At 52.7% G+C, this 69739-nt stretch overlaps 2 protein-coding genes across 9 annotated transcripts in view; both read right to left on the minus strand.

Moving 5' to 3' along the window:
• Positions 1-275: 275 nt before the first annotated feature.
• On the minus strand, positions 276-42831 carry IGDCC3 (immunoglobulin superfamily DCC subclass member 3). Of its 6 annotated transcripts, XR_014060507.1 has the most exons (15): positions 42465-42606; positions 39553-39858; positions 8892-9036; positions 8390-8520; positions 7831-7968; positions 6378-6536; positions 5060-5225; positions 4514-4761; positions 4137-4301; positions 3629-3820; positions 3380-3484; positions 2765-2903; positions 2420-2624; positions 1923-2156; positions 276-1377 (listed from the first exon to the last, which is right to left on the minus strand). XR_014060507.1 is itself a non-coding variant. In XM_081513770.1 (14 exons), the coding sequence occupies exons 1-14, from the start codon at positions 42615-42617 to the stop codon at positions 1974-1976; spliced, it is 2376 nt and encodes a 791-aa protein (XP_081369896.1). In that variant the 5' UTR covers positions 42618-42831; the 3' UTR covers positions 276-1973. The 6 variants fall into 6 exon arrangements, 5 of the variants coding, with proteins under 5 accessions (XP_081369896.1, XP_081369898.1, XP_081369897.1 ...); XM_081513770.1 differs by having other exon boundaries at positions 276-2159; positions 42527-42831; XM_081513772.1 differs by having other exon boundaries at positions 276-2156.
• A 3091-nt stretch (positions 42832-45922) lies between these two features.
• The window catches only part of IGDCC4 (immunoglobulin superfamily DCC subclass member 4), a 40203-nt gene continuing 16386 nt past the window's right edge, over positions 45923-69739 (minus strand). For 2 of the 3 annotated variants that reach the window (XM_081513775.1, XM_081513777.1), the window contains exons 4-20: positions 67923-68059; positions 66545-66685; positions 62262-62417; positions 61156-61569; positions 60517-60681; positions 59839-59976; positions 58848-59018; positions 57452-57691; positions 57195-57296; positions 55541-55724; positions 54690-54817; positions 52732-52902; positions 52357-52494; positions 51081-51186; positions 50305-50533; positions 49417-49578; positions 45923-48892 (exon numbers count right to left, since the gene is read on the minus strand). In XM_081513775.1, the coding sequence (XP_081369901.1) occupies positions 48479-48892; positions 49417-49578; positions 50305-50533; positions 51081-51186; positions 52357-52494; positions 52732-52902; positions 54690-54817; positions 55541-55724; positions 57195-57296; positions 57452-57691; positions 58848-59018; positions 59839-59976; positions 60517-60681; positions 61156-61569; positions 62262-62417; positions 66545-66685; positions 67923-68059 (3196 nt within the window). In that variant the 3' untranslated portion in view covers positions 45923-48478. Of the gene's footprint in view, positions 48893-49416; positions 49579-50304; positions 50534-51080; positions 51187-52356; positions 52495-52731; positions 52903-54689; positions 54818-55540; positions 55725-57194; positions 57297-57451; positions 57692-58826; positions 59019-59838; positions 59977-60516; positions 60682-61155; positions 61570-62261; positions 62418-66544; positions 66686-67922; positions 68060-69739 lie in introns of all 3 variants that reach the window. The other variant, XM_081513776.1, reaches the window with a different exon arrangement.

A 69739-nucleotide genomic window follows, 5' to 3' on the forward strand; every position in this document is an offset into this window, starting at 1 on the left:
CATTTCTCATCCTTTCTCAGTTTCATCATCTGTGAGAGGAGATGATGGTAACGAGAACATCAAACCTCCTCCCCCCTCCAGGGAGGCTGTGAGGACCTACATGACCTCCCCACCCTAGGAGAAGACCCAGCGTGCAGAGCTCCTATAAGTAGCACCCAGGAGTCTGCTGTTAGCACCCTGGGCTCTGACCCTGCCAGGGTCCACCTGGATCGGCCCGTCACCCAGCACTCCCACCCCTCCCCTAGGACCTGACACAGGCACCCAAACACGCCAGATTTACTTTGGCAACAGGACTTTTATTCAGTCAAAATGAGTGTGACAAACCCAAGACGGGCCAGGTGGCCCCACCCGCTCTCCCGCATGCCCACCCTTCCCTAGGGAGAGGGGGCTCCAGGAGGAAGGGGGTGAGGAGACGACGCTGCAGGGACCAAGGGGCACTGCCCAGGAGGTCTGAGGCACCCTGGGCTCAGGCCCAGCACCGGGGAGAAGGGACAATGCCCTTCCCCAAATCCACATGGATGAGACTTCAGTTTTTCAGGAAAACACCACCAAGCGTACCTCCTTCAGCTAATTCACTAAAGTTTGGGGTGGGGAGCCCCTAGAGGGTTGGGAGTCGGGGATTTATGGTCTAATCTCATACTTAAGAAATACAGTTTATTTTTTTCTTTAAAACAAAAGTTTTCTTTCTGCTATTTAAAAAAATGTTTGAGTGTAACCAAAAATACATATTTGTCTCCTTTTCCTTTTTTCTTCATCTTTAACTAAGTCTTTCGAAGAACACAACAGCAAAGAGAAACAAGAAATCACAAGAACATAAATCCTTAAACACACCTCGTATAAAAATAGTTTCCGGCCGTTTCTGCTGACAGTGGTGGTTCCACTGCCCGGGGGGCGGGTCAAGCTGGCAGCGTCCCAGGGGACAGAGGGCTGGGGACCCCCCTCAACGTGCACACAACCAGCACGCACAGTACGTTCCAGGGGCCAGTCTGCTCCAGCGGCTCTGTGGGCAGGACGGGGGCAGGCGGGCTTCGGGGTGACGACCCATCCTCCCAAGGCCCAGATACAGAGAGGGTCCTTGGGGTCCCAGTCAAGGATGAGTTGGCTGAGAGGGTCAAAATGGGAGTGGACAGGCCGACAAGACGGAGCACCAGCAGCGTGCTGAGAAGCAGCTAGTCTGGAGCAACGATTCACACTCCCAGAAACAAATGTTCCTCTTATTTTTGGCTTTTTTTTTTCACATTTTCTTTGACCAACTCCATCTTTATTTCTGCAGGCCCCAAGAGGCCCACCCTTGGTGAGGAGCCAGGAGGGACAGTCCAGTGATACAACACAGGCCGGAGAGCCAGCGAACTTCGAGGTAGATGTTTTCTTTCACACCTGGAAATGGGGAAGTCCTTTTTTTAAAAAAAAACTCTGGGCAATAATGTGGGGAGGGAGAAGGGTGCCCCTAAAAGGGGCTTGAGGTAGGAGTGCATTCGGGGTTCTGTGGGGCAGGGGGCTGAGGCCACGGCCCCACTCCCCCGAGGACATTCATTCCGGCTGAGGTAGGTGCTAAAAGCCAAAACAGCAAAACTCCATCCTGAGAAAACAAGGTCGTGGAGGGTGACAGTGTCAGGCGCCCAGCCACAGCAGGGGCATATTTTTGGAGTCTAATTCACCTTCTTCTCTCTTCTCTTTCGCTCTTTTTTTTTTTAAGTTTTTTTTTTTTAAAGGAAAACATTAGTTCAGTTCCAAGTCATGTGGGTACAAGCAGAGCTGAAGGGGGGCCTTGGCCCAAGGCAGGGGCTCCTGCAGGAACCCCTCTGGGTCCTTGGAGGGGTTTTTGCTGAGGCTACTGTAGGTCTTGAGAATCGGAGGATCAGTCAGGACAGAAGCGCCTGGGAAGCCCCTACGTGAATCCCACATGACAGGAGAAATCTTGCCTTTGACCTGAGAATGGGGGGTTGCTCCCTGCAGAGCCTGCCGGACACTGGCTATGGTCCCAAGGGAGCTGGCTGGGTAGCCGGTCCTTCACTCGGGAGGCCAGGGCCTACATCCTGGGGTGGCAGGGCAGCGGGGGCCTTGGCCTCCAACGGCATCTCCTCCAGGAGGCTGAACCCCTGCAGCGGCAGCATGGAGAGCTGGGTCTCCTCACACAGGGCAGGGGCCTCAGGGTCCTGCTGGGGAAAGGGCAGGTCACACAGGCCTCAGCAAGGGGGGCCAGAGGCTCACGAGCCCCGAGTCAGAGGGTCAGGCGCTGGAACCCATTCCACTCAGGGGTTAAGTCTCCAGGCCTCCCTGCCTGACTTGGGGGCACAGAGAGACGCTCCGGTCATCAGGCTGGTCTTGTAGATTAGCAGAGGCTGGTGACCAAGGCCTATGGCCAAGGTAAGGAGGGTGGAGCCTAAAGGAGGGGGCTGGCCCAGGCAGGGGCACTCACCGTGGGTCTGGGGTGAGGCTGCACAGGCCCTGCTCGGGGGAATAGCTGCTCCAGTTCCTTTATGTCCACACGTTTCCCGTCTCGGCCCAGCTGGCCCCGCTCTGCCCGTCCCGCCCCATTCAGTGCCAGGATGCCAGGGTCCCTCTGGCTCCGGGGGCCCTGAGGAGGGGAGAGCTGGTTTTCCACACCCTTGCACAAGAGGACCCTAGGGGATGAGCCAAGAGTTAGGAGGAGGGATGTGGGAGCGGCAAGAACACAGGGATGGAGACAGTGGGCCCCAAGCTGCCCCTCCCGTGTGGCTCTCCTGCTCCACGCCTGCCCACCCCACGCCGGCCCAGTCCCCACCTGCCCCTTTGGCCAAATAAGAGGAAGAGGACACAGAAGATGATGCAGGTGACCCCGATGTGGATGCCGATGACAATGCCCGTGGTGGACGTCTGGTTGGTGGCCACCTCCTTCCGACAGTCACATGGTGGGCTCAGGGCTGGGGGGTAGAAGCCGGGGCAGGTTGGGGGCTGTGGCTCCCAGACACCCAGCCTTTGTGAGTTATTTCTCCCGCAGCTGCTCCTACCCCCTAGTCCACATGGCGTTTGCCCTTGTCTATGGGATCCCAGCCCAAACTTTCTGGTTCTTTTTACCAATGATTGAACACTAACTTGGTGCCAAATACTAGGAACAACACTTTACACGGACCATTTCATCCTCCATACAGTTCTATAAAGGTATTACTATCTCTGTTTTATGAAGGAGAAAATGGGGGCTCAGAGAGGTTAAGTAACTTACCCAAGGTCACACAGCCAAGCATCAAGCTCAGGTCTAAGCCTATGTTCTCCAGCTCTTCGTGTACTGTTTGACCCTGCTGCTTTCCCTGGGTGCCTGCTCCCCCCGCCTCCCAACTCAGCTTCTGGCCTCCCTTCCTGAAGGCCAGTCTTTGGCCAGACCCCACTGCCACCCCCTCACCTGTCCTCTCAGATGCTCCCCTCAGAGACACGAAGCGGACTGTGGCATTGCCGTCGCAGTGCTGGTTGTAGGCGAGCAGCTTCACCTCGTACACTGCAGTGGGGTCTGGGGGAAGGGCAGGTTGCTGAGGGACCGCCCCAGGCAACGGTGTCCCCAGAGTGAACTGGAGAAGACCTCTGGGAACCGCCTGCAGGCACCAGGCACCGCACCCCTGCCCAGCTCCCCAAGCCCCGGCCATGTCCGCCTCACCGAGCTGGCTGAGGTTGTAGGAGGAGACAGTTCCGGGCAGCAGGATGGGGCCAGTGAAGGAGGCCTTGCTTGCTGGGCGGTAAAACAGCTTGAAGCCACCTTCATGCTGGGCCAGTCGGGGCCAGGGCTCCCACAGCAGCTGCAGGGTGGAGCTGCCCAGCACCCGTACTGACAGTGGTGGTGGGGCGGGGGCTGTGGGCGGAGGAGGAGGCTGAGATGTGAGGACCTGGTGATGATCAAAGCTCCACCCTTCCACCTGCCACCTGTACCCCAGACCCCACTGCCCCCAAGAGCCCGGCTACTCTCTGGCTCTAGCCCAGGGCCTCTACTTGCTCAAACAGCACCTTTGCGTGAATTATCAACAGAAAAGTACACCCCTTCTTCCTAGTAGATGCAGCCTCCTCTCAGTCCCAGGGAGAAGCGCTATGTGCAGTGCACAACCTGAACAATGGTGCACGGGGGTTCTACCTAATACCCTGGGGTTTTGTGCTCCACACCCAGACCTCACCTTCGCCTAGAGTGCTGGCCAGGGTGGGGGCGGAGGCTGAGCTGGCTCCCCGGGGCGTGTAGGCTTTGATGTAGAAGCTGTAGGCAGTGGAAGGCTCCAGGTCACTCACCAGATGCTGGAAGGTGCTCTTGCTAACTGCTTCCTGGTACTCCAGCTCCGGGGGGTCTGGGGAGGCCAGGGTGGGGCAGGCGGTGAAGAGGCAGGAGACAATCCCGCCCACACTGGGGAAACGAGGGCAGCCGCCCGGGGGCAGTCCAGAGGAGGAAGGGAAAGTGTCGGGTCAGGAGGGTCAGGACGCGTGGGACTGAGTGGGGGAAAGCCAGGGAGTAAGAGGAAGGGGCTGCAGAGGCAGACTTGCCCTCCAGGGCCCCACCCACCGGCAGCCTTCCTGATGTGCAGGACGTAACCGATGATCTCCCTGGTGTTCACCAGGGGCTCAGTCCAGGACACGCGGACCTCGGTGGACGACACAGAGACCGCCTGCACGTTGAGAGGGGGCCCGGGCAGCCCCTCGGCCCACAGCACGGTCAGCCTGGCACTGGCTTGAGAGGAGCCGGCGCTGTTCTCGGCCACACACTGGTAAATGGCCTCATCTTCTGGGCCGATTCCAGAAATGGTCAGGGTGCTGCAGGGGGAAGGAGAGCCTCGGACCCCCTCCTCCTCCCGGAGTCTCCTTGGAGGTGAGCCACATCTCCCCATTTGAAAGATGGAGAAACTGAGCCCCTCCAGAAGACAACAACAGGCTTGTCTGAGGTCTCTCAGCTAGTTAGGGGCAGACCTGGGACTCAAACCCAAGTCTCCAGACCCCCAATTTAGCATTCTTCCCCAGCAGGAGGCGCACGGCCTGCCTGGACCACTCATCTGAGACCTCCTTTCCCGTTTCCTCCCCAGGCCTCCCTCCCGCAAACACTCCACGCACGTGCCTGTTGTTATTCTTGAGCCTGACGTGGCCTCCGGGCCCCAGGACCTGTCCATTCTTCAACCACGTCACGTGAGGAGGTGGCTCGCCCTGGGCTTGGCAGGTGAACATGGCTGTGGTCCCAGCTGGCCTGGAGATGGACTGAGGGTGCTGGACAAACTCTGCCGGGGCTGGGGTTGGGGTGGGGGCACAGAGAAACATGAGGGGCCGTGGAGACGGAGGGGACAGCTCTGAGTGAAAGAAGGAGAGGGGAAGAGGGCAGGACCACAGACGTGCAGGTGACACGGTGGGTGGGGAGCATCCTCCAGGTGGGGCCCACCCTCCACCCTGGTCCAGCCTCCAGGAAATGGCAGCCCTCACCTCCCTCCGCCCCAGAGAGGCAGACCCAAGAGAGGACTCCATTTCAATGACTATTTAAAAGACTGACATTTGTATCCGAAAGCAATCAAGCTGAGCTCCCTGTTCAGGAAATTGTTAAATAAATAAATGTGCTAATAGGTTTGGCTGCACCTTGAAGGCAGTAATGACGGGGAGATGGATGAGCCCTCGGTACCGGCTCCCCTCACCCCTACATTCTGTTCCACTCTCCTCCAATCCCAAGCCTCGAGCTTCCATTAACACCCGAGAAATGAAATGCTCCATCACTTTCATTTGGACAGATTAACGGCACATGGAATGCTAAACAAACAGGCATTTAAGTTCCTAATTCCACTCTCTCCCATCTCTCCAGGAGGGAACAACCACAGAAAAACCCCCCACCAAGAATGGACAGCCAAGCCCAGTTCACAGAGACAGCTGAGTCCCAGGGCAGGAGGATGGACAGAATGACCTGGTCAACTGCAGAGGGCCAGCACACTTCAGGCGTGGAGTATGTGTGTGTGTGTTTGCGTGTGTGGAGGGAGCTGGGGTGTGAGAGTGTGAGATGACAAACATACCGAGAGCGTGCGTGCAGGTGTGAGCGTGGAAGTGCCACATGTGTGAATGAGAACAGCATGTGATGGGAGGGGACCCAGGGAAGGGAAGGGCACAAGTCGGGGAGACCTGCTGAGATTACAAGGTGGAAATGACTGGGGGGTGATGGCACTTGGAGGGACCCATGACCAAAAATGCCCTTCCCTTCCCAACACATACACTCCTGGGGGGGGCGGTGTTGAGAGAGAGCTGCCGTCTTTGGCCAGGCTAGGGCCCTGGAGAGGGGCAGGGGCAAGGTTAGGGTGAGGATAGGAACGTGGGCAAGTATAAGGCACTGGACTTGTGCAGGATGGGGCAGGTGGAGGGGCAGTGCGGGGCGGCATTGGGTTGGGGGTGGGGGGAGTCCGTACCTTGCACCACCAGCCGGCCCTGGGCTGTTCTCCTTACCCGGGTGCCGGGCCTGTTGGCTGCACAGACGTAGATGCCTGAGTGCTGTACAGTTACGTCTGAGATGATGAGGTTCCCTGTGCCCAGCACCTGGATGCCCTCCACCCCAATGGGGCGACCATCTAAAGAGGAAGGGAGGGTCAGGGAAGGAGGTGTCCAGGAACGTCCCAACTTGACCAGCATTAGTCCTCCAGGGAGCCCGTCTTTGCCTCTGACTCTTCTCTCCAAGCATCACGGCATGGTGGAGGTGGCAGGGGCAGCACAGGAAACTCTTGCCCGGCCATAGAGAACTGGGTCCTAATCCTAGCATTGTCACTGCCTCTCTGGGGACCTTCAAGTCCCCTCCCCCTAGTTTCTCAAACAGGAAAGTAAGGACTTACATAGATATTTCCCAGCCTGACTTCTCTCTCCTGAGCAAAGTTCCTTGACTGAATATCCATTCTGCTCCTTGACTGTCCCAATGCCATTAATATCAAGGCTCTGAGAAGTCCCGCAGCCAAGGCATCTGGTTAACTCTGTTTCTCAAACTTGCTAGACCACCAAGCCATTCCTTCCTTTTGCAGATCACGCTTTGGGAAATGCTCTACCAGATGGTCTTTACCGGGCTTATGGGCTCCTCCTAATGGTGAGGCCACTCTTTTCAGCCTCTCCCAGGCCCTGGGCTCTCCCCCCACCCAGGATCAGATTAGCACAGTCAGAATGTGAGGAGACAGCTCTGCATTCAGCCTCTGAAGTGGTGAAATCTACTCCATTATCCTGCCTGCTGCCCCCTCCTTCCCCATCACTCAGCTGCTACAATGTAGTGCAGTCTCCTTGTGAATGCGACCCCACCGATCCCCTCCAGACTTTCCTTCCCCCAGTGACCTCTCCACTCAGACAATGTGGGCCCATCTGCACCCTTTCATTTCTCTCCTTCAGCTGCCTGGGGATTTAGGCTGGGGATTTAGGGGACCAGGCTAGAGACTCGGGGGCCCAGAGAGAGGGTGTGACAACCGGCTGAGATTTTGAGGGGTTTGGGATTGCATCGCTGGGGTAGATGGCCAGGGTGTAGAGGACAGAAATGAGCCGGAGAGGGAAGCGACTAGGGGTGCTGAGAGCTGCAGAGAGGTTCTGGAGGGTCCAATGGTGAGTCCAGGGGTGAGCGGAGCATGGAGGAGGGGAGCTGGCACAGGCCTGGAGGAGGGCTGGACGAGGTAACCCGGGGAGCTAAGCCATCTACCCAGGGGGAGGGAGAATGCAGTGGGCAGGCAGACCTCCCTGGTCCTGCCAAGGAGAGGGAAACCACCCCCTACCCTAGGACTCGAGAAAGCAGACCCCCACGGAGAATAAACAGGATTCCAAGATCCCCCCAGAGCTGGGAGAAGAGACTGGCCCTCCCAGGGTTGGGAGAGGCGGGGGCTGCGGGATGGGGCTCACCCAGGCGGCTCCAGGACACAATGGGGCGCGGGTTGCCCGTGGCGACACACTCCAGCACGGCGGTCTGGTGCACAGTCAGGGTGAGGTTCTCAGGCCCCACGAGGATCGCAGGCTCCTTGTAGGCCCCAGAGCCTGCGCCTGGGAGGAAGATGCCATGTTGCTTCACTGTAGCTGGGACCCTTCCCACCTCCTCACCACACTCCCCCTGTACCCGCGTACACAGCCCAGGCCATGGTGGGTGGGAGACAAGCTCCAGCGGTGGGTGGAGAGAGGAGATGCTGGCAGTCCCTGGACGTTATCACACTCATCTCTCTGGTCAGGGCCTCTTGCAGTGGGACAGCCACCCCCACCTAACCACCTAGAAGCAGAGGGTGGGCTTCCTCCGAGAGAACTGAGCCAGCGAGGGACCTCGGGGTCCCTGAACCCTCACCCCGAGGAGCACAGAGCTAGGTGCTCAGAAGGTGCTCGGTACACACTCGACTGTCCAGGCCCTGGGGCTCCACTGCAGGGAGGGTGATGTGATGGTGGGGGGAAGAATGTGACAGGGCGAGGCCCGCACCTGTCACGGTGAGCCTGGCCCCGCGGCTGACCCGGACACTGGCGATGTTAGAGGCCACACAGTGGAAGACGCCGCTGTCCTCAGCTCGAAGGCCTGTGATCTGCAGGACCCCCTTGGGCAGCAGTGTGTACCTGTGGTGGGGGGCACGGTCAACCACCAGCATGGCACCACTGGCCCAGGGACACTCAGCATCACGGACACAGTCCACCACCCAGCCACTGTCCCAGCCTCATTTTCATCATCGCAGACACACTCTGGGACTCTCACTGGTGGACGCACCTGCAATTCCAGCCTCAGCAACAAACAACCACACGCCGACCTTCTCATTGACTCAAGAATTGCATCTGGGCCCAAAAGCCACACAGATATTCAGTCTCAACAAAGTTGCAGAAATAACCACCCTGGAGGCTGCAGGCAGGCCGTCTTCAAGGCCCAGACACTGGACTGGGCCTGCCTCCTGGTCATACCATGAGCCTCCTAGTCAGGCCCACCCAGGGCTCACCTCTCATTGTCCGTGTCAATGGGGACCCTGTTCTTCTCCCAGGTGATGAGGGGTTTGGGGAGCCCGTGGATTTGGCACTGGAAGCGGGCCACACCGCCCTCCTCGCCCACGGTGGCCTGGGGATGCACGTGGAAGTCTGACATGGCTGGAGAAAGAAAAGGAGGTGTGCATGGGTGAGGCACACTGCTGAGGAGCAGAGGGGACGGGAGAGGGCGTGGGGCCTCAGGTCGCACATCAGTGCTTACCCTGCCTCCTACCTGTGGGAACATCTCCCCCAAAGGGACAGCATAGGCCTGGCTGGGACACTGAGAAAGGTATGGACGAATTCTTGAATGATAAACCTCTAACACTGAAACAGTGGACTGTGGACACACAGAGGCCAGTCATAGAAGGCCTTGCTCCCAAGGCCTGCTCCCCACTTTTACAGCTGCTTTTGGATTTATTGTTTATAAACTCCCCCTTAGGTGGTGGTGGTGGTTGTTCAATCACAAGTCACGTCCAACTTTTTGTGACCCTCATGGACAGAGGAGCCTGGAGGGCTACAGATTTCCCAGGCAAGAATACTGGAGGCGGTTGCCATTTCCTTCTCCAGGGGATATTCCCGACCCAGGGATTGAACCCAAGTCTCCTGCATTGGCAGATGGATTCTTTACCGCTGAGCCACAAGGGAAGGCCCCCTCCCCCGGCTAAAGTATGCAGGTGCTAAATATGCTGCACATTTTACAGAATAGGAAACAGGCCAGAGAGGGTAAGTGACTAGGCCAGTGTCACCCAGCAGGGACACTGGTCATTAGACCCTGGTGACCAGAGCCCAGTGGGTTTCTTTGCCCTTCGTCATCATCCCTTTATCCCCAGTTCCTCTGCAGCTTCTCAATGTACCCCAAGAGGGTAGTATATCCATCTAAGGTGACAAGCCTCTCAGAAGACTGTCAGACCCACCAATCTACATTTCAATGTGTCATAAATATTCAGGGGCTGCCTCCCCACCTTTCGGGGATCTGAACTAACTGCTTGAGCGCTGATCAAGAGAGGGGCCGTGGTCCACCCCCCTCCCCCCACTCCATTTTCAGCTGGTTAAGTGTCCCTGCCCACCCTCATTCCCAGCCATCCCCACTCCCCAACCTGTAAAGCCGCAGGAAGGGGCCCCTCCCACGCAGCTTCCCAGCTTCAGCACCAGGGCTGTGATTTCATTAAAATCCACTTTGCTTCAAGTGCGGGAAGGCGGCTCACCATCTGTCCAGGCAGGCAGCCCCTCCCCTCCAACACTCCATCAACGGGGACAGTTGTCCCCTCCCAGAAGGAGCCCTCCCCCACAGCAGCAGGGACCCTGGAGCTTGTCCCAGCTCCTGCTCCCAGCTTCCTGGTTGCAGGCGGGCACACCCCATGTCAGACCCCCTCAATCCTTCAGCCTGTGCAGGACTCCAGGGCAGCTCAGAGAGGCCAAGCCTTTGTGCCCTTCTTCCCAGAGTCTCTGGGGGCTGACTCTTTTGTGGCACGTTCTCCGTCTCATTTGCATGTGGTTCATTAAATATAAACATGCATAAAAATCCCCAGCCTTGCCTCCTCCTCTTTCAGGGCCTCCTGGGAGTGTGGCTGATGGGTGTGAGTGCCTCCTTGCACATGTGTGCAGGGCTGTGTGTGCAGGAGGACGGGGCTGTGTGGGTGTGTGTGTGGTGTGGCATGAGGGTCTGAGGCTGGATGTGAATGGGGGTTTGTATTCCTCAGCTCCTATGGCTGGTGTATGATTCCGCTTCTGTGGCTTCTGTGTAGGTAATCCATCACACATGTCCCCAGGTAGATATAGTCCTTACAAAGGGCACCTTGGTCCCTAGGGGAGGGGGGTGGGGGCAAGTGCCCAGCTGGTGTCCCCATCAGGCTTGGTGAAATGATCCCCAGGGAGCATGGTGAGGTCAGCCTACCCCGTCTCAGGCCAAAGGCTGTGTTTGGCCAAGAGCTTGCAGGTCAGCCCAGAGGTTTAGGGGAGGGGGCAGACACACCAGTGGGATGCCTCTACTGCTTCCAGGCCTCAGCCTCCAGGAGGGCAGAGCTGGAGGCAGGCCTAGGGAGTGGAGAGGGCACCCAGACTCCTGGGTCAGCTGTCTGTGCCCCCACAACTCGGCCCTACCCACTCAGGAGCTGGGGAGCTGCCTGCCACCCCCCTCTCCCCCCCACTCCAGCTGGAGAGGAGCCTGCAGTCCCCCAGGGGATTGGGGCGGGGACTAATGGCTCTGCTGACTACAGATGCCTCCTCATTAAGGAACCAAATCCTTTTGTGTTTCCAGCCCCCATTCTGGGATCCCTGGAAGTACAGAGAGCTAGGAGCTGGCCTGGGGAGAGATACCAGGGAAGGGACTGCCTCTCCTCAGGGCAATGGGGATGGAGAAACTTTGGCCTCTAAGCTTCTTCCTCCCCCTAAAACTAAACAATGACAAAGCCTGGCTTGAATGCCACACTGGAGAGGAATGCTGGAGCAGGAAACGGCGGTAGTTAAGGAGTCGGTCTGCTCATCTTTTCACTGTACAAGAGTCCAAAAGGCCCCTCCCCACCCAGGGCCTCACATCTCCCCTCCCTCAGAGCAGCACCTTGATGAACCTCTTTATCAGCTTCACCTAACTGTCATTCCGCCAAACATCTCATTTGAAGGGTAGCTTTGTTTTGAAAGGTGTTTGAAAACCACTCATCGAAAGCCAACCCATTTACTTTAGGAAGGGGAAACTGAGGCCCAGGCCAGTTGGTGGCTCTACCAGCCCCAAATCAGAAGTTTTATGCCCTAAGCCCTGCGCTGGGGTGTCCCTTAGTTCTCCAGCAAATTGTTCCCTCTCCAAGGACAGGTGACCCCAGAGTGGACTGCAGGTGGGACTAGCCTTTTCTCACTGGTTGGGAGTTACCACTGAGCTGCAAGTTGCGGTGAGCCCCAGAGACGGTTCCTAAATCCCATCCCTCAGAGCCCAGTTAGCGGCATGGTGTGCTCCAGGTGGTGCGATAGGAGGGCTGGCACCCTTTATCTGAGGCTCCTTCTTCCCTCCCTTTCCTCCACCCCTATTCAACCCTTGGGTCAGCCCTGTGTATCCCTGCAGTGTCCTGGGGGACTACAGTGAGACCCTGGGCAGGCAGTGTCAGAGGGTTATAAGGAAGAGCAAATCTGACTCCATGCTGGATCTGTTTCTTTAATCTTTTATTCTATTGCTTTTGCTACAAGTTAATCTCTAAAGTGATGTTGCTTAAAGTATACACAATGACTCATCTCTGGGAACCCTGTTTCCAGTGCTTCAGTGTAACAAAAGCACCTGCCCTCCCCTCCACAGATGAAAGGGTGAACAGGTACTCTCCAGGGCATACCATCTCTGATTCCTGCCACCTTCATAAGCAGGCCTTTGCTTCCCAGTGGCTCGGACGGTAAAGAATCTGCCTGCAATGCAGGAGACCTGAGTTTGATCCCTGGGTTGGGAAGATCCCCTGGAGAAGGGAATGGCAACCCACTTCAGTATTCTTGCCTGGGAAATCCCATGGACAGAGGAGCCTGGCAGGCTACAGTCCATGGGGTTGCAATGAGTTAAACACGACTGAGCAACTAACACTTTCACTTTCTTTTGTCCATTCTCAGCTGAGCTGGGGTCTCTGGGAATTGACCACTCACTCCAAGTTCACTCCTGACTTCCTTAGGAAGTCGGGGGAGAAAGTTTCTCGGGGCCACTTAGATCTCCGATCTCTCAGAGTAGGACGTGTTGGGTTGACAAGTCGGTTCTGCACTGGCTTGTACAAGCTGGCCACAGAGCTAGGGGAAGCGGTCCTTGATCGTGTCTCTCTCTGGCAAAGGGTCCCTGGGCAGCCATGGGGATGAGGGGCTGAGGACTGGACCTCCGAAAACCCTGATCCCTGAGCAAGCCATCCTGGAGGCCACTGTGTGGTAGATAATGGTGGACGCGGGTCACTGTGGTGGCTGGAAACACTATACAGAGGCCAGTGTGGGTGGCAGTAGCTGGTGGATGTGAAGGTGGTACTGTGGCTTGTGGCTGCTGATGCTTTATTCTCCTGGTCAGGTAGGGGCCGTTGTGGGTTCCTTGCTTCAAGCTGGGTTATGGAAGGGGGTCGTGTTGGGACACCCCTCCAGGGTGAGAACCAGAGAGAGTGACAGGGTGGACAGAGGTCTCCTTGGGGGGGGGGGTCACTATGGAGAAGCAAAGAGGAAAGTACTTTTGTCCCCAAACAGTCTTCAAAGGAATCTCCCAGCCACTGCCTGTTTCCGTTATGGGTACACCCAGGCCATGGGGAAAGAGGGTTCAGAGAGAGAGCCCAGCAACCCACCAGCCTGGAAGGGAGCAGAAACAGGCAGGATATGGCTCCTGGACACCCCTATAAATCACTCAAGGGGAGGGGAGTTCTCCTGAGAGCCAGATCTAGAGTGGCTCAGGGAGGGGAGGGGGCTTTCCTCCTGGTCCAGGACCTCTGGCGAGGTCAGGCCTGGATCTGATTAGACAGGCTCCAGGGGGATGCTGCGGGGCAGGAAGGGTCGGGGCAGAGTGCTGGGAAGGAAGCCGGCAGCATCCCCCTGGCCCAGCCTCTAGCCCTCGGCTACAGCCAGACTCCTATCTGGTGTGTGATGACAAACAGATCAGTGGGCTTGCCAGGATGGAGAGTTCAAAACACAGCCTTTGTGGAAGCCGGTGGCACTGGGGGTCTGAGGCACCCCCATCCATACAGCCCTTCAAGAAGAACAACCACAATCTGCAAACTCTTCCGAAGGTCATCAAGGCCAGTCCCTCTCTTTGGATCCATCCCTGCCAAGGACCAGGGATATCATGAATACCCTCCTGCCCCTCAAGCAGCTCAGATGTTAACACTTTTCCTTGTTCTAGAGACATGCCTGAACCCCATATGCTTCCACCCAATGCCCCAACTTTCCCTCTGAGAATTTCATTTTCCAATAGAGGAGTTAGCTATTAAGCACTTGAAATGTGACCAGTCCAAATTTAGTTGGGCTATACATTTAAAATACACACTGGATTTCAAAGATTTAGCACAAACTAAAAGACACTAAGCATTAGAGAAATGCAAATCAAAACCACAATGAGATGCCACCTCACACCCATTGGGATGGCTACGATCAAAGCAACAACAAGAAATAACAGAAAAAAACAAGTGTTGGCAAGCCTGGGAAAAAATTGGAATCGTGCATGGTTGGTAGGAATGTTAACTGGTACAGGTGCTAGCAAAAACAGTATGAGGGGTTCCTCAAAAACTTAAAAATAGAGGACTTCCCTGGTGGCCCAATGGTTAAGGATCTGTCTGCCAATGTAGGGACCATGGGTTTGATCCCTGGTCTGGGAAGATCCCGCATGCCATGGGACAACTAAGCCCTTGGGCCACACCTACTGAGCCTGCGTGTGGAAAATACTGACACCCCCCCCCCGACTACAGCCCATGCTCCACAAGAGGGGCCACCGCAACGAGAAGCCTGCCCACCACAACGAAGACCCAGCACAGCCAATGAAGACCCAGCACAACCAAAAGTAAATAAATAAAAACTTAAAAATAGAACAACCAGGGGATCCAGCAATTCCTCTTATGGGTATCTACCCCCCAAAGAATTACAGGTCTCAAAGAAGTATCTGTACATCCACGTTCCAAGCAGCCTTATTTACAATAGCTAAAATGTGAGAGAAGTTCAGGTGATCATCAACAGATGAATAGATGAACGAAATAGGTTTATACAACGGGATATCGTTGTTGTTTAGTCGTGAAGTCGTGTCTGACTCTTTTGCACCCCGTGGGCTGTAGCCCGCCAGGCTCCTCTGTCCGTGGGACTTTCCAGGCAAGAATACTGGAGTGGGTTGCCATTTCCTCCTCCACGGAATCATCCCGATCCAGGGATAGAACCCGCGTCTCCTGCGTTGGCAGGCAGATTCTTTACCACTGAGCCAACGGGGAAGCCCACAATGGAATATTACTCAGTCTTAAAAGAGAAGGAAATTCTGACACATGCCACAACATGGATGAATTTTGAGGACATTATGCTAAGTGAAATAAGCCAGTCACAAAAAGACAAGTACTGCATGATTCCACTTTACATGAGGTACCTAGAATAGTCAATTCATAGAGATAGAAAGTAGAATGGGAGTTGCCACAGGCTGATGGGGAGAGGGGTAGAAGGAATTACTGTTTAATAGGAAAAGAGATTCACATTTGGGAGAGCAAAAGAATTCTAGAGATGGATGGTGGTGGTGCTTTGCATAATAATATGAAGGTACTTAATGCCACTGAACTGCACACTTAAAAATGGTTAAGACAGGGACTTCCCCGGTGGTTCAGTGGCTAAGACTCCTGGCTCCCAATGCAGGGGGCCTGGGTTCAATCTCTGGTCAGGGAACTAGATCCCACATGCCACAACTAAGACCCAGCACAGCTAAATAAAGAAATATTTTTTTTAAATGGTCAAGACAGTAAATTTTATGTTACTTGTATTTTACCACAATTAAAAAGTTGGAAAAATAATAACTTTAATTGATAATAATAGTTAATAATTTTAAATACTGATAAAGTTGAAACGATTGGATTTTTAAAGACAATCCGAAAATATCAAAGAGTTATAAAAAATTTAAAAGTAATGACTTTGTGTTGGAATAATACTACTTTGTATATATTAAGTAAAATAAAGTTTATTATTAAAATTAACTTCCCTGTTTCTTTTTTACTTTTTAAAAAATATATGTGACTATTAGAAAATTTAAAATTATCTATGTGGTTTCTGTTATACTTCCACTGGACATTGCTGCTCTAGAAGACACAATTCTATTCTTCATATAACAGACCTTCAAATACTTGAGGTCCAGGGTGTCTCCCTGAGAAACATCTTCTGAGAGCAGTGAGTGAAATTTGCTCAGTTGTGTCTGACTCTTTGTGACCCCATGGACTGTAGCGCGCCAGGCTCCTTTGTCCATGAGATTCTCCAGGCAAGAATATTGGAGTGGGTTTTGGTTCACTTCTCCAGGGGATCTTCCCAACCTAGGGATCGAACTCGGGCCTCCCACATTGCAGACAGATTCTTTACTTTCTGAGCCACTGGGGAAGCCCACTGAAAGGAAATACCCTTAACTCCTTCAGTCACTTGTGATGATGAGTGACGTTCAGGGGTCTTGAGCCTGAAGACAATGGGCAACACTTTGAACCCACAGAGCCTTACACCACTGGGGACTTAGAGCAGATCTCAGCTATCATCAAACCATCCCTGTGCTGTCCAATATGGTAGCCACTAGTCACATGTGGTCACTTAAAATTAAATTAAAAATTCAGTTCCTCTGACTCACTAACTGCCTTTCAAGTGTTCAGCAGCCACAAGTGGCTACAGGCTACCTTATGGGACAACACCAATAAAATACTACCATCATCACAGAAAACCCTGTTGGACAGCATTGGTCCACACCCAAGGCAAAGCCTCAGACCTACAGCTGCCTTCTGCATTGTTTCCTCTCTCTTGCTACCCCACCAGAGAGCCCCTCCTTTTTTCTGTATCGTCATCATTAGCCCAGCTTTGCCCCTGCCAGATACCCCCTCTCCTGGCCACATGGATTCAGAGACCGCTGACAAGGCCCACGTTTGATTGCATCTCTGCATGGCAGGAAGGCCTCACACAGCAAGATTTCTGCTCCTGGTGGCGGAATACTTGCTAAGAGCATTTTCAGGTAACAGTCCAGTGAAGAGGTTAATGATACAGGCTCTGGAATCAGACAGAACTGGGTACAAAACTCAACACCACCACTCTCAGCTCTGTGACACTGAGTTAGTTACTTAGTCTCTCAGAACCTCTATTTTCTCACTTATATTAATAAAAATAGGGTTGATAATAGTTCATGTCATTAGAGCCACTGCACTGGGGGGAATCATTGAGACCTGTTTGTAAAGTACTTGGCACAGTCCTCAGAAAATAGCAAAAGCTTGCTACCTGTTGTTGAGGGAAAATAGAGGAATTGAGTTAAAAGATGCTGAGAGGTTATGGGATTTCCCTGGTGAACCAGTGGTTAAGACTCTGTGCTTCCAATGCAAGGGTTCAATCCCTGGTTAGGGAACTAGGATTCCATATGCCACACAGCACAGCTGAGAAAATTAAGGGAAAAAAACGTGCTGAGGTTATGGCAGAGCACGGTAGGACTGGGGGTTGGTAGCCATCTCCTCCAAGAGAGTAGCCATATTCTCACGGACAGGCAAAGGCTCACTGAATTAGTGGTAGAGCCTCTGAAAAAGTGAGTAAAGATAGAATTTGCAAGCCTTGAATGGTGAGAGGGTCAGTGCAGGGGGAAGGGGGCAGTGGGGTATAAACCAAACTTGGCTTCTATTTCACTTCTGCATGGGGGCTTCACAAAGGCTCTAATAGGCGAGCTGTCAGTTGGAAGAAGCCATTGGGTAATTGAGGCCTTGACTTCTCTAGTAAAATGTTTATGAAGCCCATAAACTCATGCCTTTATTGGCCAGGCTCATTCCGGGGGATGGATGTGGCTCTCTGAGGTGCAGTTAAAGCACCTGCTGAACTCCGGCACCGTATAGCTACTCTGGGCTCCACCCAGACCCACCAGGCAGAGTGACCCTGGACGGTGAGGAGGCCAGCCAAGTCCCACCTCATGTGCTCTTTAAACTCCACAAAGCACTTGTAAATGTCCTATCTCTACATGTGAACGGGAAAGAGAGAGGTGATGGCAGAGACTCCTGAGTCCTGGGGAGGCTGGCAGCTTGCCATAGTCCCCAGTGGGATACTGGTTTTGTCATCAGGCTTCTCTGGCCCAGGCTCACCCTTCCTAACCCTCTGTCCCAGTCTCCCCAGTTTCTGGTTCCCCGCCTTGCCCATGACTTTGGCTCTGTTAGGGAAGAACACCCACACTGATTGGCAGTTGACATTTGGGATGAAGCAAAGTATGAACTTAGAAGAGCTGTATTTACTTCCCTGGGCCTCCAAAGGGAAGTCTGAGAGTTGAATTAAGGTTTTGAATCCAGAGAGTATGGTGTTTTGGAGGGGTGGGGGTGGGGGAAGGCACTGTGTGGGGTTTGGGTGGATGGGTGTGGGTGGATGGTGTCTGGGGCTTACAAATAGCCCCAGAAGACTGCAATGGCTCAGAGGCCCTGCTTAGCTTTGCTGGGGGTAATTGATTCATCTGGGCCTTTGCCTGGTGACCCTGCTCTGAGAAGCCTCTGGATCCTTTTGTCCCCCTCCTCAAGCCCCTTACCCCCTGCCTTAGGCCCCTGAACCCCAGACCCTCCCTCCCACCCTCCCACACCACCACCAGCTCACCACTCCCCCGGCCCCAATTCTAACACAAAAGGCAACTTTGTCTTTCAAGTCAGCAGCCATAAATCCACGTCTCTCCCCTGCCTCCTGGCAGCCACCTCTGACAAATGGGAGGAGTGGGGGACAGTGGGGGGCCAGACTCAGCTTGGGAAAGTCCCTGCATCCAGTTGTTGGCCCACTGTAGGATGTTGAGCATCAAACCTTTATGGCCTGATCTTTGATTCCAACGGACAGGAAGACCCAAGGCACAGCTGCAGGGGAGGCAGTCGGGCTCTCTGCAGTCTCTGGGCTGGGCTTTTACTGCCCAAAGAGAATAAAACCTCTCAAAGCCCTCCTTTTAATTATTCAGCCCATAATTCAGAGGCTCCGGTTCTTCCTCCACATTGAGCAGTGGGCTCCCCATCCCTCCCCTACCTCCAGCCCACCATGGAGGGTGTAAATGTGTCTGGTGGAGTGTGCTGTGGGACACGGATGAGGCCCCTGCCCGATGTGGCATCCTGGGTGAACTGCTAGGTGGGTGTGTTCCACTGCTGTCAGTGTGGCCCCTACACATGGGAAGGGAAAGGTGAAGAGAATCACTCACCCCATGAGACCACCCTACCCACTCCACTGCTAGGTTTTCAAAAGCAGTCCCAACTTCAAATATTTTGCTCTATTTTTCATTCAACATATCAGGCAATGAGTCAGAGGATGTGTCCTGGTCTGGGAAATACAGTCATCTGTCCTATATTTACATAGCACACCCACTAAATCAACTCTAAGCATTCATTCAACAGATACTTACTGATTGCTAACGTGTCAAGAGGATGTCCTGGCACCCTGGGGCAAATTCCCTCCGCCCACAGACCCCTACTTTAGACTTTTCACCCAAGCTCCGAGAAATATCAGAAAGGTGAAAACACCAGAGCCAGAGTCTTAGGTATGATCGTAGTCTTGTGACCCTGAAAAACAGAAACCTGCAGAAGCAACTGATGGGCAAAGCTAAGATATTATGTCAGTATAACCCTGAGAGGTAGGGATTATTAGCCCTTCTGATGCACAGAGAGGTTAAGTAACTTGCCCAAGGTCACACAGTCATTTAATAATGATCCTCACACGTTAACATTTAATGATGCTACAGCAGGCATTTGAACTTAAAATGTTCTAACCCATGCTCTTTCCTTGCATCACAGCTGTGAGACACACACATTCAAATGCTTCTCAAACACGACTGACCATGCCTTTGAACAATGGCACAGAAAATCACAGAAGCACATGACATCCTAGACTCTTAAAAGTACCACACTAAAAAAAAAAGTATCACGCCTACGTACACTTGGAGACACCCATGACACAGCAGGCTTCACTTTAACTGAATTCCCCCAGGGTTTGAGGTAGGTTTCACAGAGCGTAACTAACTCAGATAAGCACCATGATATGACAGTGTTATTAGCCTCCTAATGGTCACTGAGCCCACACATGTTTCCTAAATTCTATTAACACAGGTAAATAAACAACCCAGACGCCAGTCCCCAGGTAGCCCTTCCACGAGCATTTTCGTGCTCGTGGAAATAGGCAAACCAAGAAACCAAGCTGCAAGGATGGGGCCTGCAGAGTTACTCCTGTCATTTGTCAGGTCTTATAAAACAGAGGAGTAACTTATTTTCTGGGTTTGGCAGGAAGAGGACAAAGCATTGTGGGATGCCAGTGGCTTCCATGGGGTGAGTGGGGTTGGTGGGGCAGGGAGAGAGAAGGTGAATGTGCTAAGGGTAGCCGCGACTGTCTTCGTCCTTTTAATAACTGGATCTTGATAAAGCCAAAGCCCCTCTCTGGGCCTCTATTTCCTCCTCTGAAAAATGGATGAGTTGAACTGGGCCGGTTATAAAGTCTATCTGGCTACAGCCTTTGAGACACACGTGCTTCCAGGCAGCAGCCGAGGGTGCAGGGTCAGGGGCTAGGAATCAACTTGGGAATCCCTCTCTGCCTTAGACTTGAAACTGTCCAGGCCCGGCAGGGCCCCTCGCCACAGACTGCACGTCTCCACCTGTGTCAGGGCCACCAATCTTCCTTATGTAAACGTGCCCGGGCCCACAACATCCTTAACTTCCGTCATTCTGGTCAGGATACTGGATCTCCCTCACCTCCCGGAAGGACGTCTGGTTAGGGGGCTCAGGCTGGAGCTATTAAGTAAATTGCTTTCACGTGACCATGAGGACAACTCAACAAAACAGACACTGCCACCAAATGTCCAGAACCATATATTAGGATTTGTAGGGGACTAATCTAGCAGGCATTAGGTAATGGAAGGGGTGACCTGATCAAGTCTGTCACAGATTCCTTATGCGACCGTTCCATTTCAACCTTGATTTTCTCATCTTTAAAATGGGAGCGGAGGAGGATAGACAAGATAATCTCTAAGGTTCATACCACTAATATTTTGGGATAACACTAAGTGAAATGGTCTCTCTCCTCCCATGAAAGGACTCCTCTTCTCAAACCTTGATCTGATGCTGTATTTACCTCTCATGATTCTACAGAATCTCTGGAGGCTCAACTCTGAACCATGATCGTTTAAGGCCTGCAGACCCTCCACCCCAGCAACACTGCAGGAGAAGCCTTATCTGTTGGGGGAGGAGAGAGACCTGCATTCCACGAACAGATCATGAATTTTTTGGCTGGGGCACCAGCTCTTGCAAGTAGACTCATTTGGTGAACGCCACTGCTGTCCTCTAGTTATAAGAGGTCTCCCAAAGCCCTAGGAATCTTCTCTAGAAGGTTTCAAAAGCTTTCCCTTAAATTCAAAGGAATCACCACATCCACCCCTAACCTCTTCCTTTTCTTGTGATTCTTAGAGCCTCACCATGCGCCAACTACCCAAGCTAGAACAAAACAAGGGGTCACTGCCATACCTGTCGCCCTCTCCCCCACAGTCAACTGGTCACTAATCCCGGGCTAACCTCCCTTATCCCTCCCACTGCCTTGGCTTAGGCTCGCAACACTCTCTACTGTCTCTGTAATAGCTTCCCCTGTCCAGTCTCCCCATTTCTAGTGCTCCCTTCCTCCGCTTCTTGGGCTTCCCTTGTGGCTCAGCTGGTAAAGAATCTGCCTGCAATGCCGGAGACCTGGGTTCGATCCCTGGGTTGAGAAGATCCCCTGGAGAAGGGCATGGCAACCCACTCCAGTATTCTTGCCTGGAGAATACCCATGGACAGAGGATCTTGGTGGGCTACAGCCCATGGGGTCGCAAAGTGTCGGACACACCTCCTCTTCTTAGTCCATCCTGAAGCCATAATCATCTTTCTGAATATCCAATTAAGCACCTTTGGTGGTTCTCCATTGCCTTGAATCAAGGTAGTCTCCTTGGGATGGCATTTAAGATCTTCATTATTAGATCCTGATTCATCTTTCCAGCTTCAAAGGCAGCTAGTTCTCTCTTCATGTAATTTGCACTCCGATCGTGTGAGACAAGCTTGTCTTTTCCGGACATATCATAGATGTTCATACTTCTCTTTACCTCTGCTGTCCCCATTTGCCTGGAACTCTTTTGCCATTTTCTCTACTAGTATCTCATCTTCTACAGCCCCCAAAGGAGGCAGAATTAATTCCTGCTTTGAATGTGTTGCCTTTGTGCCTCTCTCCTAGCCTTTAACAAAACATATCAGAATCTGTTGCTTACACATCAATCACCTACTAGCCTATGAGTCCCTTATGGGCCCAGAATGGTCTAATTTGCCTTTCTACCTCCAGCACCCAGAACAAATACTAGGTAAATAATGAGTCCTCATTAACTGTGTCCTGAATGCTAGCGTTAAGGGTCATATGATCTTGGGGGTCATTACACATTATCTTTTCTTCCACCCAAGTCCCCACCCTGCCACAATTCATTGTTTATTTGGGGCAAGTTACTTTCTCTCCTTGAGTCTCAGCTTCTTCAATGAAATGAAGGACTTAGGACTAAGCACCCCCACTCCTCTTCTCAAACCTGACTGTGTATCACAATAACCTAGGGTGCTGAGTAACAGTGCAGATTTCCGGACTCCACTTCCTTGGTCTGGCTATGAAAGCGCAGGAGGCTGTCATATATGCACGGCCAGAATCGGGAGCCCCTGGTCTGGCAGGTTCTCGAGAATCTTTATCGTCCCCCGAGCTCCAGCATCCGACAAGGGCAGATTCTCAGCCCAGCACCCCTAACCCCATCCACCCATCCAACCCCTCCAGCAACGAGGCCAGCTAGTTAGTCCAGGCAGTCTGACTCCAATGCCAAGAGCCGGCAGCGGGGCGGGTGGAGGAGCATGTGGGAGCCCGGCCTCTGCGAGGCGCCCAGTGCTGGCATTCGGCTGCCGGGCGGGGTCAGGGCCCCAGAGCCTGGGGCCCTGAGAGCCGCTCGCTCGGCAGCAGGAGTAAGTGGGACCATCTGCTCCACTCGGCAGAGGTCAACGCTTTGTGTCAAGCTCCCATCCCCCCTCGCTCCTCCCTCCACCTTCCCCTCTTTGCCCTTTGACTCTCGGGACTCAAAAGAAAAAAAAAGCCCTTGAGGTCCTGATGAAAGCGGGAGTGTGATGGGGAGCGACACTGGAGCTCGGGGCCCGGGCAGTGCTGAGCCTGCGCCGGCGGAGAGCGCGCGGCGGGCGGCTGCGGACCGGGGAGGAGCAGCCGCGTCCGGTCCGCCGGGCCCCGGGCCGAGCCGGCGGGGCGGCTCCCGAGGGAGGCGGCGCCGGTTCCCACAGCCGGCCGGGCCGTCGGGCCCCTTTGAAGTGGCCGCAGCTGCACACCCCGAGCCGCGGCTAATCCCCGCCGACGCGGGCGTCCTCGCCCCCCCGCATAGCAATAGTGTCCGAGCTGAATGGCGCTGGCTAATTACCTCGCTCGCACCGCCGCGGGTGAATGAGAGAATCCGGCATTGTGCGCGGCGAATGGAGAAAATAAGACAACCATTGTCCTCGCACGCCAAACGAGGGTTTGATGTCGCTGGGGCGAGCGAGGCACCATTTCCCGCCACCCCCTCCCCCCAGCGGGGCAAATGCCCCAGCTGCGCCCGGGTGGACCCGGCCAGCCCAGGGAAACTGAGGAAGCAGGTCCCGCCTCCCCTCGGAAGAAGCCCTCCGCGCCCCCCCTCCCCATGGAAGCCCGGCGGGGGATACGAGACTGCCCCGGGGCTCCCCTGTACACCAGTGGGTTCTTAGGGGCACCTACTGGGACAGCCCGGTTCGGAGAAAAACCAAGCACGGCCCTGCCTTCACAGCCTAATTAAATTTCGCTGGGAACGCATGAAACAATGGGAAGAGTCGAGGATTTATATTCTTCAGTGCCCAACTGTGTGCCACCGGCTGTAAGGGCTGGAGACGTTTCAGAGAATGGCTGGGAGAGATGTGAGGAGAGGAACAGGGATCTGAAGAGAAGAGGCAGGAAGATGGGGAGCTGTGGGGGCTGAGGAATGGACTGGCATGTTCCGCGAGGAAGAGAGAATGGTTGGAAAGGGGAGGTCCAAATAGTCAGGTCTGCAGAGCCGGGGTTCAGGATTGGGATGTGATACCGGAAGCACCCAGGCCACTGCTTTGATCCAAGAAAGGTCCCCTTGATGAGAACGGTGGATGGGAAGGAAGGACTGGAGTTTCAACCACTTGCCCGTGAAAACCGACTCTCTGACTCTCTATCAGGAACTGGACTAGCCTGAGGCACTTCCCTTTTCTTCCTGTATAAGGATGTGAGAGGTTCAGTTTAGAAATCAGCACTAAAGGAAAATCACCATGCAGATGGATAGGCTGACAATCACACTGTTTATGAATTCAACAGATTCTGTGCTTTATCAGGCTGCCTTCTCTCTTCACCATCACCACCAGTTATGGTTGCTTTTTGGCAAGGCGGCAAGAGGAGCTCACATTCTTCAAGATCAGGAGGTGTTTGATCTTTCTGTCCCTCAGAGTACTCAGCTTAGAGGCAGGTAGGTGTAGGAGAGATGCTCTTAGAGATTGGTTGATTTGATAACTGACCTGCTTTAATATCCTTCAGTTCCAGTATCCTTTTCCTGGAAGCACGTACTTCCTAATCCCTTCTGATGGGCTCTTAGGTTACGTCTGCCTAGAGGAAGAACATACAGAAGATCCAGTGTCCTTTCAGGCTTCTCAACTGATAAAAAGGTCCATTGCTCAGATCAGCAGTAGGCTGTTGGGCTGACCCAGTAGCCCTTGGTTAGCATCACTTATGACGCATATTACTGGGCTCTTTCTAAGGCAGCAATCTCTTCTAATGTTCTAATGTCCATGTTACCACAATGAGATTATGAACCCTTTGCGTGCAGCCCATAACTAGACTCTGAAACAGGACCACCCATAAAGTGACGTCGCTCAGTCATGTCCTACTCTTTGCAACCCTGTGGACTGTAGCCTACTAGGCTCCTCCATCCATGGGATTTTCCAGGCAAGAGTACTGGAGTGGGTTGCCATTTCATCCATCCATTTATTTGAGAATAAAATTAGAGACTGGACAACACTTGTTGAGAGACTAAACAACAGCCAAAACGGCTCCTTGTGTTGACTGATCAACCACATCTAACATTATCGAGCACTAGTTGTAACAGTGATACATGAAAAAGTATGCTTTTTAAAGGAGAGAAAAATCTTAAGTATAGGTCATTATTTTTCTAACCCAATTCTCAACCAAGGTTTAATTTAACCTGGTCATAACTGCCAATATGATCATAATGTTAATGTTTTTCTTTATAATTCTCCTAAATCTTCACCTCAGAGTCAAGTTTCTTCTGCCTAAGGCTCTAGAATCTTAAGCCTATTTGGTATCCCAGCAGCTGCTGAACTACTCCCCTGCTTAGGCCAGTCTACCTAGTCAGCTGATCTGCCTAGTTGGTCTAAAGAACTCCAAAACAAAACGAAAAGGTAATACAGAACTGCTGTGGATATGGTAAATGTAAGAAGCCTGAAGCTCCACCAATCTGACCTCTCTTTCCATCATCTCCAGTCCCTGAGCCCCCTTCACAGACCCAAGAACTGTAGAGAATGATGCTTAAAGTCCCTTCATCTAGAGAAAAAAAGGACCTATCCAAGGAAGCAACAGTTAGTTTGTAGTAGATCAGAGGTCATTCTAATGCCATACAGGCCACTAGCTTCATTTTATAAGACTAAAATGACCATTTAAACAGAAGCTATAATTGTTATTATACAGTACTATACACGTGTCTTTATAGTTTGTCCAGATTTCAACAAGAGTGCCTGAATGTCTAATCCCTGGAAAACTACACTTGGGAAATGATCCACTATTCAAAAGACATGAGGCGCCTCCAGGCCCAAACTGGAGATTCAACAATTTTAACTAAAATAGTGCTTTTTAAAGGAAGCCTATTTCTCCTCACATCTCTTCTTTCCCCAAACCCAAGGCCATTAAGTAACTTTAAAAATAATGCTCCATGGGTGAATATTTTGATAAGAAGATAATGAGTATAATAAGGAGAGTGTGTTTTTTTCTCCCCTTATCCATTCCCACAGCAACATGCATTCGTAGGAGGCTTCGTTATCACGGTTATGACTTTTCAAGGTAACAGGAAGATAGGCATGTACATATGCAAGGATAGTCCTTCCCAAGAGGATGCACATGAAGCACAAGGGAAGAGGAACACTTCCCAGCATGGAACTAGCCTGTTAGCCATTCTGGGGATGAGGCCAATGGTCTGGCATCCTTGGACTTTCTACAGCTTGTCTGGAAGGGTGTCCCACCCTGAGGTGACTGAGTATCAGTAGCCACCTCTCCTGGTAAACTGAGGTCCGAATTCACCAGGCCAACCCCTTCCCACTCAGCACTCAATCACCTCACCTGCAGCTTCGTCCAGTCTCGATCCTCCCCCAAGTGGCCAGCAGTGGGGCCTTGGAAGAAGGCTGTTTCAAGGAAGGGAACAGAAGAGGGAGACCGAGGTGCCTCTTAAGACTAGAAGAAGCTGGTTTAGGAGACCGGTGATACAGTTAGATGCAGGCATGGCTGCTCTCGGCTTCTGACAGTGGGGGACTCAGAAGCCTGCGGAGAATGGCTTCAGTGAAAGTACACTGTAGACCCTCGAGTGATATCCGACTCAGCCTTACTTGCATCCCCCAAGTCCAGGCTGTTGAGCTCCAGAGGATGAGTGTGCTGACCACAGCAGGCAGGACGCGTTCCTACCCTCCCTTTCATATGCCCGCAGCTCTCCATTCTCACCCTTCCCAGGCACCACCCTGTGTTTAGCGCTGAGGATGCTCAGAGGAGCTAGCCCCACCCCTCAAGGAGTTTGCAAACCACTGGGAGGAACAAGCTTTATACTCACTGTCCCAGAACAGACTGGGGTGTCTTCTGATTCTCCTCACCCCCAAAAAGCAAAGCTGGGTCTACAGTTCAATGACTCCTTCCCGAATTGAGGCAACAAAAGCTATATGGCTTATTTTAGGGAAGGCTTGATCCCATCAACCTTATACTTACCAGCCTTGCTTGTAACGATCTTGATTTTGTCACGGTTCAATGGGAAAATGACTGATTTGAGAAGCAAAATCAGAAACACAAGAGAGCAGGAATATCAAACAGGCTCAATCCTGAGACTCACTGGTCTTCTTATATAGTGGAATCATGGATATTCTAACCCATTCTTCAAGTGGGACTAAAGACGGGTTTCTCTAAGGTGTTAGAGGTTTGGCATACAATTTCTGTGGTGGTGATGGTGTTCAGTTGCTAAGTCGTATCCAACTTTTTGTGACCCCATGGACTATAGCCCATTAAGGTCCTCTGTCCATGAGATTTCCCAAGCAAGAATACTGGAGTGGGTTGCCATTTCCTTCTCCAGGGGATCTTCCCGACTCAGGGATTGAACCCATGTCTCCTGCATTGGCAAGTAGATTCCTTATCACTGAGCCACTAGGGAAGCCCAGCATGCAATTTTAAGAGACCTCTAAAAAATTAGGGTGAAGAGAACTACTGCAAAAAGAGAGTGACATTCCATATAAGCTAGGATGTAAGAGGCAAAACAAAAATAACCCACGAAGAGCAGAGGAGGTGAGGAAAAAAAACAGCGAGATGTGAAGATGGCAGGAAAAGATCCAGGAATTGTTTATCACAAGCAAATACTCGGTTTCAGTGTTCTAAGATGCCGGCTCTGAAGTTAGAATCCCAAATCCCATTTGGCCAATCAACTCATTGGAAAGAATGCCTGAATGCTTTCTGTCCCAGTTCTGTACACCCAGGACTTGGGGCAAGGCCTGCAATCTGGGTCTCAGCTTCCACAGCAGTGATGTGAGAAACATGGGCAAGAGACTGGGGACAGGGCAGAGTAGGGTGAGGGTGCATCAGCAAAACCTGGAAAGGTCCCTTCTCCCCATTCCTGCCTGCCCCTGGGGGAAGCACACTCCCAAGCACTGTCATGGAGACAAGCACACATCTCTGTTCCAGCTGCCATTCTGTGAAGGTTCAGGACCCCCTCTGCTTCCTGTTCAAAGGCTGGCCTACAAACTTTTGTCTAGCTCCTGCCCCTTGTCAGCAATCCCTGGCCTGCACTCCAAGCCAACTGGGAGGAAGGAGGCTGGGAGCCCTAGACCTCCCCTCTCCTGTTCCATTTTGCTCCCCAAGACCAGTAAGAGGCCTCCAGTCAGTGGGAGCCAGTTTCCGAGTTACCAGGTGAAGGCCAGGGAAATAGTGGACCATACAGGAGCTCCAAGGAGGACACAGGCGCATTCGCAGACCACAGATACACTCACACACGCACACATGTTCTCATATCCACAGAGACACGGGGCGCGGTGACTTAACAGCCCCGCGACTGCGCAGCGCAGGTTAATTGAAGGCACATGATTCTGCCTTGTCGGCCAACCGGCCGGGCCCCGCCTCGGGGAGAAGCAGCCCGCTTTGTGCTGAGGGCTGGCGGCATTCCTCTTCTCGGTCCACTCATTTCACACCGCGCTTGCCGCGGGGCGGAGAGCCAGTCCCTGCGCAGGGGGGAGAGCGCCGCCGCCACACCCCAACCCCAAGGACTCAGGAGCCCCGCTTCTAACACATGCGCTGCCAGGAGCCAGGCAGGCGGCAACTGCCCAGGTGGGGGCAGCAACAGAGGGTGAGGGTGACAAGAGAGCTTTGCTGTAGAACTGTGATCTTGACAGTTCAAAAAGGAAGCCAAGCCCAGCACGGGAGAGACAGAGGAGTGGGAGAGGGAGATGGAGGAGAGAGCTAGGGCCAGCCTGGGGAGAGGGAGAGAGGAGAATTGGGGAGGGGGAAAATACCTTCAAGACAAAACGAGTCTGCCTCTCTGAATTTTAGAAGTGAGAACCTTGTAATCTGGTCCTCTCCACACTATTTTCCACCTATGGGGAAACTGAGGTCCAGGAAAGTGAACTTTGGGTTTTGTGGATCCAAAACCACATGGGGATGAGTTGAATATTTATATATTACAAGCAGCTTCTGGTTGAAGTGGGAGTCAAGGAAGGCACAGAAGTAATGATGACGGCTATGTCAGATCCAGGCTCCTCCCAGTACGCAGTCTTTACAGACACTTTCCTCCCAGCAGGCACAGCCTGCCCCTCCCTGCAGCGCTGCTGGGTTGACCATGGAGCCTGCCGTCCAACACATTGCTCAGTGGGGCCGAGAGGGCAGGGGCCTCAGGTCAACCACACACCCAGGTTGGGGCAGTAGCCGAATCTTCCAGCTACCACAGCAGGCAGGGACTGTGGTCAGGGGTGGGGGCCACGTAACTCCACGAGGCCTTAGGCCACCTTGCCCAGGCAAGGCGGCAGCAAAAGGACAATCAGCAGCCTGGCTTCTCCATCTTCCAAGGCATCTTCCCTACTACCCAGCCCCCATCTCCGGAACCCCTAGGGAGAAGGATCCTACTCAAGCCACACCAGTTCCTCTCCTGTGATTTGTTCTGAATTTTCAAACAAAGAGTAATTATGACAGATGTGGAGCAATCAGCATCATTATGCAGGGGAAACAAGAAAGGGAAAGGGAGATGAGGGGCCCCAGGGGAGGGGAACTTGTCTTTCCTCCGTGAAACAAGCAATTCCCACACCTACAGCCCAACACCCTCTGGATTTCTCCTCCTGCTGGGAACCTGTATCTAGCCACTCCACCCAGCCTCTCAGGTAAGACAACTTTTCTCTGCAGAGCATCCCAGCAGAGCACCCAGCCTAACTGCCCTCCAGATTCTCCCCAGACCTCCAGCAGCAACTGGGGGTGGGGGCCATGTAGCCCCATCTGGCACACCCAGAAGTGGCTCCCACATTGGCCAGGGTTCTAAGTTGTTTGCTCTCAATACTCCCGCACAGGAATGTGGCTCTGTTAATATTTCTTAGGCAAAAATACTGATTACGTTCTCAAGGGACTCTAGCCCCCTTTAAGGACACTCAGGCCATTGAATTTTGAGTCAGGCAGACCAGGTTTAAATCCCAGCTTCTCTACTTACTGTGTACCCTTGGGCAAGTTAATTCACCTGTCTGGGCTTCTGTTTACTCATCTGTAAAATAGGACTAGTAATGCCTACTAGTGGAAATGAGTGGGAATTAAGTAAATTAACACACAAAGGGCTTAGGACAGTGCAGCCCCCTTTGACTAGGATGACTTCTGCTACTACTAGCAGGTTCCTCACCAGAGCCAGCACGTAGGTAGCCCTCACACCACTCAGCTCAGCATCCGGGGTGCTCTGGAAACTCAGAGACTCTCTGAGATGTGCCATGGATGTCAGGAGCCCATACCCACTGGCTGACACTCACATTCAGAACTACCCCCACAGAGCGAGCCTGGGTGGGGTAGATCAGGAGAAAAATGGAAATATATGTGCCAGTCTGCCCTGGAGGGGATATAAAAAGATCTCCCCCATCCCCAACCAGAAAGCGGTGAGGCACTGGGCAGGGCAATCAGTATGAGGGACTCAAGGGCTCTCCAACCTGCCCAGGCTGGAGGACCAATCACATCCTTGGGCAGGATACCTCCTCAGGGCCTCAGTTTTCACCTCTGTAAAACGAGGAGGTGGGACCAGGCAAGGTCCAAATGGATGCAGTCTGCAGTCTGGATGCCTGTGATCCCACTGAGGGGCTGGGCAGACCTCCCAGGTCCTAGATGGACCAGGAATTTTAGGCTTCTTTAGACTATAGCCTGCAACTCAGTGAAAGGGCTAGAACTTGGTCCTCTCTCTTGGTGGTCTACCCCCTCCTCTCCATTTTGGTGGTCTGGTCTCCATCTGCCCACTTCAAGTCCCTGGGGCCTCTTGCTAGTCCCCCCTCACATTCCAATGGCCTTGGGGGCAGCAGCCAGACCAGAAAGTCCAGTTCCTGCCCATTATCACTGCTTGCATCTGCACTGCAACCCAACACCAGCATTCCAGAGAGCAGCCTGGGGCTGCCCCCACCACCCACCGTGGTCAGTGTCCAGGCTCAGAGACAGGGCCCAGGCAGGGGCCAGTGTTCTCAGATTCTTCTCTCGGGGAAGGTCTGCCCCAAGGGGACTCTGACTTGCTGGGGAGGCCACCAACGCCTTCCTTTGGGGTCTTCTTTGCACCTCATCCTCTGTGACTCCCCTCTTCCCATCTCTTTGCTCTGTGACGAGGCTTGAGCTCACCTACTTTTGCAGCGGTGTCTCCCTCCAAGCACAGCAACGGAGGGTGGACACAGGAATTGCTAAAATTGGAGCCAGAGGCAGGAGGAAACAGAATAGTAAAGAGAGCTGCAGACAGGGGGAAGGGAGGGCAAGAGAAACCAGGAGGCAGGAGGAATGCTCAAGACAAAGACCCTGAACGTGGCCTCACAGGAGGGCAGAGGTGGGGGGCAGAGTGTGTGTGTGGGGGGTTGTCAAAGATTGAGGAGCCTCGAGGCTAAGATCCAGGGAAGAGATGGAGAGGGTGGGCTGGGAGCCCTCTGCATTGAATTGTCCTCCCTCTGCCTGAATCAGGTGGTGAGCTGGCCTGGATTAAGCCCACACTTCCATCCTCTCCATCTGCCTGGGGTCTGGGGTCTGGGGTCTGGCCTGGCACTCCTCCTTGCTTGCCCCTCTTCAGGTCCTTGCTGGGCCCCTGTCTTTGCCCTTCCATAGGTCACAATATTACCTGTCCAGAAAGCACCCCTGGGGCTGCTCCGATTCACAGAAAACACTCGCTCCTCTGCCCCTCCCTTACCTTTGAGGGCAGTCAGAAAGGGTCAGCCTTTCTTGAAACAGAGTGAACAAAGCTGGAGGCAGGGGAAGCAAGCTCAGACATCAAAGAATGGTCCTTTGGTGGTGGCGGGGGTGGGGTTGGGGGCGGTGGGCACATGAGCAGCCCAGGCCAGCAGGCTCGGATTGCAGCCAGATTGCTGGCACTCGCCTAATAAATAAGGAAACTACGGCCTAGATTCCCAGAGTTACTATGGCCAGACCCCATGCCCATCATGTAAGCCCCACCCTCTGCCAGTGACCTAAGGCTAGCTTTCCCTCCTTTCTCACTTCAGCTACAGGACCTAATAAAATGATCCACCACCCCCTCTTGCCCCGCACCAGTTCTGTCCATTCTAGATCTCTAGCCTGGTCACACTGCTCAGGGAGAGGGATTCCCACAGGAGAGTCCTTTGAAAGCTGGACCCTCATCCTGAGCCCCATGCACCCTTCTTCGGCACGTACCTGTATGCTCAGGTGCCCACAGAGGCCCATGTGGCAATATACACACACATTACTGGTCTCCATGGGCTTCCCAGGTGGCGCTAGTGGTAAAGAACCTGCCTGCTAATGTAGAAGACGCAGGTTCGATCCCTGGGTTGGGAACATCCCCTGGAGAAGGAAATGGCAACCCACTCCAGTATTCTTGCCCTGAAAATCCCATGGACGAGGAGCCTGGCGGGCTACAGTCCATGGGGTCACAAAGAGTTGGACACGACTGAAGCGACTTAGCACTAGCACTGGTCTCTGTATTTCTTGTTGCAACAAGGCTAGGGCCAGAGATCTTAGGGATCCATAGATTAGTTACACAGGCAGACATTTTTGGAACCACTCGGTCCAGTTTAAACAACGACAGCAGTGAATTGTTTGGTTTTCCATCCTGGGTGCCCTTCTGTTCCATTCTACTTTTTTTTGAAGGCTGTGTTGAACAGCCTTCAAGCTGCTGTGAAAAGTCTCTTACACACACACACACACACACACACACACACACACACGCCTGCAGGGACTCTGAAGAGGAGAGGGGAAGGCAATGCAAGAAGGCCAGAAGTGAAAAAGTCCTTTCTCCAGGGGGGTGGGGAGGGAATGGGGGGCTGGGGGCCTGTTTCATTTGCAGGCTGCAAATGCCTCCGCTATTCACCGGCCCGCATTCCCAGCCAAGGCGCCGGGCCATGGACAATGCCAGGAATGGGAACAGAGAAGATCTGCACATTGTGTTCAAGGGGCCAGCTGGCTGCCTGTGACAGCAGAGCCAAGGTGTGGGAACCAGAAGCTTTCAACTTCCACACTCAAGTCCTGCTGGTGGGGTGAGGGGCAGTCCTCCCACTACAGTTGAGGCCAGTAGGCCTGGGGACACAGCCTTTACCCGGCCAGGGAATACAGTCCAAGGCAGGAGACCCCAAGACCCAGGCATGAGGGCTACCAAGCAATGTGGTTTCTGATTTGCACGCCATCTGCCGAGGGAGAGAGTCTCAGCTCCTCTAGAGAAAAACACGCAGCCACAGCCACCCCAAGATTTTGCCCCTAGTGTGTTATATTCCCCATTCACCAGCTTCTGTTCCTTTAAGCTATGCTATCAGTAACGAGGTAGGGAGAAACAGAGAAAGTCAAAGAGAAGCAGAGAGATGGAGCTTTGCACCTACAAGGCCACATGTTCATTTAGTTTTTATCGGGCTCCACAAGCAGAGGACGTGAGAAATACAAAAGAGAGAGAAGCCCTTTAGGAGCTTAAAATCGAGTTAAGGAAACAGATGGAATATCCAACCACAAAACAGTTACTTAACCATGCAGGCAGCCCCCACTGAGAGGAAGGCTGAGCCTGAATGCCACAGACCACAAGTACTCCCCGCCTTAGGAGGGTGAGGAAGAAATTACTGTGAATTAAGTGGTCTTTGGGGAGGGATCGGGTAAGGGACGAGCAGGGGCAAGAATAGACTGGGAAAAGGCTCAGAAAGGCAGGCAGTTCCCAAGGACTGACTGGATAGAAAGGAAGCCTTAATGTCATAGTGCAGAGATGAACGTTGGTCCAACGACTCAATATTACAATCAGAAAAACAAAGTCCAGAGAGGGTGACTGACTTGCCCAGAGTTACACAGGACTCTGGTGTCCAGGGAAGGGCCTTTCCACCACACCTCACAGCTTCTCAAGAGCATCGGAAGAGGTCAGGCTGTGGAGTACTGATTTCCACCTACCTCTGCACCCTGGCGTACTCACGGGTGACCTGCCTAGTGTGAGCGTAGGCCTTGGCATGGCCATCGCTCATCATACTGGTGACACCTCAGCAGCAGCACCTGCTTTCTGCTCTAACAGGCAGGCGGACGCACGTGAGGGGCAGAGGGGAGATTTCCTCAGGGTTACTTTGGAGAGAGTCCCCTGGACAGCAAGGAGATCAAACCAGTCAATCCTAAAGGAAATCAGTCCTGAATATTCATTGAAAGGACTGATGCTGAAGCTGAAACTCCAATACTTTGGCCACCTGATGCGAAGACCTGACTCATTAGAAAAGACCCTGATGCTGGGAAAGATTGAAGGCGGGAGAAGGGGACGACAGAGGACAAGACAGTTGGATGGCATCACCAACTCGATGGACATGAGTTTGAGCAAGCTCTGGGCGATGGTGAAGGACAAAGAAGCCTGGCGTGCTGCAGTCTGTGGGGTCACAGAGTTGGACACAATTGAGCAACTGAACAACACCCACTTTGGCTGAGCTGCCCCTCAAAGAGGAGAGAAAAGCTTGGGTTTCACACACCAGGCCTCCAGGTGACAAAGGCCTCCAGGGTCACCAGTCACTGTGCCAGGAACCACTTCCCTGCACAACCCACTGCCCTACACTGAGGCACTTCCGGGGTCCCCTAAATATACTGAGGCCACCACACAAGCTGTGCCACTCAGCAGCTCTAGCCCATAGTTTTCCCAACCTGCCCACCCAGACCTGGCTCCACAGATCTATGCTGAGACCCTGCCCCCACATCCACACAGGCATGGATGTTGCTGCTGAAGAGATTTCAGAGTAGCTGGTGAAACTGCCCTCGTTCAGACAGGTTGAGAATGGTTCAGACCTCAGGAGCGGGTGACTGAGGGCCTGAGCAGTAGGTGACTTAGTAAGGTAGAGACAGCAGGGGACTAGACCTGGACTTCCTTCCCTCTCACCACGCCCCACTGCCTCTTACTAGGAGTCCAGGGTCACCAGGGACCTTCCTGGAACCACCATATCTAAAGAAGCTTAGAACTTCACATGTCTCACCTTTGTTATCACCCCAGAATAATAACAGTATCTAAGGAACATTTTCTATGTGCCCTGCACTGTGCTAAGTTCTTTACACGTATTGTCATGGGGGATCCTCCTAGCATTCCTCCTTGCTAAGTATTATTTCCTCCAATTTAAAGATGAGGAAACTGAGACTCAGGGATTCCAGTGACTTACCCAAGTCCATCCAGCTGGGGATCTGTTTCCCTCCACAGCCTACACTCATAACCATCATTGGGCACGCCCAGTCAGGATGGCTCTGGGCTACAGGGGAGGCAATCCTGGCACTTTGAGAATCTTACCTGCACTGGAACAGGCTTATCTTCATCCTAAATTAGCGCTCAGTACCTATCAAGGGGCTTCCCAGGTGGCTCAGAGTAAAGAATTTGCCTGCCAATGCACAAGACATGGGTTTGATCCCTGGGTCAGGAAGATCCCTGGAGAAGGAAATGGCAACCCACTCCAGTATATTCTTGCCTGGAGAATCCCATGGACAGAGGAGCCTGGAGAGCTACAGTCCATGGAGTTGCAAACAGTCAGACACAACTTAGCGACTAAACAACAGCAACAACAAACCTAATACTAACAATAATACTTAATGAGCATTTCTAGAGGCCAAGCCCTGGGCCAGATACTTTCCATCGGTCATCTCATTTAAGTCTCCAACAGCCCTGATAGGATGATGGGATTATGCTTTTTTTTTTTCCTTTTCAGATGAAGGCACAGACTCAAGAGAGTTAAAAGTAACTGGTGCTAAGGACATGTCATCTGTGAGTGGCAGAGCTGGGGTTTAAACCTACCCAGATGTGACCCTGAAGCCCATGTTCTCGAGACTTCACTGTACTGCCCACAGACGCCCCTATGCTAGCAACTATGATGTGGGAGGGGGCTCTCCTCTCACACCTGTGGACCAGCACTGTTGGCATCACCTGGGATTTCGTTAGACCTGCAGGACCCCCAGGCCTTGGCCTAGATCTACTGATTCAAAATCTGAATTTTATCAAGATCCCCAGGTAAATTCACGGGCACAGCAAAGTCTGACAAATTGTGTTCCAGATCATCTACCTCTTCACTCCATCTCCCAAAGGGCTCAAGATCAGGAACTGAGGTCAGAAAGTGAGCGGCAAGAACTAAGAGTATCTGTCTAAAGTGGGCTGGGGGTGGAGGGATCCTGGGGGTGGAGGGGGGCTGGGGGTGGAGGGGAGCTGGGAGTGGAGGGGAGCTGGGAGTGGAGGGATCCTGGGGATGGAGGGAACCTGGGGGTGGAGGGATCCTGGGGGTGGAGGGAACCTCGGGGTGGAGGGGGGCTGGGGGTGGAGGAGGGCTGGGGGTGGAGGGATCCTAGGGGTGGAGGGATCCTGGGAGTGGAGGGGGGCTGGGGGTGGAGGGGAGCTGGGGGTGGAGGGGAGCTGGGAGTGGAGGGATCCTGGGGGTGGAGGGAACCTGGGGGTGGAGGGGAGCTGGGGGTGGAGGGGAGCTGGGAGTGGAGGGATCCTGGGGGTGGAGGGAACCTGGGGGTGGAGGGGGGCTGGGGGTGGAGGAGGGCTGGAGGTGGAGGGATCCTGGGGGTGGAGGGTCCTGGGAGTGGAGGGGGGCTGGGGGTGGAGGGGAGCTGGGGGTGGAGGGGAGCTGGGGGTGGGTCCCCCCACTTATCTCCCCTCCTTGTAGCCACCCCATCCCTCTTTGGAGTCATCCAGGCACACAGATCTCAACAGGTATGAGTCACTGCCTATTCCCACTGTATCAGGTGTCCCACATACCCTTCCTGGAGCCTCTCCAGGGGGATGGTAGAGGGTCTCACAGGGCAGCCAAGCTTCAGCAGATACCCAGAGGCTTGGGAGAATCCCCAGACCCGCCCAGGAAGGGGTTAAAACAGAACAGGTTGCACTCCAGCTCTGAAGTAAGAGACTTACTCCCTGAGAGATTTCCCTGGAGTACTCCCTAACTGAATCCCAGTGTGGGAGAAAGCTGGGGGCTGGAAGTGGATTCAGGAGTCTGCTTTTGCTGGCAATGTCACTGGGAGTGAAAGTCACTCAGTCGTGTCTGACTCTTTGCGACTCCATGGACTATACAGTCCATGGAATTCTCCAGACCAGAATACTAGAGTGGGCGGCCTTTCCCTTCTCCAGGGGATCTTCCCAACCTAGGGATCGAACCCAGGTCTCCCACATTGTAGGCAGATTCTTTATCAGCTGAGCCACAAGACTGGAATTGCCTTTAAAAGAAGCAAAGAGGATTGACTCCATTACTGAGTACCAACTCTGTGCCAGGCAAAGCGTGGAGTGTGCTAGTCCTTACCACCATCCCACAAAGTAGAATTATATGTACATTTCACAGGTGAGGACACTGGGCCATGGAGAGATTAACTTGTCTAGGATCTCTTCCTTCACAAGTGTTGCAATTTTCAGCCCCCAAACTATAAACACATGGAACAGCAAGGCAGAGAAACCAGACATGCTGGAAGCATGAGTATTCCTAGGACCCTGAGCCACTCCATCCCAGACAGGAGACACTTGCCACTGAAGCCCCCAAGAAATGGGCCTGGAGTCTAGTCCATCATGGTCAGGCCGTTTCAATGACAGCATCCAGGCCCACTTGGATGGAAGAGGAGGCATCCCCAGCCATCGGCCTCTGGCTGGTGCCCCACACCGACCTGCCTCACTGGGCTAATGTACTGGGTGGATTGTGTGTCTGTGAGGGGTGCTTAGCATCCTCCCACCCTGTCAGCCCCTGTGGGGCAGGCGGGAGAAGCAGGGGCTCTGGAAGGCACCTCACACCTTTTCAGAAGGCCTCCTCCCATGTCATACGACATCTGCCCAGCCTGCGGGCACATGGGCAGGGCGTTGTTACCAAAGGAGAGAACCCAGGCGGCTTATCAGCTTTAGAAATTTCTAAAACCTCACAGGGACATGAGCCTATGACGTGAGGAAAGGGGATCCAACCATCCAAGCTTTCCCCGAGGGGCCACAAGCCTTGCTGGGGACAGAGCCCGTATCAGACTGCCAGGGTTTGGAGGCAAATCCCCAGCTGTCCCCAGGACCCCAGAGGATTAACCAAGCTGACCTCTCCCGCTGGCCCTCCCTGCAGCCAGAGCCCACAGCTCAACTGCTTATACTGTTAGGAGTTTAAGGAGGCTGAACATCTTGAAGGTATTACCATTTATAGAAAAAGCACATTTACAATTAGCTCTATATAAACACCTGGGGATTTATCTCCCAGAAGTCTAGGCTGGTGACACAGGAGCCATCAAGCCCTCAGAGCTGACACAGGCCAGGGAGAGCTCCCTGAGAAGTCTCTTCTCTCCTGTACGACAAGCTTCCTTGGGTCCCCACTCTCTGTCCCCACTTTTCCTCCTCACACCCAGCCATCTGCTCGGAGGACGCACCAGCCTTCCCCTACACTGCCAGGAGGGCCGGAGGATGAGGGGTTGCTGAGCCAGAAGTGATTCCGTCTCAAGGTCCAGGGCTGCTTCCCAGAGAGCTCCATATGGGGGCCTAGATGAGCCTTCCTTAGAACAAAGGGGCATCTTAAACCCAATGAGAGGCCTCCTGCCTCAGAACAATTCATCACTCGCCAGCCGTTCAGAGCAACTGTGCAAATGCCCTTGGAGCCAGGAAGAAACTGGTCAGTGATCAGACGGGGAAGAGGCAGCATGCCACAAGGGTTAAGTGGGAGGGTGCAGGATTCAGAATACCTAAACTGCAGTCCTGGCTTCTCTGCTCACCAGAAGGTCGCCAGTCCCCCTAAGTCTCAGTGTTCTCATCTGTAGAATGAGGATGATGACTGCCTATCTTCCAGTGTCATCACAATGACTAAATAAGATAATTCATATAAAGCACCTGGGCAGGGTGCCCAGTACGCAGCAAGTGTTTAATAAGCATTAGTTTGAATGATTACCAACCAAAATTAAAGCAGCCTTTTTAAGGGACACCACCTCAAGACACCACCCAGAAGTACAGAGATTATGGGATGCAGAACATTTTCCACTTGGCAAAACTTTTGCCCTTTCTTAAGAGCAGTGGTTCTTGGGACTTCCCTGGCAGTCCAGTGGTTAAGACTCCCTGCTTCTAGTGCAGAGATGCAGGTTTGATACCTGGTCAGAGAACTAAGATTCCACATGCTGTGCGACACAGCCAAAAAAAAAGAAAGAACCAGAAGTCTGTGAGCAGACTTCCCACCCTCATAGCTTGCCACCTTCCCAAGATGCATAAATAATTTTGGTTTATGTGATAATACCTATGAATGTACACAGATTAAACAGCAACAGCAGACGTTTGGTAGGACAGAGCAGTAGAACACAACCATCATTTCATCACCACGATGACTGCCGGTCCATCAGCTAAGGACAATTCTAGAGATGAAACACCTCTTCTCTCCCAATCAAAAAAGTATATCAAATATCAAGTCATTGCAATGTACGCTTTAAATATCTTATAATTTTATTATCAATTACACCTCAATAAAGCTGGAATTTTTTTTAAGGTACACCAACAGGAAGGTGAGTGAGAGAAATGTCATCACTGTGTTAACCCTGAAATTATTCTATCATATTTTTTGTAAAGCAAATCGCTGAAGCTTCAGAATGTTATCACTGGTACAGTGAGGTTTATTCTACCCCAAAGGTTTGAAAGTCAGCATGTAATTAAAAACTGCGTGTAATCAAAATTACCCTTCAAAATCCTCTTAAATCACCCCCAAAGTTTATCTTTAAACACAAAAATCATACTCAGAAGATTGGGATGCTCATAATATAACGGCATATGGAAGCTAAGACACACTGAACCAAGAGCTGAATAAAGCTGGCTTTCTCTCTCCCTCTTCCTACAACAGTTTGGCTACATTCTTGTCAAATTGCATTCCAATCAGTTAAATGAATAAATGATATAATTCCACCACTGCAAATTGCTGCTATGCTCCTCTCAACTGACCCATGCTGAGACATTAGTTCTCCAGAAGCTACATAAGATGGAATGGTTCCCTTTATCCCTCCATGACCTGGAAAAAAAAAAAAGTAAGGGCACCCACTTACTTGCAGCCTGGATTCGAGCCTTCCGACTGACCACCAGCCCAAAGCGGTTCTGAGCCACACACTCATAGTCCCCCTCATCTGAAGGGCTGCCTCCTCCATCCAGCAGGAAGTGGCGGATCATCAAGGACCCATTGCCCAGCACAGTGGAGTGGGTACTGTCCACCAGCTCCACCCCATTCTTCCTCCAGGTGATTCGCACTGGAGGAGTCCCCTCCACCTTGCAGCCAAGCATGACCGGCTGCCCAGGGACTGCAACGTCATCGCTTGGCTCCACAGCAAATGCCAGTTCAGCAGAGTGGCCAAGACCTGCATCAGGTGGGGGAGAGAGAGTAAAAGGAGAAGTTAGTGTGGAATGAACTTGAAAACACAGGGCTTCCAAGTTCTCTGGATCTGAGTGTCCCATCCCCATCATTCTGAGATATTAACTGGAATCTCTATTAATATATAGAAACTTCTGCATTATGAAGGGTCATCTCATGCTTGGAATCTCTATTAATATGTAGAAATTTCTGCATTATGAAGTGTCATCTCATGCAGTACAGTTACTTAATCAACAGACCGTCTCAGAGATGGATATTATTTCTACCACCTTTCTTTTATTTGTATGTTCTTGACTGCATTGCAGCACACAAGATCTTCATTGTGGTGCATGGACTCTTTAATTGTGGCACGAGGTCTTTATTCATATCTTTTACAGAAAAGGAAACTGAAGCCCAGAGATGTTAAGCAACTTGTCCGAGATCTCAGAGTTAATAGTTACAAATCTGGGACCTACAAGCAAGACTGATTCCAGCATAGCTGCTGCCACTTCTGTGGCCACCTGGTTAAACACTGAAGCCTCACAGACTTTCAGAGTGTGACCCCAGGTAAAGTATTCAATCTGCCCTGGCTCCTCCATCCTCAACTGTTTAAGTAAGGAACAACAATATGGCTTGTGTTGTTCCTGCATGCTAAGTCACTTCAGTCATTCAGTCACTTCAGTCCGACTCTTCGCAACCCCATGACCTGTGGCCCATCAGGTTTCTCTGTCCATGGAATTCTCCAAGCAAGAATACTGGAGAGGGTTGCCGAGCCCTCCTCTGGGGACTTTCCCAACCTGGGATCAAACCCACGTCTCTTATGTCTCCTGCATTGGCAGGTGGGTTCTTTAGCACTGAGCTACCAGGGAAGCCCTATGTTAAATATGACCTGCAGACTTAAAGGCACTATGAAAAGTTAAAATTTCTAAACAAATATAAAGTGAGATAGTAATAAATTGCTGCTTCTTTTTGATGACAACACCACCTGAACAGGGAAAATGGTGTGTGGGTCCAGGACTGGGTACAGGCTAGGTTATGGTCCAGCTCCACTGCCCCACCCCTAGGATGCTCTGGGGTTTGGCAGTTCCATTTGTTTTGCTTTTGTCATAAAGAGGATGAGGGATACCACACATCTACTCAGATTTCTCAAAATTCAGAAAGAAGGAGGCTCCTAGAACCTTTCTCCCAGCAACCTCTTCACTCCTGCAGAAGAGAAAGGAACTGGAAAAAGGGAAGACGAGGGGGAAGAAGAGAAGGGAGAAGGGAGAAAACGAGGGTGATTAGGGAATCAGAAGTGGGAGAGGAAGGATGAGAGCTCCAGTCCCAGGCGTGATGCCAAGTCTCCAACTTCTCCAGCGAGCAACTTACCAGACCAGTTACAACTTCAATCCTGGAGAAATGAACCCACCTGGGCTGAGAAGGCAGCCACAGACCCCTCCACATTTCCAGGAAACTAGTGATACGGGAGCGGGCCCCTCCCTTCACAGACCAGCGCCCTCCCTGGCTGGGGGGAGACCCGGCAGAGAGGGGGAGAAAGGAGAAGGAGGAGCGCTGCGGTTAGGGGCGTTACTGCACCCCCAGGGACGTGTAATTCGTATTTTAAGATATTTGAGGGTCACGCCCCTTCAGATCCCTACCCATCCTTCCCAAGACTTGAGTTTCAGCTGCCTCGGCTCCGCACCCCAACCCCGGTATTTTAATAGCAACTGGGGGATGGATAAACTTTCTACTAGATGCGCTTGCGACATCCTGCTTCTCCGGAGCTAAGAGGGGAGAGAATACCGCCCAGACAAGTGTCTGCTGAGAACTTGGGGCGGGAGGGGAAGCGACTAGATTTTCACGTTTCTCGTGTGAAATGGGTCCGTTACAGTCACTGAGGGAATAGGGTGGCGGTGACGGAGCTCCGGGCAGCAAAGCCGGCAGATCCCGAGCTCTGCGTGTGCACCCTCCAGGGCAGAGCAGGCACGTGGGCATCCCCGCCGCTCTCTCGCCCTCGGTCGGCTTCTCTTTCCTTTCCTCAGCTCGCAGGGTGTCTCCCCCTCCCCACGCACGGCCAGCCGGAGACCTCCCTCTTCCTCGATCTCTCCCTCGCACTCCGCGTCCCAGTCCCTCTCCAAATCCACGACGCGCTCGCTTCACCCATCGCAGCCCGCTCAGTCCCGGACTCCGCCCCCGGGGTTGGCGGTCTCCCGGGTCGGCGGTGTCCTAACCTTGGCCGCCGCGGGCCACTCTGTGCCCACCCTCGGGCTCCGCGCTCCCCAACTCGCGCCTCGGAACGGACTCAGCTCTGCGGTCTCCCAAGGCTCGTTCCCCCCTCTCCCCAACTCCAGCCTGCCCGCCGATCTCCTGCTTTGCCGCGCTCCTTGCCCCTTGGTCCGGGCTCGAACACTACTGAGTCTTGGAGCCGCAGCGGACTGAATGTGGGTCTCTCTTCTGGGGGCTCCATCCTCAGCATCGCCTGGCTCCGCGTTCCCAGCAGCCGGGCCTCAGTGCCCTCTCCCCGGGCTCCGCCCCGTCCCGCTCGTCTCCCCTTCTTGGGCAAGTCCCTCCAGCCCGCGGTCCGCCGGCAGGTCCGCGCCGCTCTCCCCAGGTCCGCCCCTCGAGCCCGCTTACTCCGTTCTCGCCCTTCCCGGGGCTCGGTCCCCAGCAGCCGGACCGCGGGCGCCCTAGCTCACCATCGCTTGGCGCAGGCAACAGGAGCAACGGCAGCAGCGGCAGCAGGAGCCGGGGCCGGCGGCGCGGGGGCGCGGCGCGCGAGGCAGCCATGGGGCTCGCGGTCGGCTGGGATCGGCGACGCGCGGCTCTGGGGTCTCTCGCGGCTCACAGTGTCCCGCGGGGCCGGCGCCGGGGCCGGGGCCGGGGCTCCGGCCGGGGCCGAGCCCGGGCGGCTGGGGGCTGGGGCCACATGCCTGCCTAGGAGCGCCGGGGGCGCAGGGCGAACGCGGCCGCTTGCGCCATCTTGCACCCACCCGGGCGATCTGTCAGCCTCGCCTGGGGTGCGCGCTCCGCACTCGCACCACCCGCCCCGCCCTCCTCCCGCCGCCCGCCGCCCGCCGCCCGCCGCCCCTCTTCCTTCCCCTCCCGGTCCCCTCCCCCAGCCCCTCTCCCCGGAGGCCGGGTCTGGGGAACAAAAGAGCCGGCGAGCGCTTTAAGCGGCCGGACATTCCCGGCTGCGCGGCGGACGCGCCCCCTGCGCTTTGAACTGGGGCCGGAGCGGCGGGCGCCATCCAGAGCTGCAGCCCGGGACCCCTCTCCGCGGGCCAGCTCCGGACTTGGGGGGCCGGGGGAGTGGAAACTCAGTGGACTGAGGAGTAGGTCCGGGTTTCGGAGAAACACGCGAAGCTGCCAGATTCTCTCCTACCCACTCTTTCTGCTGCGCCCTCCTGCACCGTGTCCGAGTCTGTGTTGTCGAGATAATTCCCTAAAAGCTGCAAAGTTGTCAAAGATTCGGTTTTCCATGGGTTTCTGGTTCTTCCACCCAAAGGTTAGGACGTTTAGCTGCAAGACTGGCCTCTTTAGACCGAAGAGTTTTGACGCTTGGGTGGACAGGAGGAAGAGTGGGAAGGCGGCTTCGTCCAGGGCCCTGGGAGAGCAGACCTAACAGGACAATGAGAAAGCTAAAGTAAGCCGGATTCTGACCCCACTTCTCCCTGCTGTTTAGTTCAGCAAACCCGGGCAGTCACTCTCAGAGCTCATCTGAAAGATAAAGATATCCCATCTCCCCTGCTCACTTTCAAGGAAATGTAAAGGATACAGGTCATGACAAATGACCTGATGACTGGAATAGCACACTGAAAGTTCAAATTCCCAGTAACACTTCTATACCACAAAGACTCAATGTTTCATGTCAGAGAACGTAAAAGGAGACAACATCAGTCTCAGGTAAGGATTGTTATGGGAGATAGGCATGCCTCTTAAAAGATACAGCCCCACGCTGGCCTGCAGAGATCATCAGTCTTGGCCACTCGCTATTAAGTGATCTTCTGTTGAGTTCAGCATGATGTGCTAGTCCATCAAAATTACTGAGCATCTACTAAGTTCAAGGAGCAGGAGGTTTAAAGAGAGTAGTCTCTGCCTCACTCAGCTATTGACATTGAATTGGTCAGGCAGAGGAGTAATTACATCTCCCTTTTGATACCAACTCTGGAATTGCGGAGGAGGGGTGTTAACATATATAAAACTAACTCTGATGCAGATAGGTAAAGAAAGGGCCTCCAGAAATCAGGTAAGTTTACTAGTGATGGGGTTTGTGCAGCCCAGGGACTCTGTAGTAGCGACTGGAAGATAAACAGGACTTGAGACATATGAGCAAGCAGTAGGAGGCAATGGAGAAATACAGGGTCAGGAACACACCGAAGTCCCAAGCCAATTTCCTTACAAGGAAGGGCAGGAAGGATGAGCCTCTACTGGCCATAGGAAAAGGAGGGGTTGGAGAGGTGGGAGGGGTGGGAGCTCTCCCTGGGCGGAAAGGCCTGAACTCCCTCCTGCAGGGTTTGAATTCTCAACAACCCCTTCTTGGCTTGTCCTAGGCTCAGGAGAGGTCAAATTGGTGTCCTGAGTTGCTGTCATTTTAAATTCATTTTGACAAGTGTTTAATTCTTCTTTATCACAACGCTTGGTCTGAGAGTGATATGCAAATAATGGCTATTCTCCTGCATGCAAAATGTGCAGTATCTCCCCCTACAATGTGTCAATTAACTCAGGGCTGGCTCACCAGCCACTTTGGGGGTGGTCCTGAGCAGGAAGGCCTCTAGTTCTTGGTTCCCAGCAGTAGAAAAACACCCATGGTCCAGGCACTAAAAAGATCTTAGCTGAGCAGTTGCCAACTGTAACCCTGAGATGTGTGTGGGGTGTAAGCGTGGAGTCTGGTGTATGACTATTGTGCCCAGGTTTGAGTTAATGGACACCAGCATGATTGTGAAGGTGAGAGTGCACGTGTGGGTCTCTGAGCTCATAGGCACTGTACCCATATGTGTGAATGGGTGTCGTGGGCAATTTTGGAAGCCAGATTTATACAAAGAAGATTTGTCGAACCCAATCTCTGGAGTTTGGTGGTTCACTCCTCCCTTGCATCCAACAAAGTTAAAAAAATGTGTGTCCAGATGAAAAGAGATCCCTGAAGAGCCTAAAAGAATGCCATCAAAGAAAGCATCTTTCCAAAGTTTAGGTGTTTTTTCTAAGTGCCTGTTGAGGGAGGGAGATGGTTCAGTTCCTTTTTTGAGGTGCGGGGAGGAGTTCCTATCCTAGGAGTCTGAGTAACCTATTTTTTTACTTTATTGAAATATAGTTGATGTACAATATTATATGTTACAAGTGTACAATACAGTGATTCATAAGTTTTAAAGGTTACCCTCCATTTATAGTTATAAAATTTTGGCTCTATACCTTGGAGCTTATTTTATACATAGTTGTATGGACCTACTCCTATCTTGCTCCTTCTCCTCTCCCCACTGTAACCACTAGTTTGTTTTCTATATCTCTGAGTCTGTTTCTTTTTTGTTATATTCACTAGTTTGTTGTATTTTTTAGATTCCACATATAAGTAATATTATATAGTATTTGTCTTTAACTTATTTCACTTAGCATGATACCCTCCAAGTCCATCCGTGCTGTTGCAAGTGGCAAAACTTCGTTCTCTTTTATGGCTGAGTAGTATTCCATTGCTTAACCATACCACATTGTCTTTCTCCACTCATCTGTTGATGAACATTTGCTTCCATATCTTGGCAATTGTAAATAATGCTGCTGTGAACACTGACATGCACGTTATCGTCTCAAATTAGTGTTTTTGTTTTGTTATATACCCAGGAGTGGAAATGCTGGGTCATATGGTGGTTCCATTTTTAGTTTTTTGAGAAACCTCCATACTGTTTTCCACAGTGGCTGCACCAATTTACATTCCCATCAACAGTGTACAAAGGTTCCTTCTTCCTTAGAGAAAGTCCAGTTGTTTCTCATAACCACCTGCTCTTCTTCTCAAAACTCAACATTTCCCACCCTGGTAAGAAATACATCCTCTAGGGCAGAAAGGCTGAGGAAATTCTAGTCACTTGGTTCCGAAAACGAGAACATTTTTGGAAAATAGTTTATTAATTCATTACAGGGACAGGTATATGATCAATGCATTGGCTTAACACTAAAGAATATCATAATTGTAAGGAGAAAAAATGCTGGAAAAATAATTAAATAATACAGCAAAACTACAGACAAATAAATGAGCAGGTACCGATTATACTTGTCATGCATCAAGAAAAGGTTTTTAAATGAGACTCAAAAACCATAAGGCATCCATGGTAGGTGACAAAAGGATTAATACCCTGTAAAAGGCCAATGGACTCTTTTCTAATAAAAATACTGCTACAAAGACACAAACCTAACACTTCCAAATTACCCAGAGCCCAAATCATATATAATGCTAGTGAGTAATGGCCACATTCTTATCAACTGTGAGTTATAGGCAGATACCAGATTTATTACTTATTTGCTTTTGAGAAACAATTTTCCACCCAACCTAATGGGTTATAAATTGTCTCATTTGCAGCTATTTAATTTAAACCAGAACCTCAGTGCCTGTTAAACAAGAACATGAAAAATGACTACGTGGTGTAATGCTAAGAGCCTACTGTTAAAACAGCCATTTAATTCAGGACAGTTTTTTTTTTTTTCTTTAGGAAAAAAAAGAAAAAAATCAAACCAGCAAAATAAAATGAGGCTTTTGACCTTCAGAGCAGTGATGAAACATATACAGTAGTGTTAGCCACAGCAATGCTGAATGCTACAGAAATAGTACAAATGATAGTTCTGTCCTTAACGAGATACAAAACCAACATTAATAATCTTTAGTGTTATCATAGGCTGCCTGAAGGGGGAGGAGGAGGAAATGTGGGTGCGGACGTCAAACCTGAGTGACACCCGAGTGTAATAAACACAAATGCTGAAAGGGTCTGAGGAAGCTGCAACTCCACTGAGAGACATTTCATCATTAAAAAAAAAAAGGAAAGATAGACTGGTTATTTCTAATCTGGCTCAGAAGCCAGTTAACCCTTGATGTGCTTGCTGCTCAGTGAAAAAAGATGAATTCAGGGAGAAGAGACCAAGTACTAAATGCTCCTATGAGAGGCTGATGTGCAAAATCAAATAAATGACCCATTTTTCTCTCCACAAGAAACAAGTCAGGCTTATCCCTGTGTGTGAGGGGAGAGGGGATGTGTGTGTGGGGGGGGTCAACAGAAAATGACTTCAGGATTGAATTTAAAGAAAGAGCAAAATGAGATGAGCCCGTCACCCTTGTCCTGTGCGAAGACCCTACTTCCAGCACCCTAGAGGATGAGATTCCTCCCAGCCCCGTGTCAGTTCCTGGTCAAGGTGCACAGAGTGGGAAGCGAAGGGGCTGCCCAGCCCCTAATTTCCACCCCCTTCCCCCATTCAAGCTCCAGCTGGAAAGGAAGGTGCCTCAAATGCCTCTGTCCAGCAAACCAGACTTACGGCATAGAAGGGAGGGAATAACTGTATCCCAAGCCTCTGGGTCGTGTTCCCCCTTCCCTGTCTCAAAACCCCCAAGTATGACTTGCATTCATCCTCTCTAAGGAGAACCCTCCAGCCTCAATCCCAGGGAGAAAGATGCAAGGGACGCTGAAACGTCTTCTCCAAACCTATACTGGGGGTATGCAGTCTGCCTGGGGATGGAGTCTGCAGAGGCACAGAGGAGCAGGGGCAGGAGGACGATGGCTGAAGTGGACGGCGGACACGGGAGTCCCATCACGGCCTCAAACAGACGTGAGGTAGTCATGTTGTGAGGGAAGGATGCTGAGACTGGACCCAGGCAGGAGAACCACATGACACAGTGTGGGAGAGGCGAGAGAAGGACAGCAGAGACAGAGAGAGAAGCCACAGAGAGGAAAGGACAGGGTCCCAGGATGGAAGAGAAGGGCACTAAGGTTGGGAGAACAGGGGGACAGGGAGACAAGACACTAGAGGAGTGAGCGGGGAGGACAGAAGGGAGAGCAAGAGAAAGCAGATTTTCAAAACCAGGCACTTTCCCCAATTACAAAGTTAGATGCAGACTTGCTCTGAGGGGAGCTGGAGTCACCCTCTCAATTTGGGCACGGGGCACATGGCAGATGGGAGGTGATGCAACTAACGTGTCAGGCATTCAGAGCCTACTTGCACTCAGCCCAGCCCAACCGGAAAGTGGGCTGGGGCTGTCTTTGTCAGACAAGGCATTGGAGACACTCTCAGAGTGTGTAATAAAAGGCTGGGTGACAGAGTAGGGGCCCTCAGGGCTGGAGACGGACCACTCTGGGGCAGTGTCCTGACCTGGAGGATCAATTAGGCCATAGTGACCACTGCCTGGCCCAGAGCTTCCCAGCTCACCAACCAGCACACACACATGTGCTTCACACATGTGCCTATCACATGTAACTGTGCGTCACATGTCTCTCACATATCACGTGTCACAGAGTATGGGGGGAGTGAATAATCCAATCCTTCCTCTCCCCGAGCCAAAGCACCCCAGGAGGCTCCAAGTGGCTTGATGACTTGAAGGCAGAGATGCATACATGTGTAGCCACACATGTCATGTCGCATGATCCAAACTAGCCTGTCCCAAACTGTGCCCTCTAGGGGAGCTAAGTAGAGGAGGAGGGGACTGGGGCTTTGGGCAGGCTTGGGCTGGCTCCTGGAGGGCAAGGGGCCTTTGGCTGGCAGTTGTTCCCAGGGGCCTCCTCCAGAGCCTCACTGGACTGGAGGTCCGAGTAGGGGCAAGTATCGTTGGCTGCCTCTGGCAGGCAGGTGAGTCTGTCTGGCCCAGGGGCTGCTTGCTCACACCCTCCTGGCTCCCTGTCCAGCCAGTCTTCCCCTTGACCGAGATCCACAGCACTCGAAGTGAGGTCAGGAGCCTCTGAAGGCAGGGAATCTTCAGCTTCCAGGTCTTGGAGGTGGAGGTCAGGGGTCCCATTGGATGCACTAAAGTCAGAGTGGACAATGACTTCGGCCTCCACCTGGTTCCTGCAGGCTGAGGGAGGCTTCTTCCTCCCGTTGCCCTGGTCAGAGCAGAGGACACAAAAACCATCACTGAGAGTGACTATCAGAAGAATGACTATCATTCTCGGGATGGAGAGAGGCTGACCCCCAGCCTAAAGCCCATTATATATTATGTGGGAGTTGGTTAAGGAAGAACAGTGACTGTCTTCCAAGAGATGATGATCAGATCCAGGGGAAGGCAGGGAAACATGACAATTTGCCCTTGTCACAGAATTTCAGGAATACCAGATACAGGCAGGGCTCAGCGAATACGAAGAAGGGCTGAATGCAGTCAGACTGGTGCACCCTCAGATCCAAGGGAATTCTGCAGTGGCCCACTTATGCCTAGCTCGAGGAGGGACTGCCTTCTCAAACACTGGCCTGCCCTCCACCCACTCACCTTTAGAGGCTCTGGGGGTCTCCAGGCTTGACTTTTACCCCCAGGGACGTTACCACCAGGGGTCTCCAGAGGATTCACTACTTGCTCTTAACAAGCACAGGACCCTTCTCTCCTTCCCTCCCCTTTTCTTCCCAGGACACTGACCTTTATGGCCTCGTACACCAGAGCCTGCAGCAGCAGTGTCTGCCCAGTTCCAGCAGGGGGCAGCAGGGCCCGGGTCAGAGAGGGCATGGGGCCTGCCTGGGGCAGCTCACAGCCTGCCCAGGAACCTGCCCAGCTGGGCCCACCGGGCTGAACCCAGGAGATCTGCACAGGGAAAGAAGCAGGAGCTGAGGGCTTGGCAGTGGATATACGCAGGAAATGGCTGGAGCCCCCTCCTCCGACTCTTGGCCCCCTTTCTACCTCCCTCCCCAAGGCAGTGGGGACAGGCACAGAATCTGAGAGTCTAGGGGTGAATTTGAGGATAGAAAGATGCTCCTGTAGAACAACCCAGGAGCTTCTGAGCCAGGCAAGGTCTCCTTCACCACAGAGGCAGGGAGAGGGTGAGAAAGGACTCAGGGGTTCGAGCTGGCTGGTCAGAGAATGCAGGATGAGCCACCACTGCCAGGATGGACAGGACCCGCCCTGTGTGAATGCACCTTATCTGGATCCCTGTCCTACCCGGCCACAGCCAACCTGATCAGCCTCCTTCCCCCATGCTGGGGAGAACTGGGTCTTAGAGCTCTCCCCGGCTCCCAGGGTGAGGTGTGTACTGGCCACCTTGAGTCACCACCCAACAGCCCCTCGGGGCTCTCCCCTCCTTCCTGAGAACCAGGCTGACCTATTCTGCCAGAGATGGAGGCCCATCTGCTTCCCTGCCTTGCCAACCCTTTCAAAGAGGAGGGAGAGCCTTTTCTTCTGCAGCTGGTCCAGCGAGGGGAAGGGGGAGCGGTCGTCTCGCAGGGTCACAGAGTGTGCTCTTGCGCCCCCTAGTGTCCTATTTGGGAATGAACCGCAGTGTGGGGCTCGGACCTCGGCTGGCTCCAGGCTCACCTTTCTCTTGGAGTGACCCCGGCCGGCAGAAGCACCGCCACCCATAAGGCTGTGCACTTCAGCCCTGTCCTCGATGTCTGAGGGTGGTGGGGACCAGTCCTGGGGACGAGGGTGCACAAGGGACTCCAGTTCATGGACAGCTGGGGGACTGGGGGGGGCCAGGCGGGCTCGGGAGTATAGTGCAGGGTTCCCAGCAGTGGCCGAGGAGGACAGCCCCGGGAGGGCTTCTCTGGAAGGGAAGATGAGGAACAGACACAGTGGTCAAAGAGAAGGGCAGGGGTGGGATTGGGATTAGTCCAGCCTATGTCCCTGGGCAGGTTCCTACCTATCTCTGAGACTCAATTTCACCGTTTGCGCAATGGATAAGAAATTCTGTGTTCACAACAGCTATGACACTGCACTGAGATCCTTTCTCCCTGGGCTCTGGGCATCTGGAGATTTGGGGGCCCTCTTTGCAAGACACTGGCAGCTACCAAGGAAGTCCGTGAGGTTGCAAAGAGTTAGACACGACTGAGCGACTGAACAACCACCACCAAGGAAGCAGGAGAGAGGCAGCTATGCTATGCCAGCCCTTACTGGGGGGGGGGGGGCTTCCCTAAACCCACTCTGCTCCCCACTCTCATGAGGACCTCACCCCAACCCATTCATCCCAGACAACTTTAATGGGGCCCCCAGGAGGGGCTAGAGCAAGTCATGACCACTTTCCCTGCTCTCTCTTCTCTGCAGCCCTTCTGGAAGTTGCTCCTCTCTGTGGTCGGACTGGTCCTTCCACTCACCTGTGGGGGCTGCGGCGCAGGCCAGCACACAGGCAGGCCAGGAGGCAGAGGAGGCCCAGGCAGACGCCCACGATGATGCCCGTGACGGAGTGCACATCCAAAGAGTCTGGCAGGGGAGAGGGAGGGAATAGAACAGATCAAGGACAGGAGAAAACCCGAGGTTCATAGACCAGGACATCCTGGGGCTTCCTCCAGAGGCCACTGACCTGAGTCTCTTCCTTTGGACACGTGAAATCTCTGATGCAAGGATCAGAGGGCCCCACAGACTCACAGGGACCACCACTACCTCTCTCTCCAACTGTCTGCCCCACTGGACATCCGGAAGTTGAAGTTCCTCCCCATCAACCTGGCCTTTCAGTGAAACATGCCTCTTGCCTGCCCAACAGGGCTGGTTTCGCAGGTGTGCAACATGTGCAGTGGCACGTGGCCCGTGCTTAGAAGGGCTCTGGGCTTGGTTTAATCCTCTGCTGTCACTACCTTGAAATTCTTGCTCATTTTTTTTAAAATGTATTTATTTGGCTATGCTAGGTCTTAGTTGTGGCACACAGGACAGTTTTTTCTTGTGGCTGCTGTGCCGCATTTGGGATCTTAGTTCCCTGACCAGGGATCGAACCCATGACCCCTCCAGTGGGAGTGTGGAGTCTAACCACTAGACTGCCAGGGAAGTCTGTCTTCTTCATTTTTCAGTAAGGGGTCCCACATTTTCCTTTCACATGGGGCCCTGCAAATTACGGTGTAGATAGTCTCATGGCCTGAGACCTCCACCGTATAAAACTCATCACCTCTTCAAGCCAGTTCTCCAGTCAAAGTAAGCTCCCAAAGAAACCAAGCCAGTCTCCCACAAATCTGACCTTTCGACCGAATTACCACTGAACCTCACCCATTTCCCCTTCAAATTTGTCCTCTCCACACCTGGCTTCCCTGGTGGCTCAGACAGTAAAGAATCTGCCTGCAATGCAGAAGTACTGAGTTCGTTCCCTGGGTCAAGAAGATCCCCTGGAGAAGGGAATGGCTACCCACTCCAGTACCCTTGCCTGGAGAATTCCATGGACAGAGGAGCCTACAGTCCATGACGTCACAAAAAGTCGGACGTGAGTGAGCAACTAACACTTTCACTTTCACACCAAATTAAGAGGGCAGCTGTCCAACAACATGTGCCTGAAGGCAAGGCCTTGGAGGAGATGACTTCAGGATTAGAAGTCAGCTCTGGGGGCCTCTGGAGAACTTGGGCTGCCCCAGGATGGAGCCCACCCCTTCCTCCCTTTCCACCTCTTACCTGAGAGCTTCTCCTGGAGAGTAATCACATCCTGCAGGCCAGAGAAGGGCCCAGGCCCCACCTCTGTGCGCGCCCCCATCTTGAAGAAGTACCTAGTGTCGCTCTCGAGGCCGTGGACCTCAGCACTGAAGATGTTTCCTGGGGGGTGGGAGAGCCAGGGAGAGCAGGGTTGGTGAACCGGGTGGGGGTGGCCTGCTGGGCAGGGCTGGGAAGTGGCCCTGAGAAAACCTGCTGCTCCCACCCAGGCAGTAGCTTCTGCCTGTTCCTCCTCGAATAAACCTCCATGGCCGTCTCAGTACTAACCCAGCCACTGGGGAGGCTGGAAAGGGGTGGAGGGAGACGCTTGCTCAGAGGTCCCGGGGTGAGGGCACTCACCTTCTGTGGTGAGCAGGGTCCACTGGTGCTCAGGCTGGGTGTGGTTGTTGCTGTAGAGAATCAGATACTCCACGATCTCCCCATTGGGCTCCGTGGGGGGGCACCAGTGCAGCCGGACGGTGGATGGTGTCAGGGGGCTCAGGCGCAGGTCAGATGGGGGTGTTGAGGGCCCTGGGTGTCAGGGGAGGAGACAGGGAGAGGCAGGGTCACTGAGAGCCCCAGCTGTGGGTGCAGCTGGGAGCCAGGGCATGAAGGCATGGCCTCCTTGCTTCCGCCTTTCCTGGAACAAACCACAAACCACAGAGCAAAATGAGGTTGGGTCTGTCACTGGGGAATTTCTAGAAAACAGGGAGGGGGGCTTTGCCACCACCATTCCTCCCCTCTTAGAAACTCTTTTCCACTCCTTGGAGCAGAGCTCCTCAAATTTCCACACTCAAATACTTCCAAGGGTTGAGGATGGTGTCTGGTCCTCAGGGGACCTGAGGGCAGAGCTCAAAAGTTTTTTGAAGGCTTACATTTCATTTAAACTCATCTCTTCCGTGATAACATTTAATATCTAAGTAGTTTGAAATGATTTATTATTTAAAGTTCCTAACTCCCCTCGCCACCCCAAATCTTCAAGTAAAATTGGTTGACACCCCGTATAGCCTCTGTGTACGCCTGCCCGGGCCCAGGATCTCAGAGTCACAGGAATCCCCGTGTGAGGAGTACCACCTTGAAAGGCTTTGTGTTTTGTTTTCAGAGAAGTTGACGGGGGCAGGAGCGGGGCAGGAGTAAATGAGGAAGGGAGGGGAGAAAGGAGGGACAAAAGGTGACTAGTGAGTTGGGAAACAACAGAAATTTCGGGGCTCAGGTTTTCAAGGCCCAACAGAGAGTGAGATGGGGACCCAGGGCTGTAAGGCTTAAAAAAGCCACAGCACCATGAGCAGTCAGAACCCTCATTGGCCCTAGGTGACTCCCCACTTCTCAGGCTCTAGTCTCCCCATCTGTGAAAGGAGAAAATAGTCCCCCCTCTGTAATCAGGTCAATCAAGCTGGGGATTCCATGTCATAGAGTCTCCCTTGAGAAAACACTGAGTGTCTCTAAACTCCATGTGCAAGACCACGACAAACGGTGCTCTTGGGCTTCCCTAGTGGCTCAGACAGTAAAGAAACTGCCTGTAGTGCAGGAGATCCAGGTCCGATCTCTGGATCGGGAAGATCCCTTGGAGAAGGAAATGGCAACCCACTCCAATATTCTTGCCTGGAGAATTCCAAGGCCAGGCTCCTCTGTCCATGGGGAGCAAACAGTTGGACATGGCTGAGTGACTAACAACACCACTTGAGCTGAAGTCATGAGTGTGTGAGCAACAATTTGTAACCATTTTTTTAAAAAGTGCATTCATGAGGGTGGATGGCCTCCCAACCCCACCCTACACCCTACACACATCTTCTTATTTCAGATCGGGAACAAAGGTCTGCTGATAGAAAGAGGAACTGTCTCAGGGTCAGCAGAACCCAAGAGGCAGTGCTGTGAGGACAAAGAGCCACTTGTTTCCAGATGCATTTCCAGAGGGTTCCAGAGTCAGACCTGCAAGCTGATGGTCCCGTCTTCCCTTTTTACAGATGAGGACAAAGAGGCCCTGCGTGGGGAAGGGGCTTGCCTAGGTCTCCCTGTGTGTTAGGGGCACGATGGGGACCCAAATGCAGAGTCCAGGACGCCTGCCTGCAGAGCTGGCCCTCTTCATGGCTCAGTGAGGTCTTGGCACAGCCTCTTAAAAGAAACCACTCCTCTAAATCTTATGTGATCATGCCTGTGAGTAAACGGTTAAGACCAGCACTGGACTGCCAACATAAATGCAAAGCGAATGACAGGAACTTATGGGGTTCTGAGGGGCATTTCAGAAGAGGGCTGCTGGGGCAAGGAGTTCAGTGAAAGATGGACTTGTTTTGTGGTCAAGGGGCTGAGGGGCCACTCACGGTCAGGCAGGGTGGAGCGCTCTACCACGGAACCAAAAGGCCCGTCCATGTCCACACCATGAGACTGTACCGCAAACTCGTATTTGGTGAACGGCTTCAGCCCGCCAATGAGGATGTCTTCTCCAGAGCTGCCGAGGTAAGAAATGCAACTAGGACTCTCAGACCCCTTCAAGTCTCCTCCCCCAACCCAGCCCCAACCCCTGCCTTGGGCAGGGAATCTGCTCTCTGACACTGGGGCCACTAACACCATCCAGAGGACTTGCAGAGAGATGTGGATGGATGGATGTATATATCAGATTCCAAGTCCAATCCCAAAGCTAGGCACCCTCTTTCAAGAAATATTCCTGGGTTAATCCACGTCATTCTCCACGCAAAGAACCCTCTCTGATGCATCTTTTCCTTGACTTAAAGGAAAAGATGCATAACTTTTCCTTGATGCATAATTTTCCTTCAGCTGCAATTGTATTAATATGTACCTATTGCTTTTTATGCTGTTTTGTCTGCCAAACCAACAGAGACCAAGACTCCCCATCCAGTGGGGGGCCTCTCAGGACAGCAGCTGGGCTGTCTCTTCCCCATCACCTGAGATTGAAGAAATAGGTCTGACCTGCATGATGTCTCCCAGGGTTGAGCATAAGGCCCTTCGGTGAGGGGACAGGACTGGATGGGCTCTCCTTTCCCATCTGTCACCATCAGGTCATCAGACTCTCAGTGAGCCCCCAGTTTAACACATGAGTCATGAAATGTCCCTGAACCCTCAGGCCCCTCTCTTCATCACTACCTGCTGCTTTCTTCCCCACCATCTGCTCTTCTCCCCTTCCACTACACCCCTTCATAGCCCCTCTTCCCACCTGGTGTAATAGGTGACCAGGGAGGCATTCCTAAGCCCCCACGGGCTGAAGCGCACAGTGTAGTTGACAATCTTGACTGTGGTGAAGTCTGGCTTTTTCCACCGAAGCCAAATGGAGGTAGAGCTGTTTGATTCTGCATGGACATGGGCAGGGGGCAAGGGTGGCCCCCTCTGGATGGGCAGGTCTGGAGGGTGAAAATTAGAGTGTGGGAAGGGAGTGAGGATACTCATCTGGAAATACACACCGTAGTTTGCAGTTCCCAAGGCACTTTCTTTTACCCTTCTCTTGTGATCCTGTGAGTTGGGAATAATGCTTTATTTCCACTTCACAGGTGAGGAAACTGAGGCCCCCAAGGATTTAAGTGATTTTGGCCAAGGGCATACAGCGAGCAGACTACGGAGCACTAGTATGTAAGAATGTAAGAGAGAGAGACAGCAAGTCATGGTAATTATGAGCATAGATTCTGGAGCCAGGCTGTCCTGATTCAAATTCCAACTCTGCCATGTACTAGCTGTGTGACTATGGAGAAGTTAATTAACCTCTCTGTGTTTCCATTCTCTATTCCATCAGTGGGGCTAATAATAGTACTTACATTTCATAGGGTTGTTGTGAGGATTAAATTAATTAATATTTGTAAAGTATATAGAAGTGTTTTGGAATGAATGTTTGTGTCCCCCTGCAAAGTTCCCATGGTGAAATTTGAACATATGGTGGAGTCCTGTCTGTTTGGGCCACTATAACAACCACAGACTGGGTAGTAAACAACAGAAATTTATTTTTCATAATTTCAGAGTCTGAGATCAAGTTTTGGTGAAGGCCCTCTACTGGGTTACAGACTATCAACTTTTCATTGTATCTTCAGGGAAGAAAAGGGAAGCAAGCTCTTGTGTGACTCTTAAAAGGGTACAAATCTCACTCATGAGGGTTCCACCCTTATGACATCATCTAATCCTAATTACCTCCTAATAGATCACACTGGAGGGTAGGGTTTCAACGTATGAATTCTGGGGGACACAGATTTTTTTGTCCATAACAGTGCCCTTATAAAAGAGACCCTAGGGAACTCTCTAGACCTCTTTCTGCCCTGTGAGGACACAGCAGGAAGATGGCCTATGGTCTATGAATCAGGAATCGGGTCTTCACCAGACAGTGACTCAGCTAGGGCCTTGATCTTGGATTGTCCAGCCTCTAAAACAGTGAGAAGTAAATGTTGGCTGTGCAAGCTACCCAGTTTACGGTGTTTTGTTACAGTAGCCTGAACTGACTCTGAGCCTCAGTTTCCTGGTGGGCCACATAGGGATAACCTCCCTGCCTAGAGCAGAGGAATAATCTGAGAGATAGTGTGATGAATGTGGGTCATCTTAAAAATTGTTTAAAGGCCAAACTTGCGGTCAGAAGTCACTGATGAACCATGGGGTTTCTCTCTGTCCAAACCTTCCAAATTAGCACTGCTCATGGATAATGAAAACACGGGCCTATAAGACAGAAGTGGGAGCTTCTCTCTGTGACCTAGAAGAGCCAGTAGAATAGGTTTGCAGGTGGCTGAAACTTCCAGACGGCCTGACCACCAGGGCTGGCCTGGAGGAGAGGGAAAGGAGGCCACGCACAGACCTGCTGACTGAGCCCTCCTCCCCCGCTTCCCCAGCCTCCTTACCTGGGGTGGGGGCCTTCTCCGTCTTGCCCTTCCACACTGCCGCATAGCCATCCTCGTGTTTGTTGAATGCCACGAGCTTCACCTCATACAGCCGGCCAGGGACTGGGGAAGGTCATGGGGGTCACTCGCTTGTTAGAGGAACTCCGGGGTCATTCTTGCATCCCCTGAGAGATTCCATCGCCAACCACCAGCCCAGCTTGTCCAGTCCCCCGCTGGACCTATGTCCGTGTCATCCCCTCCCAGGCGGCCCTCCTTACCTAGCTGGGTCAGTTCATACTGCTTCACTTTCTTCTTGAGCCGGACGGGCCCCACATCCCACGCCTGGTCTCCATGGCCCCCTGGAGGGCTCTCACCATCCATCTCCTCCTCCTCCGTTCCCACCTCTCGCCAGTACAGTTTGTAGCCAGAGATCTGGGCGGGGTGCGGGGGTGGCTGCCATGACACGACCAGGGACTCCATCCTTGCCCGTACCTTCAGCTCTGTAGGCGCAAAAGGGACTGGGGGCAGAGGAGCAGGAAGGGAGGAGGAGTAAGAGAATGAAGGAGAAGGAAGAGGAGGAGGCCGGGGAAGGGAGGAGGGAAGAAGCATGAGGAAGCAGAAAGCAGGAAGACAGCATTGAGTGAGGCCCTTGCTGGAGTTCTCCCAATATATCTCACCACTCAGCCACCAGCCTAAGGGTCAGGCCAGGCTGAGTATAGCGGAGAACTCACTATTCCATAAGCCCAGAGTGCTGGGAACGCAGGGACGTCTCCTGGGGATTTGCAAAGAGGTTAGCCAAGAGCACTTCTGGGGCAGGGCTGACAATACCTGACTTAGAGGAGGGCTCTATAAATCTTCTGAAGGGATGAAGGCATGGGCACTGGCAGGCAAGGGGATCAGAGAAGTTGCTGAAGCCAGGAAGGAGGGATGGAACCACCGGAGTGGGGAGACCTACTTTGAGCCTGAGAGTGGGTTGGCTCACTGTGTGTCTGATGCTGTTCTAAGCACTTCATAGCACGTATTTTAACTATTCTCACAACCTATCTACAAAATAACAAAAATACTAGTGTCCCTATTTTACAGATAAGAAAACCGAGGCTCAGAGAAGTCCAGTAACTTGCCCAAGGTGACACAGATAGTATATGTGCCAGGTTTTGTCTTCATTTAACCACTCTACTATTGGGCCTCTCAACAAAACCCACAACAGTCATAGGCACAGAAGCAGCTACTATTTATTTATTTATTTTTCCCAGTTGTGCTGTGCAGCACATGGGAATCAGTTTCCCAAGCAGGGATCGAACCTGTGCCTCCTGCTGTGGAAGCATGGCTTCTTAACCACTGGACTGCCAGGGAAGTCCCCTATCTGCTACTACTTAACCAGCTCTAATTATGTATCAAACTTTTGTTTATATTAATTAATCTTCATGATACACCTGGCATTAGTAAGTGAAGTCTTAGAGTTGTGAATGGCCTGTCCAAGGTCACACAGCAGATGGAAGGGATACATGAGCCCAGGGGTGTCTGTAAACGCCAGCCCTTCGCCTCGTCACCCATCGAGCAGGGGCAGCCGTGGTAGGTCTCTGATGGAAGGGGTGGTTGGGTCTGGGTTCCAAGGGCTCGCATATGCTCACACAGTCACTCACATCACCCTACCTGTCCCCTCTGACCCCGTACCATGGCTCTGGTTGTGCACACTGGGCGTCCTGTGCTGCATCCACTGGGAGGGGGCCCCGTAGCCAGCCCCTGTGCCAGCTGAAATCCGCACTCGATACACCTTGTTGGGCTGAAGTGAGTTCAGCGTAAACTGCGTCTCATTCCCCGGCACCTCGGTGGAGAAAATCTGATCTGCTGGGACAGAAGACACTGGCTCTGGGTGGCCCCCTTAAGAACTCCTAACCCCTCTACACTGACTCTTCCACCTCAGGTCCCGGCTCCTCAGTGCTATCAGAGCCTGAGGCCCTCTCAACACTGACCCCTCAGTGCCTGGAAGGACCCCATGCTTCACTGAACGCCAAGGCCTCTGGCCCTGGCTGACACCAGCCATGAGCCTGAGCTCACAGTGGAGAAAATCAGGGCACATGCTCCCCACTGCCCCAGGAGCCAGCCCACACATACTAGGGCATGGGCATGAGGGGCTGGCTGTGAAGCCACCAAGCACCGCCTCTTCCAGAGCCCTGTCGACCACCCAAGCCCCCTTCCTGACCCTTCCCTCCATCCTCACCCTGGCCCCCTAGCCCCCAGCCAATTGCCTTCTCCTATGTCTTCATCTCTTTCATTCCTCCTCCCCGAGACTCTTGACATCTGTCCTAATACCCCACCCATGCCTCATTTCCCTCAATCCCACAAGCAAACCCTGCACCTCCCTATCCCTCATCTGCCTTCTGAGCTGGAAGGGACCCCAGGGATTACCTAGGTCACCTGCCTCACTTCACAGACAAGGAGCCTGCGGTAGGGATTCAGTCGGATTAGGCGCCGCAGCTGTACAGAAGGTGGGGCTAGCCCCCAGCCCTACCCCTGTCTTGAGTGAGCCCTCGGACTGAGCCTTCCCTTCCACTCCTGCCCTCCCAACCCCCAGCCCACCTTCCCCTTTTCTAGGTTCACCTTGTCCTACTCCACCAGCTGCTCTGACCAACCCCTCACCTCACTGATTCCTGCCCCCACTCACCTTCCTTTCCCAAACCGTACTCTATCTTGTACTTCACCACCTGCCCATTGCTCAGGCTGGGAGGCAGGGGCAGCCACGCCACCCTGATGTCCGAGGGGTTGGGGCTGGACAGGGAGAGCTGGGGCGCTGCACTGGGGACTGAGACAGAAGAACATCAGCGTGAGCTCTGCTCCACCAACGTGGAAGGTGAGGCCCAGGAGCGGTCAGAGACTTGCCCAGGTCACACGGCAAGTCAGAAGTAGGCCCAGGACCAGGATCTGAGGGAGGAAAGGGAGCCTCTTAGGGGAGCCCCAAGCTGGAGAGGATGGGACAGCCTTCCCAGGACATTCCCCCAGCACAATCTTCTACATCCAGTGGACTGTCACTGGCTCCTGCCTGACTGGATGGTGCTGGGTGCAGAGGAGAAGGGCCACCTGATTACAGGCAATCATGAAACCTGGGCTCAAGTTTCAGCTGCATTATTGACCTTGGGCAAGTCACTCAGTTTCTGGGCCTCCATTTCCCCAACTGTAAATTAGGGAGATGAACCCTTGCCTTGCCCACTCCTTTACAGGGCACAAAAGATGGCACAAGGCAGGTAAAAGTGCCTTGGCGTACAGGAGTTAAGAGAAACTAAGCTACCATCCCCAGGGAATTCCCTGGGGCCCAAGGTGCCCACGGCAGGTGCAGAGGCCCTACCATCATCCAGTGTGTGGACCAGTGCTGGGGAGGAGGTACGACTGGCCCCCAGCTGCGAGTAGGCCACCACGTAGAACTCGTAGTCTGTGTTGGGTTCCAGGTCGCGAACCTGTAGCTCAGTGGTGTCATTGTTCACTGCAAACTGGTATTCCACATTGTCCACGCCTGAGTGGGTTAGGGGACAAAGTGTCTGTCACAGGGCCACCGCCAGAGGCTTCCCTGCTCGAAGCTGTCTGGGGATCCTTCATGCTGTCCAGTCCCTGGAATAGCCTCTTTCTAGCTAAATCATTCCAGATAATCTGAGTAGGAGCATATAAATTCCCCTGACATCTAGTCCCACTGTATTAGTTTCTCCCACTGGTTAGGAAGTCTTTTCTAGCGTGTAACTGAAGTGACTCCTGCTGCAATTAACAAGCTGGCTCCAGGAATGCCGAGGCATTTTCCCTGGGAGTAGCATCCCCTCACTGCTTTTTTAAACTGTGGCTATCTACAGATAGGTCTCCCACCCCATCCCATCCTATCCCCAAAGGCAGCCCTTCAATCATCCAGCCTGTGCCGCGTCCCTTCCTCCCAACCCCCGGCGGAGGCAGCCCCTGCAGTAGGTCTTTGCTGGGGTGTCTTAGCGCCGCGCAGACGCACCCCGTGCCTTCTGGTAGTGGAGGGAGAAGCCAATGATCTGCTCGCTGTGGAGCTCCGGGCGCTCCCAGGCCACCAGCACGGCGGAGCTGCTCAGCGGCGTGGCGGTGACCCGCGTGGGGGCGCTGGGGAGCCCCTCGCGCACCACGACCGCCAGCGGCGCAGCGGCGCAGGCCGTTCCCGCGCCGTTCTCGGCCACGCACTGGTAGTAGCCGGCGTCCTGCAGGCGGATCTGCGTGATGACCAGGCTGCCGCCGCCGCCCTGCACCTTGACGCGCCCGTTGGGCCTCAGCGGCGCCCCGTCGTGCAGCCAGCGCAGCCACGGCCGCGGCTCGCCGGACGCGCGGCACACGAAGCGCGCGGTGCTGGCCCGCGTCCGCGACAGCGCCTCCGGCGCCTGCGAGATGACTGGAGCGGCTGGGGGACCGGAGGGGGACGCTGACTGCGCGCTCCCGCCGCTAGAGGCCTGCCCCCGCCTCCAAATACCCAAGGGACTCCCGCAGCCCCTCACTCATTCTCACCTCTCCCTGATTCACCCGTCCCCCCAAAATACCCTCCTTCTACCCCGGCCCTACACTGACCATTCTCTCCGGGCCTCCCCGGCCTCCCCAAGTACCCTGGCTTCTCCAGGATCTAACCTTTCTCTCGCACTTATTCCGTCTCCCCTACCTCCCAGGACCCCACACCTATCAGATGTACCCCACCAATAACCTCACTCTCATCCCTCCCACATTACCCGGGTTGCCCACCCAGACCACCTCTCCAATAACCCAAGCAATGCCCTTTATCACCCCTCTCCTCTTCCTCAACTCCATCCTTCAATCTCCTCCCACACTTGTCTCCTCTAATTACCTAGTCTGTCCCCTCCAAGGCACCCCACCCCCTTACGAAGGACTCCTCCCCAGGTGCTGGGATCCCGCCCCCTTCAACCTTATCTCTCCTTTTCATTCTCCACCTTCGCCTCCAGTGTCCCTCTGATACGCCCACCTGTCCGTTTTCCCACTTCCTATTCCTCCTTCGCTCAGCTCCAGCTAATCCGCCCCAATGCAGTCTCCCCCTACACCTGCTCCCCGGTCCTTTGCCCCATCTCACCCTCCACCCCTCCTCACCCAGCACGCGGAGCTCGGCGGCTGCGGTGGCGAAGTCCCGCGTGCGGGGCTTGTTAGCTCTGCAGACGTAGACGCCAGAGTGGCGGGGCTGCGCGCTGGTGATGAGTAGGTTGGTGCGGCCCAGGACGATGACATCGGTGGAGATGGGCTTCCCGTCTGCGGGAGGAGGGAGAGTGCTGGAGCTGGGAGCTGAGGGCTGCCCCTCCTTCCACTCTCCGGACTTCGGACCTCGAGTGGGGGGGCCCTTTCCACCCGGGTTAAGAGAACCTACCAGTCTCTGGTTGGGATCTCAGTTCCTCCACTTGCTAGATCAATGATCCCCTCTGAGCCCTAGTGTCTCTGTCTCTAAAATGGGGAGATAGTTCCTCGCTGGAAGGACTGTTCTGAGGGTGGAATCAATAAGGTCCGTGAGACTGGCCCACACAATGCAGGCACATTAATAGGTGCTCCGAACACTACTCAGTTAACAACTATTACCATTACTGTTAAATTCATTTCTCTCAAGGCCACACTCCTGCCATATGATCTCAGCCCAGGGCTATGATGAAGATATGGCTGGAAAGGTCTGCACCATAACCAGAGCTCTGAGTACGTGCAGACTTATTTTGATGTGAAGTGAGAACCATTTTGAAAGCCCTTGCCTTAAGTCAGGAGCTGAAATGCAAACCACCAAGAAACAAAAAAACTATTCTACTTCACAAAACCAAAGAAATGCACATCAAAACACAGATGTTCATTTTCACCTATTAAGGTGGGAAAGTTTTTAAAGACAGTATGTTGCAATGCCTGAGAAAGGGTACATGCGGATAGGGCTATACAGGGGCTCCAGCTTGACCTTGAAGCCAGGATTCCACTTGTGGGCATCCTGTGGTGGGGCACTGTTAACAGTGCTGATCACCTCAGTGTTAACTGTGTAACAGTGGACAACTGGGAAAGGCTTCAAAAATTAAATTATGGCTACACTCAAATGATGGCTTATCAGTTATTAAAATTATTCTTTGAAAAAGCTTTAAAGATGGAGAGGGAATTCCCTGGCAGTCCAGTAGTTAGGACTCTGAGCTTCCAGTGCAGGAGATACAGGTTCAATCCCTGGTCAGGGAACTAAGATCCCACAATCAGCATGGTGTGGCCAAAAATTAAATAAAATAAAGATGGGGAGATGCTTATGATATACTGTTGAATGAAAACAAGACTTGGAACTGTAAATACAGCATGCTTTTATTTGGGGGGAAAAATATACATGTGCATAGAAAAAAACTCTGGAAGAAAACACAATCATATGTTAGCAATTTAATCTCTCAGTGGTGGGATGTTTCCTGTTTCTGCTTTTGCTTAGTTTTCTATAATGAATATGTACAACTTTTGCCATCAGAAGAAAACAAAACAAAAAAGCCATGCCCCTCCCTTGACTTGGTGGAGTTGTTGTGTTGTGTCAGTCGTTCAGTCATGTCCGACTCTTTGCGACCCCATGGACTGTAACCCACCAGGCTCCTCTGTCCATGGGATTCTCCAGGCAACAATACTGGAGTGGGTTGCCATTTCCTTCTCCAGACTTAGTGGAGTAAGTTCCTGGAAAAGGAACAGCGCCCAGGGTCAGGAGTGAAGCCAGTCTCTGTCTTCTAAGTTTGCTATTAGCAGAGTTTGTCCAAGTGAGATCCCAGAACCACAGTGTCCGGACCCTCTAGTACAGCAATTCTCAAATCCCCACTGTGCAAACAAATCACAGAATCGCAAGAGACCTGGTTAAGATGCAGAGGCATCAGGCACCCTAGATTCTGCATTTCTAACTTCGCCCAGGAGGTAGGTAAAGACTACACTTTTGGTACAAGGACCTTGCTGCTGCTGCTGCTGCTACTAAGTCGCTTCAGTTGTGTCCAACTCTGTGTGACCCCATAGATGGCAGCCCACCAGGCTCCTCCGTCCCTAGAATTCTCCAGGCAAGAGCACTGGAGTGGGTTGCCATTGCCTTCTCTGACAAGGACCTTAGGAACTTGTTAAACATTAAGAATCCGGGGTCATGATCCTTCAGGCGTGAAGGGAGGGAGTCTGCAGTTTGAAGAAGCTCCCTGGGTCATCCTGATGCCTGGTCAGGATTTGAGAAACACTGATGATAGAACCATCTGACCTGTCTCTTGAGAAACCTGTATGCAGGTCAGGAAGCAACAGTTAGAACTGGAAATGGAACAACAGACTGGTTCCAAATAGGAAAAGGAGTACGTCAAGGCTGTATATTGTCACCCTACTTATTTAACTTACATGCAGAGTACATCATGAGAAACGCTGGGCTGGAAGAAACACAAGCTGGAATCAAGATTGCCGGGAGAAATATCAATAACCTCAGATATGCAGATGACACCACCCTGTGGCAGAAAGTGAAGAAGAACTAAAGAGCCTCTTGATGAAAGTGAAGGAGGAGAGTGAAAAAGTTGGCTTAAAGCTCAACGTTCAGAAAACTAAGATCATGGCATCTGGTCCCATCACTTCATGGGAAATAGATGGGGAAACAGTGGAAAGAGTGTCAGACTTTAGTTTTTTGGGCTCCAAAATCACTGCTGATGGTGATTGCAGCCATGAAATTAAAAGACGCTTACTCCTTGGAAGGAAGGTTATGGCCAAGCTAGACAGCATATTTAAAAGCAGAGACATTACTTTGCCAACAAAAGTCTGTCTAGTTAAGGCTATGGTTTTTCCAGTGGTCATGTATGGATGTGAGAGTTGGATGGAGAAGAAAGCTGAGCGCCGTGGAATTGATGCTTTTGAACTGTGGTGTTGGAGAAGACACTTGAGAGCCCCTTGGACTGCAAGGAGATCCAATCAATCCATCCTAAAAGAGATCAATCCTGGGTGTTCATTGGAAGGACTGATGTTGAAGCTGAAACTCCAATACTTTGGCCACCTCATGCGAAGAGTTGACTCATTGGAAAAGACCCTGATGCTGGGTAGGATTGCGGGCAGGAGGAGAAGGGGACGACAGAGGATGAGATGGTTGGATGGCATCACCAACTCGATGGACATGGGTTTGGGTGGACTCCGGGAGTTGGTGATGGACAGGGAGGCCTGGCGTGCTGCAATTCATGGGGTCACAAAGAGTCAGACACGACTGAGCGACTGAACTGAACTGAACTGATGATAGAACTGGGCGACATCACAGGCTTACCCCAATAATACTATAAGGGTCCTGCTGGCCTAGGATTTCCCCTAACTAGGCAAGTGTCACGAGTCCAGTGAGGTCGGGTAGGTCAGGGAGGCACAGATAACCAGCACTGTTCTTTCTCATCAGCTCGGTGGGGTTATGCAGTCATCTTGGGTTATTATTTTTCTTTAAACTCTATGTAGTCATCCTTATATAGTCTTGAATGTGAGACACAAACTTAACAAAAACCAAGGAAGAGAAAGCTGGATTTAAGACTTACTTCTGCCATCAACTTGGGACAAGTCACTTCTTATTGACAAATGAAAACAAGTAATCCTTGCTTTTCTTCCACACAGGGCTGTAGGGGGTGGTGTATCGGAAAAACAACAGGCTCTAAAGTTTGGGTCCTGGCTTTCCACCTGCCTTTCTGAGCTTTAGTTTCCTCATCTGCCCACCAGGAATAACAGCCTGGCCCTTAACCTCTTCCAACAGCTCTAGGAGGCTCTGGCAGGAGAGTGAGTTTCGTGATCAGCAGATTACAAGGTGATGCTGGCCCGGCGCTCTCATTACCCTGATAGCGTCTTCTGTAATGCAGCCCCACTTGGCACGCATCACTGCTGCCTGATACCATCAAGTGTCTCTTCATGGATATGTGTTTATCTCCCTTACACCGACTGTGCGATCAGAGGGCAGGGGCCCCATCTCTCACCTGGGTCTTTCACTCACTGTGCCCAGTGTGAAGCCAGGCACACAAAGGCAGCAGCAGACTGGGTGGACAGGCGGGGCTGTGTAGTTAGGCCAGCAGAGAGTCCAAGTTCTACCTGACTCACTGGCCCCACACTCACTGTTGTAAGGACTGGGAACATAGAAGGTGGGGCACAAAGCCCAGTGCCCACCCCCGAGAAAAGGCTCAAGAGTGATTTTGTGAGTGGCAGACTGAGTGGGCTTCATAAAGGAAACTTGCTATACAGATTGATTAATTTGGTCCAGGCTCCTCTACCCACACTCCACCCGGGGACAGAAGTCAGTTCCTGCCACACCAAAGGTTGGTGACCATACTGTGGTCACCCTTATAGATCCTTGACTTGGGGGTGTGTGCAATGCCACCCCCTTCCTCTCCCATGCCTTCAAGTCCCCTCCCTCCACTTACCCTGTCGAACCCAGGACACAAAAGGGGTGGGGTCAGCTGAGGCCACACACTCCATCACCACACTCTGGCCAGACACCACGGTGGTGTTCTCCGGGGCTGCCACGATGACCACGTCCTGCCCCCCGGCGGATGCCAGGGACCCTGGAGAGAGGTAGCCTTACCATCAGGCGTCTTCACATTCAGCCCCTTACCTGATGCTCAGAGTCACCTGGTGAGACAGGTGGGGCAGCCAGGGTTCCATCGGACAGATGGGAAAGCAGCTGCATAGTTCAACAGAGCTGGGACTGGAACTCAGGGGTCTTTCTCTGGGAGCCAGAGAGGAATAACCGGGCCTCTGACACAGCGCCCCCATTCTTCCTGCTGGAGGGAAGGCACCCTCAAGGCAGAGAACCAGCAGGGTCAAGAGTAGACTTGCAGTCTGGACTTGAAGTCAATAGTTGGAGTTTCTAGTTCTGGCAAGTCCCTTCCCCGGAGCGCCTCAGTTCCCATGTGGAAAAGGCAGGGGATGGGCTCGAGCTTCTGCCAGCTTGGCAGCGCCCCGAGCGGGTACCCATTCCCTGCCAAGTTCTCAGCATGACCCTGGGTCCCTGGGTCAGCATGGTAAATACCCAGTTTGTCCAGCAGGTGGAGGCAGAGACCCTGGGCACTGAAGGGGCAGCAAACCAGACTCAGCTCATCAGCTAAGCCCCAGGAAGTAGGGTGGGAGTGAAAGTGGATGGGATGAGAGGGGGATGGGAAGAGATGAGCAGAGGGGTGGGGGTTGAGGGGAGCTGCCTTGGCAAAGGAAGGCAAGATAGAGGCCTTTGCGGGAGGCCTGAAGTGAGATCTATTGAACACCTGCCAGGCACCAGGCACTTCCCATTCCTATCTCAGCGATTCTCACCACCCCCCTGGGCTGGACATTTGATAAGGAGCCCAGGGTCACACAGATGGTGAGTAGAGAAGCCAGGATTCAAACCAGGTCGTCCTGACCCCAAAGCCTGTGTCCTTCCTACCGCATCACTCTGGGACGGGAGATTTTCAGAGAAATGGAAAGAACAGTCCCAGACCATTAGGAGCCAGATGCATAGCAAGCAGCACAGGGCAGCTCCCCCAGTGCAGGGGCAGGCACTTACCCTCTCCACAGACACCTCACCTTCCGGCACCCAAACCCAGCCCTGGACACTCCATCCACCCACGGAAACAGTCTCAGCAGGAAGAGAGCCTTGGACCAAAAGTCTTGGGTTCCTGCCCAGAGTGCTATCTCTGACCTGGGTGGCACTGCCTTCTTTGGGCTTCATGGCCTCATCTGTCACCTATTTGAAGGCAGGTCTTGGACCACTTGAGGCCCCTCCCAGCTCCAAGATGGCTGATTGCCCCACCCGGCAAGCCCCCTTACCTCTGTGGGCCACGCGGAGTAGGGCCTCCTGGCTGAAGCGCTGGTGTGCTGGGTTGGTGGCCACACAGCGGTAGGAGCCTGCATCGCCTTCCTGTACATCCAGGATCTGGAGGACCCCGTTGGGAAGGGTGATGAGCCTTGGGAAGGGACAGACAGCACCTGTGAGGTGGACAGGAGCTCTACAGGGAGGGAGGCGGTGCCCCAACTGTCCTGAACCCACCTCGCCCTCCCTCCTGAAATGCCTACTGTGGCTTACTTTCAAGCTCACTCGTAATAAATGCAAGTTAAAACTACAAGATACTGGAACTTCCCTGGTGGTCCAGTGGTTAAGAATCCGCCTTCCAAGGCAGGGGATCTGGGTTCTACGCCTGGTCAGGGAACTAAGATTCCACATGTCACGGGGTAACTAAGCCTGCGTTCTCCAACTACCGAGCCCACACTCTAGAGCCTGTGAGCCACAGCTACGTCGCAACTAAGACCCGACACAGCCAAATAAGTATTTTATCAAACCTGCATGCACCTTTTAGACCCAGAAACATCACTTCAAGGACTTCATCCCACAGATATTCTCATACACATACACAAAACGTATGTTTAACAATATTCACTCCAACCCTGTCTGCCATAGCAAAAGACTGGCAACAATCCAAGTGTCCATCTGTAGGGTGGGAACTAGCTAAATTGGTTTGGGTACATTCATAGAATGGAATGCTAGGCAGCTGTTAAAAGGAGGCAGCTCCTTGTGTGCTGATACAAGACCATCTCCAAAATATGTATGGTACAGAACAGTGTGTGGAGGACATGTACACTTATATGCTTTTTCACGGAATGTTCCTGGTCATAGTGGTTGTCTTAGGAGGGAAACTGTGATCCGGGGAGCTCTCAGTAGGAGACTTTATTTTCATTAAATAACCTTCTGTAAAGTTTGAATTTGTTTACCTCCTGCCTGTATTACCTTCTCTCTCCTCTGATAAAATCCCTTCTAGTCACATGATCTCAATCTGAACCTTGAAACAAGTCTAAGAGATAGAGGGGATCATAGCCTTCATTTTATTGGTGACAAAACCAAGTCTTGGAGGGAGTAGGGTATTTTTCCAGGGTCCCACAGTTAAAGCAGAGTTAAAATTGGAACCCACATCTCCTGGTGCCAAATCCCACGTTATTCCCACCTGCCTGTCTTAGCAGCCATTAGATGGCTAACAATGCCAGTGGAAGGGATGTGGTCCCAGCAATGCCCCCACCAGTCAACATGTACATTACTGAGGAGGGGCAGGATGGATGAGTGTGGTGCTGTCTGCCCTTTTGGTGAGGGTTGGAAAGCAATTTGGGCTAGAAGAGCCCAGAGATCTTGCTTAGAGACAGTGCAATCCCAGGTAGAGAAATGTCCATGGGGGCCTGGGTGGTGGGAAGCAGAATGGGCTCTGGCCCCAGCAGGGAGGGAGTGGGTCTTCCTGAATCTGCTAGCTGTGATCTCTGCAGAGTCAGCTCGAGGGTGAGAGTTCTAGTTTCTCACTGTGGATGCTAGGCCAAGGTCAGGGAGGGAATGGGGCAGCTGTGCATGCGAAGATCCCTTGGTTCGTGGGAAAAGCAGGGTATGAGAAAATCTAAACACAGGAGAAAAGTACTAGCTCAAGGGTGTTGGGAGAGAATTCTGGCCATAAGCCTAGAAATCTGCTGTGGCCCAAAGACTTAGAACAAAAACATAAACCTTCATCACTCTTTCCCTCATCCCACAGGCAAACTCAACTCTGCCCCCAGAGTCTTATCCTCAGCTCCAAGAGCTGCCCGCAGCAGTGCTGGGGCCAGCAGGGGAGAGG

Source organism: Giraffa tippelskirchi, chromosome 7, assembly GCF_054371585.1.
Source record: "Giraffa tippelskirchi isolate mGirTip1 chromosome 7, T2T-mGirTip1v1.2.pri, whole genome shotgun sequence".
Classification (NCBI taxonomy): domain Eukaryota; kingdom Metazoa; phylum Chordata; class Mammalia; order Artiodactyla; family Giraffidae; genus Giraffa; species Giraffa tippelskirchi.

Excerpts from the sequence above, each read along its gene's own strand:
- IGDCC3 (XM_081513770.1), bottom strand. The coding sequence starts at position 42,617 with ATGGCTGCCTCGCGCGCCGCGCCCCCGCGCCGCCGGCCCCGGCTCCTG. Across the intron at positions 6,537-7,830 it reads TGTGTCCTGGAGCCGCCTGG|ATGGTCGCCCCATTGGGGTG; the intron begins GTGAGCCCCATC and ends CTTCCTCTTTAG. Across the intron at positions 2,625-2,764 it reads TTATTTGGCCAAAGGGGCAG|GGTCCTCTTGTGCAAGGGTG; the intron begins GTGGGGACTGGG and ends CTCATCCCCTAG.